The following is a 72,089-nucleotide window of genomic DNA, read 5'->3' on the forward strand; positions in this document are numbered from 1 at the left end:
GGCGTTTATACAAGGATATGAGAGAAGACAATGACTTAATCAAGGTACAACTTATACTACACTACACAATTTTTTATGCAATAAATATGACAATATACTAACTTCTCTCCATTAACAATTCTTATGCAGCTGGAGAATTTGTGAAATTGATTGTGGTTGCTGAGTGCCTTATCATTTTCGATCTGGTTCTTTTGATATGATCTGGTTCTTACCTATGTTGAGGATGTTGCAGCTGCTGTCTCTTTTCTTTTTCGATCTAATTCTTTCGATATGATATTAGTTGCTGTATAAGACAATCCAAGTATCAAGTTAGTTTACTTCCTCATTTGTTGAGTTTCACCTAGATGTTACTATGCCATTGCTGATTTGGTAATTAGTTTGAATTTTAATATTTTATTGTCTTTTTTTTTCAACTGATGTACTGATCCCATAGTACGCTATTGCCAAATATGACTTTTTTGCTTTGGAGAATGCTGAATTCTACACGTTTGCTATATATCATTTTGACAAGCATATTTTAATTTATCTTTTTTCTTGAATATTTCTCTTTTGAATAAAAATATCAATCTTTTAATTTTATTCACAAAAAAATATAATTTTAGTTATGTAATTAATGCATTCAAAAAATGTGAAAAATCAAAATTTAAATACCTGAAAATAGAAGGATTAATTTATATCATATATTTTGGAATGGTATCAAACTTAAGTATACTGCCTTTAATATTTTTGTTGTAATAACGTAGAACATAAAATTATGTAGAAAGAAATATAAATTCATAATCAAATTGAATAACATTATAAGAAATTAGATACATCATATTATTAAAAAATGGATTATTACTCTAACATTAATAAAATATTTTACACAAAATTCACGTTTTGTTCGATTTAAGTACGGTATCCATCTAATTCGGTGAGCCAGTTGACATATGATGTTTGATAAAATTTATATATATATATCTAGCAGAGAGTAATTGTAAAGCTAAATAATTTCGAAACAATATTTGTATATATGATTGATGAGTTTAATATATATGGACGAGAATAATCCTAAAACCAAACTAGTTCCTAAACATCTGCATTTTTGGAATAGTGTGTTTTATATTTTCGGATGATCCGTCATGCAAGCGCTGATTTTAGGTAAAGCTAATTGCACACCTTCTATCGGCATGTAGAAAATACACTCCACATACTTGATTCCATTTGGAAAATTGAAGAAGCTTTATGACCGTTGCACAAACTCGTTGTAATTAAGGAAATCAAATTATCCTTCACTACAAGGAAGAACGAATCAGACAACGGTTTCGCCCGTTGTCTAATGTCCTATTTTCCCGTTGTCTACCCAGCCGCCGTCAGTTACGCGTATCATACAACGGCACGAAATCCGTTGTACAAGCTGCTTCACTCTACAGTCGTGTTATAACTTCGTGTTGTGTGATATCCAGAAACCACAACATATTTGTAAGAAAGTCTTGTGAAAATAACTTTGTACAAGTCTTTCTTGTAAAAAGGCTATTGTTGTTGGCTGAAGAAGACATCGGTTTCTTCAACAAAGAAAATGTTGTCCTTAAGAGCTTTTAACAATTGTTTTATAAAATCTAAACCAATGTAATGAGGTATTTTCACAACTTTTTCTTTAGGGAAAACACTCGATGTAAATATATTTGTACAACGGTTTTGTTAACACATTCATGTTTTTTGTGGCTTTGTACAAGGGTCTACTAATATATGTATGTTGTTATAACGTCCTATAGACAATTGTTTTTGTACTTATCTCATATTGTCGTAGTATATTATAGTCAACCTTGCAGATTTAGTTCCTATTGTGTGTGAACTCTTAAGACAATGGTGTTTTAGTGCCTAAATTCTTGTGTGAATAATCTTCCACAATGGTCTCCTGTTGGACAAAATCTTGTGTGAATAACTTATAGACAATAGATTTTTATCATGCTTTCGTTGTTTGTAATGGAAAAGAAAGTTGGTTTCTACAACCTCCTCAACCCCCACATCCTTCTCCTGAATTTCCTTTGCAAACTTAGGTTCCCGTTTCTCAGCAAGTTATCCCTCATCAACAAATCTTCCATCAACAATGAGATCTAATTTTTTCTTAATACCTTGCAACTCTGGTTTATTAATGATGCCATTTGCACCCTTGGACAGCTCCCTTGCTGTGATCCAATATTTGGACTATTATCAGATTCAAGATTCTTTCCACAAAAAGCTGCTTTCATCTTTGCCAGCTCTGCAGCCCTAAATTCATCTCACTCTCGAACAATTCTTTCACTTTCTTCCTTCATAAACCTCTAGATCCCATCTTGGATCCTCTCATCAATTGTCCTTTTCTTCCTTTGCCTCGGAAGATGGAAGTACATGGACTGCTTAACATGAGACATGAGACCCTTGGCAATGGGCTCGTCCTCGATGCTCAGAATTACCGAGCACCTTTGTCAAGACATCGTCAGTGGCGTCCTCAGTCACCTCCCCATCACTAACTTTCTTTTTCATGTTTACCTAAAAAATAACAAAAAATGGAAGTGTATGAGTAATATTAACATCAATATTATGGTAATAAGGAATGTGATACTGATAGTGATTGTTTTGCACTATGAACCCCATGCAAGTATGAAAAAACACATAACAAAAAGTATGAAACACGGATAAACATAGTATAAAAAAATATAATAAACTATTAAAATAGTAAAATAATATTTCATCATCTGCTATCTTACAAATATTTCACACTAGAATAAGGGCCGGCTATCAAAATATTACTGCAAAAAAAACTAAAATCTCAATTTAAAATACCTAAAAAAGTAATACAAGTCCCTCACGACAAAAATTAAAGACAGATACATGTTCTGGATAAAAGTCACTACACAAATACATGTACTCGATACCAAGTCCATATTTTAAATTGTAAGTATGAAAAACTTGCAATTTTTTCAACAATTTTAGTAATTTCATCAGACTTAATCTTCCCAGCTTTATCCTTCTGCGCTCTCAGCCAGGTAGAGGATCGATCTATCTCCCCTTCAGGATCCTCTTGAGACTGCTTACATTAACAAGTTGAATAAATTAACACAAAACAATTTATATGCAGTGATATGAAGTGTCTCAGAAAAATAATAGAGGTCCAAATGATAACTAACCATTTCTTGTTCTAGGTTAGCATATCCTTTTCGAGATATGCAGTGAGGGTACTTATTCAACATCCGTATGTTTTGCTGCTTTTCATGGATTTTCTTATTTATAAAAAAACAATAAAATATAATCAACACGTGTTAATGCTACTTCTAAGAACTTTGTGAATGAAATACGTATGAATGCTCACTTTAAATTCAGGGGATAGACGATCAGCAACAAACATGTCCCAGTGTGCCTTCTCAATAAATGAGTAGTCAGCTGGAGGAAGCTCTAAGAACTCAGGATCATGGCTATGTGGAAGGATATAATCATTTGTTAAACGGTTTTTAAATTCCCTCCACTTTTGGGCGGCTGACTTGAACACCATTTTTCTCGCTGTTGACGGAACATCATATGCCATCTGCAATAATAAGAAATGTTATTTAGGTACTACATCGTATTGTAGGTAGAACATATGCATAGTAGTGGATGAAATTTATTTTACCTGCACACAATCTCATATTTTATTTTTCTTTTCTGTCGGAACTGCTTTCAATGATTCATACCAAATTGGGCATTTGGTTCGGGCAAGAACTCCAATATAAGATTGCATTTCAGAGGCCACTTCACCATATGGCTCACCCTTTACATTGAAACACACTTGATGTTTAATTTCCAAGATCTTACGCCGCACAATCCGATGCATAGTCATCGGTCCACGTTTCAAGAGCTTAAGTCCTTCTTTCTTCTCAGGAGCCACTACATTCACATGTTTCCTTTTCTTACATATTTTAGCTTGTAAGTTCGTGGAAATGGCCTTCTGTTTCACAGACTTAGGGGAGGAATTTGATAGACTAGGCTGCACCGCCTTTTCCTTCTGAGGTTTTGACCCCACAGACTTGTTCTTCTTCAATGCCTTTAAAAGGTTTGAGGTAGTACGATTGGGAGTTGATTTAGTATTCTTTGAAGGATCCATAATTTATCTGCAGCAAAACGAGAGCAACAACACACTTGTAAAAATCTATCTGAATGCTTAAAATTGTTACACGGAAACAGGCAACACAAAAAAAACATAAACAGAGAAATGTTTATAAACTCATAAGCAAACTAATCACAGAGAGAGTGGGTGAGAGGTAGAGAGAAGAGAGAAATTAACTAAAACTCATAAACTAATTACCTAATCAAACCAAAAATAGACTCATAAACTCAAAAACTCATAAACAAACGAAGAGATGGGGGAGAGAGAAATGAAGAGAGGAGGGAGGAAGAGACGGGGGAGAGAGAGAGAGACCTTCAAAGTCGTAGACGGGGGAGAGCGAGAGATGGAGAGCTAAAGAAATGAAGAAATCTCCGTAGAGAGCTGTTGTTGTTGTTAGGGCTCCGATAAATTGTTGTTGGGGGGGGGGGGGGGGGCACACAAGAGTTATGAGAGGGAAATCCGAAAATTACAAAATTATTGTCCTTTTCCTCCATTCTAGCAACATGTCCTCACATCATTTTAGTGTCTAAATTAAAAATAAAATTAATCCGTATATACTTTAATTAATTCGTTTAGATTGTAATTTATAATAAATAAAAACAGTTTAGGTAAAAAAAATTAATCGAATATAGCTAAATATTATTCAGTATATATATACTAGTATTGATGCCCGCGTTGCAGGGCTTTGAGATTGAAATAAAATTTACTGAAATGAGGAAGTCATACATTTGCATTTGGCTTACGGGAGAAAGCAGCGTAGCATAGCGTTACAGATTGATAATCAAATAAAACGATATAAAACTGTTCTTCGTGAGACCTTGTTGAATGTTGATGAGCCTGGTTGAAGAGTTGAAGGTTGATGAATGGTGGATGATGTTGCTAGTGTGTCTTCGATTTTTTAAAAAATACTTGTTCAAATATAATGTTAAAAGTTAAGTAGGAAATTTTTAAAATATATATTTTAGTTAATGTAATTGAAAGAAACGAAGCACTTATCATTATTCAAATGGATTACTTTCTCGACAATTTATCTTACTTTATCGTTTAATGAGTAGTATTATATTACTCCCTCCATTTTTTAATATATCAGGTTTGACTTTTTGGCACACACTTTTAAGTGTTTTGACCGGATAGTTAAAAATTTTACAAAAATATTTTACAAAAATTTTACAAAAATATTTTGTCTGAATAGAAATATGTAATCAAAATTTTAATTCACAAAAATAATTATTAAAAATAATATTTTTTTGCTATGCGGTCAACCCACCTAAGAGTGCGTGCCCAAGTCAAAAGTGACATATAAAAAAAATAGAGGGTGTACAAATAATCTTATTAATATAAAACAGAGGGAGTACATGTAAAAACAGAGGGCTTATAGCTTCTATTCGAGATGTTAACTATAAACCAAAATAAAATTTGAATGTATGTGTTTGTATAATCTTTTTAAATTACCTCTTATCGTGTATAAAAACTATCTTTATAGTAATAAATATTATATATCAGCTTTTAATGTGGATGTAGACATTTTTATGAAATTAAAATTTAAAAATAAAAATGAGTCACAAAAAAATGTTAAAAGTTTTAACTTATTATATTGTGACTTTATTAATAAGGTCTTTACGGTACGAATAAGAAGTTTTTCACTTATATCTACTCTACTCATAATAACATTCATATTTGAGTAGTTTCATATGGAATAGTTTTTAAATTCTAAAATTTTTTTATATTAGAGTTTTTAATATACATTTTCCTGATATATCTCTTTCTATTTCACAACTATGTATGATGTTTTTCTACAGATTTATACAATATCATAAATCGTTCATATACAGATTTGTACGATCTCATGCTTTTATCTTTGTATGATGGGTTGGTATTTGATTTTACGCGTCACTTTTAACTTATAATGTGTTCTCTACTATATTATTAATTATCAATAACGAAATATTAAAAGATTGATTGGTTTATTTATATATTTTATAGATCTACTTAAATTATAACATTTTTTTTAAACATTCTCAATAAAATATATATGTTCGACCTAATTTTTAAATAGCCATTTGACAGACTTAACTATTAAGAATTTATTAACTTTTAATAAAAAATTTATTTAATCATATATTCTATCATAATTTTATTTTCACAATAATATTGATTCAAGTTAATATATACAATAAAATAATAAATATTATAATGTGGGCATGCATCGCTTATTAGCCGATAATTGCTAAAATCCTGGACAAAACCCCCGTCAAACGACAGGCTCTGTATGTTTTTTTATTTACAACTATTAATTTCAATTTTTTAATAGAAATATATAGCAATTGTTATAATTTTAAAAAGTTTAAAAATGATATTGTTTACTGTTATAATTAAAATACTTATAATTGTGTGTCAAATAATCAATCACGTTGTGTCAACTAAATAGAAGGCAATTTTAGTAATTTTATTAAATATCCAATTGAATTTAGTGAAAACCTCTCCTGTTAAATGTATGGAACGTGACCAACTCATGCAAACTTTTCAAGCAAAGTTTTACAATAGTTGAATTTGAATATACTGATTCCTCCATTTGACATTATATCAAAGTGTACATTTTACTTTTTTTTGTCTAGAAACATAAATTCATGTACCTTTGTATGTTCAACTGGAGTGAATATTTACAGCTTTTGCTTAATAAATTTATCAGATGAGTTTCCAGAGCTGGTTCCTTGTCCTGTGCATATTAATTTTGCTCAACTTATCATTATTAAATGAGTTACTCAATGAAGAATGGCCGCTTCCATTGCTGTTTGTATGTTGCTGCTTAATTAACGTTTGGTCCTTGGGGTAAAATCTGCTTGACATTGTTTCCGATTACCTTCAACACTTAAAGTAAAAACATATGAACTTCTCGAGGTTCTTTGTGCTTTAACCAATTTGTCACTGTAAACCTCTTCCTCAAAATAGCTGGTATTTTGTTCATCCTAATTTCCGATTCCCTGATAATATAACAAAGCTTAATTCAATACTAAGATTATCAAATAGTTAATGGGATCTTGTGTGATCTCTTTCATTTTTCAATTAACGAAGTAAATTCTCATATAGCAGAAATAATTCTTATACAACATCTGAATGAGCTCTGCTCTAAAAATTCTCATGTGAAACACTCCACTCCGCACAGCACACTCACACACAAACACAAAACCGAAAGCAACAAAACAAAAATATGTAACTATTATTCGTCTAAAGGAACAAATTTTCTACAACTTTTCTTTTACTATGCATTTCATAGCAGATTGACAGGGGAAAGTACTTGAAAGGTATCAACATGGAGGTGTGTTGAATCAACAGTAAACTGAATTATTCTGAGAAACTAACATGGTGACTCTTTGACTGGTTTCCGCCAACCTTTCTTCTAACACAATTATCATTTCTTCATATTCTCTTGATGTCTTCAGAATAGCATCGTAAATCCTATTTTCTTGCTCTTCTCGCGCAAAACGCAACTGCTGCATACACTCCTTCAGAGAAGCATCCATAATGACTAATCTGTCTTCACAGGCTAATCTTTGCTTTAAAGCTTTCTCTGCTTCTTGCTTCTACTTTCTCCCGACCTATGTAAAAATGACAGATAGGTTACTTGATTATGCTGGGTTTCACACATAATACTGGAATTTCAAATGAAATGGCCAAACAGTAACCAACTGCATCTATGTGTGTGTAAGCACTTGTCAATCTTACCTGATCCCTTGTAGCGGTTACCTGTCCCAGTGCTCCATCAGCCGCAATTGTCTTAAGACTTACGCGGTCAGCACCAGCTAAATCCTTGAGAACTTGTAAGCATAGAGTTTGGTTATTAGTACTGGAGCAAATAATATCAATTAATGCTTGATCAGCTGAAGTAATGCTGAACAGCAACGTCACTATTAGTAGTGGGAACCACAGCATTCTACAACAAAAGAAAATTGAAATCTCAGGGACTATGATTTCTTTTTCTCAAGTCCCTCAAACTTGTGCGGACTTTATATCAGATTTGCACCACTATATCAGGCGTTATTTGAAGCATGTGGCATAACTTGCAGGGAAAATGTTGCTTAACAGATGAGTTTTTATAACATTCTGAGGCTTTGCCACCACATTTTTACACGTATAATTAAAATTTATTAATCCTCGATACCAAATAGAATCTGCTTCAATATAATTGCTGGCCCCCTGAAACCAAGTTCCAATACAGTTAGTAATTAGCTCCACACAATTTATTAACATATGTCAAGTTACAAAGTTTACTCGCACTGTCTTCATCGAGAATGGATAGACACACAGTTTTAGAAGGGTAAACCTTATGGTGGAAAAAATCAGCTGGAAACTTGCACTTAGGAGACTTGCTGGGGTAATCTTCACTTAAGTGAAGTGTAAGTGGGCTCTCAGTCAGTCTGCAAACATAAGCAGTTTAAATGTCACTACTATCCAACTCATGAATCATGTATAAAAGTAAATCAAAACAAAATCAGATTAAAAAAAAGGAAAAGAAGAATATAGTAAACAGAAATAACATACAAATGCAAGATAGACTAAACCCCTGAATAGAGAGGTATATGCAGCTGATACTTTTGGTTATTTAACATTTTCAATCCCAAGTAAATCTGACAACAAAATTCCAATTCCTTAATAATATAACAAAGCTTAATTCAGAACTAAGATTATCAAGTAGTTAATGGGATCTCGTGTGGTCTCTTTCATTTTTCAATTTAATGAATTAAATTCTCATATAGCAGAATTATTTCTCAGAAGTATTTCTCATACAGTATTTGAATCTGCTCTGTTCATAAAATTCTCAGAAACAATCCGCACAGCACACTCGCACATAAACACAAAACCGAGAGCAAAATACCTTCAGAAATTGCTTTTACAGCCTTCCCCTTGTCCTCCTGAGCAGCAACGCGATTCTCCTCACTAACCTCAGCAGAAAGATCTCCCATCTACAATAACAAAAACCACAATCTCAACTTCCAACACAAATTTCACTCAACTTTACTTATAAGTTCCTGGTTCAAGTAAAAACCAACTTTAAATTGTTAAAGAGCTCCCAAGCAGGTAAACAATGTTTAATTACACTATAAGATTTGCACTTGCCATAGCTCGCTCTTTTAATAACAAAATTATTGTCTCATAGATCCACACTTAGTCAATAGTTTAATTAAATTATCAAGCATTGAAACTTAATTGAGTAAATAATGAAAAGGCTTAATATGCAATGCCCAGTGACATAGCCTCACCCAAACTAATATCTGTAGAATTGTAAGGTGTTACCGAGACAATAGCTTCCTTTCCATCGCTGTGTGGAGCTCTAGCAATGCCAATAATATTAACACATGAACAACTATAGTTTGCTTTAACCATTTCAGGATCAGCGCTAGAAAAGAATTGCAGGGGATGGAAGTAATTGGATTGAGGATGGAAGTTGATAACTAACTTCACCACATAAATCTGCCATACGCCTTGCAATCAATTTTGGAATTTCTCTGCAATGATGCAGAGCAAGTTTAATCTTTCGACTTCTTCAAGAATATTATTATCATCAACATTAATCCACAAAAAAATTTGATCCAATAAAACAACATTATTCAAAGAGTCGACAATTCCTTTTAAGTGAAATTAATACACAACTCTTCGAGGCAGTAGTTTATATGAAAACTAAAAGACAATGCATAAGTCCAAGAAAATCAGGGAGACACATACAGGCCTGTGCTTGGAGGTTTCAAACTCAAGCTACTTAGTTCTTTGACAAATCTATTAGCTTCTACAACATTCTTTCCGGATAGCATAGACTTTGCAGAACCTGCAAAAGGGCAAGTTGTAATATGCAAACAATCTACAACTTCTACCACATTGCAATCTCTTCCACTTCCCTGCTTTTATTATATGTTTTTTACTCCGGTTTCCTCAGTCTTCAATTAGTTTGTTGGAACATACTTTCTGCATAGGCATTATTACCATTCCAGTTTCAAGCATTTCATTTTCAGAATAGTCCAAAGTACAATACCTTTACAAAGTACTCAAAGAAAAGATAATACATTTACAACCATTACTTGGGGGTAAAATATTATCACCTTAGATAGCAGCCTCCATTTCTTTCCTTTGCCAGGCCGAAGTCGACAAACATAGCTTGGAATCAGATGAAATCATTAACCAAAAATATTCAATGTGGAATAACCTCCAGGAGATAATCTAAAATTAAAAAAAGAAAAAAAGAAAAGAAAAAAAAATAGCTTGTTTCTTCCTCTGAAAAATAGAAGTGTTGATGATTCTCACCTATTTTGAGACAAATTGCTTGATTTCTTCCTCAGTGGTGGTGAAACCGTTTAATCTCACAACAAACGCTACAGGCACCTCTCCAGCTTTCTCATCGATCATGCTGAAAGTAAATGGAAAAGTATTAGCATTTCCTGATTCAGTTTGAGTTTGAGTACATAGAATGAATTAGGATCAGTAGATTTACGGAACAACTGCAGCATCTGAAATTGTAGGATGAGTAAGTAGCAGAGCTGAAATTTCGGCCAGGGCTACTTGAAAGCCTTTATATTTGATAATTTCCTTCAATCTATTAACAATAAATAGCTCATCATCCTCGTTGATGAAGCCTATGTCTCCAGTGTGCAACCAACCTTCTTCATCTATTGTTGTCTTCGTTGATACAGGATCATTCAGATAACCTAAAATTTCAACCATTGATGCAGCACAATTTTTATTACCACCAACTTGCAGAATTAAGAGCAATATTCTGTATGGCCACTAAAGTACATTACTGAATTAAGTTGAGTGCACATCTCCGATTTAATCTAAATAGAATATTAATAGCCAAGATCGTGTTTGACGTGTTAATCAAGTGAACATCTAACAACTAATCTATAAAACCATAATTGTGTCGCTTGTAGAGACGTAACATGAATTTTATTATTAATTCTACACATGATTTTAGCTATGAACTCCATGATAAAAAACCATCATAAAAACCATCACAATTTTATTATTAATGCTATTTTAAGTCTTGTAACAACCATCATAAAAAATTCAAAACTCCATGAATGAATTGTAAAAACTAAGAATACCCAAAACATAGTATAAGGATATACAAAATAGTCAAGTTACTAATCAAAACTCACATAGTCGCACACAAAAGTTAATTGAATAATGATATATTCATCAATCTTGTTCTTTTGAGCAAATTATCAAACAGATTCCGGACGAAGTTCAACTGCTGAAAATAGATCAAAGTTATTAGACAGGTTATAGACAAAATCAACTCCATCACTCAGTGATTTTCATTTTCAATGCCTTCCTCCACAATTTAATTTGTAATAAGCAAAAACTTTAATAACCAAAACATAACCATATATAAAGAAAGATCAAAAATTGACAAACTATCATTCTTTTCTTTCACGCAAATCATCAAACACTTGAAGAACGAAAATTTCACCTGCAACTAAAAGATAAAAAATCTTCAGAAATATAATGGTTCAAACAGAAATTAAACAGATGAAATATTACAAATAAAAAACATAGAAACTTAAGAGGGATTATGGAAAAAAGAAAGAAAGAAAAAGGAGATAGCAGCACCTATAGCGACATATATGCATCCTCTATCTTTTGAATCCAATTTATCAAATTTGAATTCCTGATGTTTGCGTGTAGTCTTTCCTGATGATAATACAAATTTGAAAATATATTAAGAGAGAAAGTGTAGAAAAGAGAGAGAAGAGAGAAAGAGTTGATGAAAAAAGTACTGATCTATACACTAATTTGAAATTTGAAAATTGAATAGATGTCCTTGCAATCGCGGGAGTGAAAGCTTCGCTGAGAAGCCTTGTCTTTTTATCTTTTGTAGCTTCGGTTATACAATCTGTGTTGCCTGCTGTGAGTTGGCAGCAAAAATTGGAGGCCCACGTGCTTCAGCGACGTGTCGACAGCGGAGTGTATCAGGTGGAATGGCAGCAGCTGTAATTAAAAGCATGTTGAAGGGTGATAGTTAAGCTGTCTAAATATACTATGCAGAAGAGGCAAGAGTATTTATTATATACATAGATACATAGATATACATAGATACATAGATACATAGATACATAGATACATAGATACATATATATATATACATATATATATACATATATATATATACATATATATATACATATATATATATACACATATATATATACATATATATATATATATATATGAGAGTATGATTACCCACACAGATTAATAATTACGTACTTATCGATTGTTATTGAACGTGTAATCCAGATATATGACATTTCCGATAAACAGACTAGTTTCGAGAATTATTGTGTTGTAGTTTGAGAATCATTAATTCTCCTATGTTCATTAATAATCAATCGGTGTCAATTAAATATATGTTCAATTGTGATTACAAAGGTTCATTAATGTTTGCTATGGATATAATATTGTTGAACGTGTTTGTTGATCAGGATATGACAATTCGACTACTCAGAATGTTACATTAACATCATCAAATTTGTAACCGTTATTTAATATCTTATTGAATCAACCTTAGATTAGCTAGTTAAGTTGTATATCAATAAACACTGATTTTAGTAGGTTACACTATAGTCGAATGATTTTATAGGTACACTTATATATATACTTGATGAACATGTATTGTACAATATATATATATATATATATATATATATATATATATATATATATGGCTTCTCAGTGGGTAACTAAAAAAAAGTAACCTCGTAACTCAACTCTGAACCCTTAGATTATAAATAGAATGGACGTATAACTATACATACACGTTGCATTATTTTCTAAATGGTGAACGCACGCACATCAGATAACACCTCTCCGCTAACATTATGCACCCACGCACGCACATCAAATAACACCTCCCCGCTAACATTAAGCACCCACTAAGGTCATTCCTTTCATTTCTGTAGTAACCGACGAAAGTCGCATACTCTGTTCTGTATTTACATGTATGTATGTGCTGTTTATATTATTATTTTAATGAGGTATTGTATATTTCTTGTTCTGTATTTACATGTATTTACATGTATGTATGTGCTGTATATATTATTATTATAATGTGATTTTGTATATTCTTTGAAAAGAAGTTTTTGTGTTGCAGGGATCACTATGTCTCCCATTAGTTAATGTAGATTTCTTGCTTTAAAATCAGTGTTCTGTATGTGTGTTATATATTTTTATGCTCTATTTTTTTTATTAATATTTTATTTTAAATAGCATTTTTTATGTTTTGACTCTTGCTTATTTTTTTGTGAGTATGACTTTTGCTTATTTATTTTTGTTTTATGTTCTGTATTTTTTAAAAGGTAACTTATCATTCAAAACAAATTATAAAACACAAAAATAACAAAATATTTTATAAGAACCACAAAATGCAAGAAACAAAAAAAGAGAAATTCAAAAAATAAATCAATATTTAAATATATTTCAAGATAATAAATAATGTCTATTATGTATTAACATTGTGTGTTTTGTATTTTTTTTATCATTGCATACATAATTTTTTAAAAAAAATTATATATTTTCAGTTTTTTAATTTATTTTCAGTAATATGTTCCATATTTATTCATCTTGCATGTTTTTATCGCAAGTTCTGTATTTTTGTATTTTAATAAAACTTTTTATTATATGTACAACATATTTTTTTATTGCAATTCAGGCAAGTATTGAGCACTATGTATGCATTATCTTTGTTTTTAATTTTGAGCCTTTAATGTTCTGTATTTAATTTTGTACAAATGTTATGTATTTTGTTTGTTGTGTATTTTATATTAACTATTTTATATATGACCATATATATAGTGTTGTAATTTTCTTAAAATATGGATTTTGGAAATAAAAAAACACAATAAAAAGTAAGTTATGTATATCATAAAAATGTAAAAACGTGAAGAAGATAAAAGTAAAAAAGAATATATAATATTAAAATAATATGAGAAAGGAAAAGATAAATATTATCATTCAACCGTGATCACATGTCACATGCAGTTATTTTAATGAATTGTACTAGGGTGAAGTTTGGTGCACAGGAAGGCGCTCATCTTCTTTATCTATCCTACGGTCCATCTTTGAGTTCCCCATTTACTCGATTAAAATACGGTCCATGTTTGAGTTCCCCATTTACTCAATTAAAATAGTTGCTCAATGAACCATCCCCTATATATATATATATATAAGTCTATTATATATAATTATCATTATAATTATATTTCTATGGTCCAAGCATTAGATTTTATGAATAAAAATATATACAATAGTTTTTCCAGAAACAGCCCTTGTGGAAACTGTTTTGGCACAAGCCTTTTTTATTTGTCGGAAGAAAACAGACACAACAATTATTTAGGACCAAACCATTGTGTAATAAATACAACGGTTAAGTAGACAAAGCCATTGTAGAAAGTGAACTACAATGGTTTTCCTAAAAACCCGTTGTACATAAATTATTAAAGAAAAATAGTACAAAATTAGAACTCTTGTGTCATTTATACTCATGCAACACATGTGTGTTGAAAAACCGTTGTCTATTAAATACTAGAAGACGAATATGACCTTTTATAATAAGACAAAAATTATGATCATGACTACTTTTGTTATAAAAAGCATATAAATAAATATAAATTTTTTTAAAAATATAGTACATGACTAATATTGATATATATATTAACATCCGTACGGTTGGATCATCAAAAAAAAAATTTAAAAATTAATACGGAGCAAATCATATAGATAACAAAAGTTCTATTCAGTACATCCTATACTGTAAGCATAAAAGATATACTAATACTCATCTTCGAACCACAAAATTATTTTTTTATTACAAATCAATTTTTAAAATTGATTGTTATTTAATATCTTATTGTTAATAATACATCATAAAAATAAATTTTATCAATTTGTTATTGAATATGTAACAAAATTTGTTATTGTTAAGAAAATTTGTTATTTAATATATGTTCAAGTGTGATTATAATGATTCATTAATTGTTGCGTAACTATCGATATAATATTGAATGAGTATATTGATCGAGATATGACAATTCGAATAGTCAGACTATATTGGATCGACCTTAAGTTATTTATTTATTTATATTTTTTCGTAACATATTTCTTTGGTCTATTTGGTTTTATGAATAAATATATATGAAACGGTATTTTCATAAAGCGCCATTGTGGAAACAACTTTAACACAAGCCTTTTTTAATTTGCACCATAAAAATGGTTGTCGAAAGAAAGCTGACACAACAGTTATATAGTTATAAACCGTTGTGTCACTAATACAGCGGTTTTTCGTAAAGAGTCATTGGGAAAACTTCTTTAGCACAAGCCATTATATATACGAAGCCGTTGTTATATGAAGACAACGGTATTGTTGTTGAAAACCGTTGTCGTTATATATTTGTCGGGACCAGCGCATTTAATTACTATATCTTTGTCGGGACATTAAATTACAGTTTCTTCCTCCCCCTACAATTTCAACCTAAAACTTTTTCTCCCCCCAAATTCAACCTAAAACTTTTTCTCCCCCCTACAATTTCTTTCTCCCCTACAGTTTCAAACTTACATCGATTTGAAAATCCATTTGAAAATCGTTGCTCTCTATCGATCTCTACAGTTGCTATGCTCTGCCTCTGAAACTGGACAACTTAGGCTTGCTCTGGTTCCTCTGCATTTAGGTGAATAATTATGATTTGAGCTAATTTCTTGCTATGCTTTTGTTTTTTGTTATGCATTTAGGCTTTGTTCTGTTTTAAGTTTCGTTTTGCTTGGAGTTTTTAAGTGATGAGTTATAAACAAGTGACCCACTGCTTTGGCTATAGATTTAAGTGAATAATTACGATTTGAGCTAACATCTTCTTTTGCCTTGATTTTCGTTTTGCTTTGAGTGAATTTATGTGTCCAATTTTTGACAAGTGAGTGACCCACTGCTTTGGCTATGAATTATTTACATCTTTTGTTTAATTCAAACAGCCTTGATATCTATTTTGACAAGTCTGTCCAATTTTTAATTAAGTGTATATTGTTTTAAGTGTATAGTTTTTTGTGTACGTTGCAGTTAGGAATTAGCTGATTTTGTGCATTTTTATATAAAGAATGGACAGGGACTGGTTGAAGGCTGATAGAAGATCAAGGGAGTTTCAAAATAGAGTTGAAGAATTGTTGATGTTTGCGTTTGAGAATGGATATGATGAAAATAAAATTAGTTGTCTATGTCTGAAATGCGCACATAGTAAATCATGGAAAGCTCGAATAGTGAGAGATCGTCTTTTCCAAAATGGTATTGATCCGATGTACAAGTCACTATACCATAGATTGCATTTAGCAACCCCTGAAAATAGTTGCTATATTATAAAAAATCATTGCAATAACGTCTATTGCAATGATTTTCAAAAAATCGACCGTTAACTTTGCCCCCGTTGCCATAGGGGCTTTTTTGCAATGAATTAACATATGTATTGCAACAAGTTCAATTCATTGCCAGATCCGCATATTGCAACAACTTTTCCTCTGTAGCAATGCTATTTAAATCATTGCTATAGTTTGTTCTTTTATTGCAACAAAATTTGCAACACTTTTTTTTTGGTTTAAACATTGCCATATAGCACCTGTGACAACAAATTTTGGTCCTAATGCATTGTTATTTAAATGATTTACAATACCAAAAGTAACCTCTAAGGCAACATTATAATCATATATTGCAACAGAATGAATAAAAAAAATTGACATGATCATTTCAAATATATATTAATCCACCATTAAAAGTTCAACACCAACAAATCCCAAAAACAGTACTAACGCTATTACCAACCACAACTATGATCATTCCTAGACAACCACAACCAAGATGAGTACCATAGTTACTAAATAAAAAAACAATTTCGAGTTTAGAAATGGAAATAGGCCAAAATAGATGAAGTACATCAAATTTTTGACATCAAAATGGGCCAAATCTAGATCACAGTACAACTAAGTACAACTAATCATGAATATGAAGCTGCATTGCTATTGGCATTCGACTCATGTTAATTCTGACCACCGGCACATAATTCTTCTCAGCCAAATGTCCGAGGATTGTCTTCAGTTTTTGTTAAGTTTATCCTCCATATCATAATCTTTAATTAGAGATCTTCAAGTCCATTGATATCCTACACCAACAAGTATATAATCATGTCATATATCCATTAGAATAATAAAAATAAATAAATAAATAAATAAAACTCTATCAACTATCTAAAACACTTGTTCCAGAGGACAACTTAGCTAATTCTAATTTTACATTACAATATATAAAGCTGTATTGCATGGCTATATATACACTACAAATGATGACCGAAGGGAAAACACTTGTATCTGGACTTGCACTTTTCTTTTTTGTATGTTTCCCATTAGACTTGGATATATATTCTTATAAATTTTTAATCATGGAGATTGTTGCCAACGATGCCTGTGATGCCCACAACCAGGGCCACACTCCCATAGTTCGACGGAACATTTTATTGATTGAGAGTTTTTTTAATAAATAAATGATTAAAAAACTCATGACTGACCTATACATGAACATAGATGATGAATAGATTAGTGTAATCGATACAGAAGAATACCCTTGCAGCAACAGCGACACTAGACCACCACCAGCTCATTTTCCTAGCTCTCCTGTAAATCAGAATGATATGCCTGATGTATGTTATATTGATAGGGAAAGAGTCCTTTATATAGGCTTGATACAAGAATACAAAGTATGTACATATTTGCTGATTACTACAAGATATTCTAAGCTGAAGACACAAAAGATAAATCCGAGGATATCAGGAAACTAATGATTTTTCACTATAAAATTCTACAAATAAGTCGAAGATCAGTAATATTACTTGGTCTTTTCTTTCTTGCTTTGTAGAACTATGTCCTTCATACCAAGCTTCCTCATGAATGTCAAATTCTCTTGCAAGAAGTCCCTTTGTAAGTGAGATCAAATTATCTTATTTTTGTTTTTTGGCCGGTTAATTCTTCGAAGAAAAGGTCTTAATCTTCTGTTACTAAATTTGTGATTGGTCATGCTTAGTTCTAATATGCATGAATTCTTTATGTATGTAATCTGTTATCTTGCAATAAATATGTAGCTGCTTTTAGTTAGATGATCGTCAAAAGTGTTGATCCAATAAGATTGCTAGAACAATTGAAACAATGAGAGAGCCCCAGGCACTTCCTTTTGTTGCTCTGTAGTTTATCTATTGCAGCAGACACTTTTAGAGCAACACCAAATTAAAAAAATTCAACATAATAAACCAGAAAGAAGTTCCAAATGAAGAACAGTTTCAAAAAGTTTTGGAATATGTTGCAGTTTTGGTGCCCAAGTAACAGAAGATATGTGCCATGTATAATTCCAGTGTGCACTGTGCGCATTGATGAATATTGAAAATACTCAGACACACTACACTTTTTTGGGGAGGAAATATGTTATGCCAATCATTATAATTCAAGTACCTTTATGGCATACTTATGCAAGGAGTAAGATGGAGGAGATTCACCCTTTTGTGCATATGCTGATGTAGAACATAGAAGCACCAGCGTGCTACAGACAATGAACATCATGGTCTTCTCCATAGAATCTTCAAATTCCTGAAATTTAAAGATCTAATCGCAGTTAGATCTGGCCATCTGGGCATAATAACATCACCAATATATCAGATTACAACTTGAACTGTCACATATATTAAAAAAACAATCTAATTAGAGGAAACCAACTTTGTAATCTAGAGCAGAACTGTGTTTAGCTAGATCTCAGCCTTATGAACACGATCGCAATATAAGTAGATAACTACGGAATTAGATTTCCAAGTCCAATAACTCAATAAATGTATTGCAGTTGCTAAGTGCACGCTTTAAGCAGCTCAAACTTCCTCAAGATTCTCTTCGAAAAAAAGATCAAGATTCCATTTCATGAGCTCTAAATAACTACAGAACCTTTGCCCAAATGTGAATCACCACAGAAACACTAACTTAAGCAATGCAGTAAATGAAATCCAATGGCTATGAATATATAAAATCAGGAAACTGAACTTCCCTCGAGATCATCTCCAAAAATTCAAATCAAGATTCATTTTGGTATATTAACAAACAAACAACACCCCTAAATTAATAAACAAACAAATAAAACACCTAAATTAACAAACAAACAAAATCCCTAAATTACCAACTCATAATTAAACAAACCTATGACCTAATTAAGAACATAAAACTCTTACTTTATCAAAAAGTAGACCCGATTAACAACATCTTACTCCTTTCTAAACCACATCTAAACCATCTAAACCATTATTTACTCTGAGTTATTAGAGGAGGAAGATAATACCTCTCCATCTTACTTGCATCCATCTCTTTCGCCTTTCTTCTCGCTCGACTCCTTCTATCTCTCTCCGTCTCCCTTGCCCTCTCTCTCTCTCTCTCTCTCCGTCTCCCTCTTTTTCTTTAGTCGACCGAGTGTCTGTGAGTGTGAGGTGAGGTTCTGGCCTTTTACTTTTTTTTGATTAAGCGGGCAATTTATTTTTTATCCCGCCTCTATATTTTAATTGGCCCGCCAATTTTTTGGGCAAAAAAAATATCATCTACTGCAATGCTCTTTAGTAAGGTTGCAAAAGATGGTTCGTTTTATACCCCTTTCAAATATTGTAACGAAATTTTGATTCTATTGTAATGATTTTTTCAGCATTGCAATAGACTGATTTTATTTTTGCAGTTGCAACGATTTTAAGAAAATTTTCTTTTGAGTGGTTGCAATATCCAATCTATGGTATAGTGAGTGTTAGATTTGGCATGAAGATTTAGATATGGGACAAAGTCAGGCTGCTGCTCAAGTAACTGGCAGTTCCGAATCCGTGGATCAAATGCGGATGAGAGCGGAAAATGTGGATGGTGATGATGATTCCCTGGACTCCTTAGATTTGTTTAACCATGTTCAATCTGAACATGAACCCCTTTATCCGGGATGTGAAGGATTTACTAAAATGGAGGCTTTAGTAAAATTATACAATCTCAAAGCAAAATATCAATTGTCTAATGGTGGCTTCTCTGAACTTCTGCTGCTGGTTGCCTCTATGGTCCCGGAAGGCAACACTTTTCCTTCTTCATTCAGCGAAGCTAAAAAATGTTTGTGTGTTTTAGGAATGGAATATGGGAAAATACATGTTTGCCCGAATGATTGCCTATTATACCGTAGAGAGAGAGGAAGATGAGACGAGGTGCTTCATTTGTCAAGCCTCTAGATGGAAGTTAAACAAAAAAGGAGATGAATTAGAAGGGGTGCCTGCCAAGGTCTTGTGGTATTTTCCGTTAATACCACGTTTGAGGAATTTGTTTAGTTCACCTAAAACAGCAAAGGATTTGACTTGGTATGACACTGAGAGATTAAAGGATGATAAGATGAGACATCCGGCTGATTCAAAAACATGGAAAGAAGTAGATGCAACATGGCCAGAGTTTTCTTCAGATTCTAGAAACCTACAGTTAGCTTTATCATCGGATGGATTCAATCCTTTTCACAACATGAATATTGATTACTCTTGTTGGCCAGTCTTGTTGTCTATCTATAATCTTCCTCCATGGCTCTGTATGAAGAGGAGGTATATTATGCTATGTTTGTTGATACCGGACCAACTCAACTGGGCAATGATATTGACATTTTCTCTCAACCACTTATACAGGTTTTACAAAAGTTGTGGCATGGAAAACAAGTTTATGACGCATACAAGAAGGAGTATTTTTTGCTTAGATGCATTTTGTTGTGGATAATCAGTGATTATCCAGCCTATGGCAACTTGTCAAGCAACATTATCAAAGGGTATAATGGTTGTCCTATTTGTATTGATGAAACATAAGCAACAAGATTGGTACATTATCGCAAGTGCGTGGTCATGAGGCACCGTAGATGGTTGCCCCGTCATCATCCGTATCGCAAACAGAAACAGGCTTTTGATAACACCGTGGAAGAGGAAATTGCTCCGGTTCCATTAACCGGAGTGGAGGTTCTTCAAAGAGTACAACATTTACAGGGCCATGTCTATGGTAAGACACAACACAAACCTCGAATAAAAAGAGGCGATCCTCGACCAGTTTGGAAGAAGGTTTCAATATTCTTTGAACTTGATTATTGGAAGTTTTTGCCGGTTAGGCATGTTCTTAATGTGATGCACATCGAGAAAAATATATGTGAGGCTTTACTTGGCACTCTTCTTAACATTCCTAAGAAGATAAAAGACAAGGAAACCATCCGTCTTGACATGGCAGAAATGGAAATAAGAACGGAATTGCGGCCACAAACTCTAGGGAAAAAACAGAAGTTACCAGTGGCGTCTTGGAACCTGACTCATTCTGAAAAGAAAACAGTTTGCTCCTCTTTTCTCGGCATGAAGTTGCCTGATGGTTTTTGTTCCAACATTCGGAGTCTTGTATTAATGGAAACACTTAGACTCACTGGAACGAAATCTCATGACTGTCATATGATTTTGCATCATCTGCTCCCAATTGCAATTCGGTCCTCAGTAGAGAAACAGTTTGGGAACACTATTATTCGGTTTTGTCTCTTTTTCAAGGAAATCTGCAGTAAAGTTATTGAGGGTGATAAGTTGGAGAAAATGCAATCTCAGTTGGTAGAAACTTTATGCCATCTTGAAAAATACTTTCCTCCTTCCTTGTTTAATTTAATGTTCATCTCTCGGTCCATCTTGTACGATGGGCCCAACAAAGATGTTCCTATATTCAGTGGCTACAAAGTGGATGGTGTTACCTATAGTACCAAGGATCGCGATGAGACACATCAAGTTCAATGTAGTGGTGTGTGCGTACAAGCCCATACAATGGTTGTGGAGGGTAAGGATCAAAGTATAGAGCATACTTCACCTATATTTTATGGTGTGGTAAAAAGTATATGGGAGTTGGATTACAACAACTTTAGGATCCCTCTTTTTCGTTGTAAGTGGGTAGATATGAACAAAGGGATTAAAGTCGATGATTTGGGATACACATTGGTTAATTTAAACAAGTTAGGATTTTTAAATGATCCATTTGTGTTAGCAAAACATGTTAAGCAAGTTTGTTACATCGACGGTCCTCTTGATAAGTTATGGTCCGTTGTGTTAAAATTACCCGAGAAAAGGTACCATGATGAGAATGAAGATGAGATTGAGGGATCCGTAGAAGTGGAACTTGAGAACGATTGTTTTATGCCGAATTTGTCGGAAGTTGACTTAGTTGAGGAGGACTTGGCTAGTTATATTCGGGATGTGGATGAACTAATAGCACTTTCGTGATGTAATTTCATTTGACTTATTCGAATTTTTAACTACTTGTAATTGATTTGTTGATGGACTGCTGTTATTATGCCCATCTTTGTTGTTATGAAATTGAACTCTTGTTGTTGGTAAAATTTGCAAGGAGTTTGGTTGTTGGCAGGTGGGAGCTGGGGTTTGCTTAAATTTAATTTTTTTATATGTTCTGTGAATCAGACAACGGTTTATGATAAAAAAAACACTTGAATAAGAGACAAAGAAACAATACAGCAGAAACCCTTGTCTCTTACTATAGTCACACAACACTCTAATTATGAACCCTTGTCTAAAACCAATTCAACCATTAACTAAAAAAAACACTTGTCTAATTACAACAATGGTTTCCAGAACCATTGTCTCCTTATTATTCTCACAATACTGACCAAAACAGTTGTGTAATCGTTCACCTAAACACAACACCACTATTTAAAACAGTTGTCTGACCAAAAACTTGAGACAACGGGTTGGAAACTATTGTCTGAAAGATTGTCACTCAATACAACATAAACCGTCGTCTGAGCGCTTGTGTTAAACAAAACCACTGCTTGCAAAACACTTGTCTGTTTTGATTTTCTAGACAACGGTTTAAAAGACATGTAAGAATCATGGTTCAGACAATACTTTCTGAATGCTGAGAATTAACAGTTGTCTGTCGCTTTCATGCAACACTTTTTCGACTGAGCGTTGTCTGATGAGTGTTGTCTGATTGTGATTTTCTTGTAGTTTTTGAAATTAATTTTGCTGAAGAGAAAAATAGTATTTCGCCAACATCCAAATCAGTTATAGCTAAATACCTAATTATATTTTATCAACCACATCCACCTTATTTGTTTTTTTGGGTTGGTAAACAATTCATCTTATTTGTCATGTGTATAATTTTGGTCTTTCAAACTAAACAGTATATTTTTTAACGGTACAATCAGCCTAGACTTTCTTTTCATGCAAACTTGCTCTTTGTTAGGATCTTTTAACATATGTTACTGGCTGTCCGAAATATTGTGTCTTGTTTTTTGATCTCTCTAAAATAATGTGTCTTTTTTTTTTATCTTGTTCTTTTGATATGATATTGGTTGTTGTGAAAGACATTTATTAAGACGCATTTTATGTCCCCTTCAAGGCATTTACTTGCACTTGCTCGATGGAACCCTCCACGCCTATGACATGATTTCTCAGGAAATTCGGGCGGCCGAAGAACCTGAATTTGAGACTTTCTACACCAAAATATTCTCTTCATTTTCATGTAGGCTCACGCTAAGGGCGAGAGAAAGATTGAATTAACCTCAACAACTCGTGAAATTTTATCACAGACCCCTATTTCGCCACTTCAGCACCTTGTGATATTTGAGAAGATCATTACGAGCCCTCAAGAATCAAATTATCATTATATTATTCCTTTTTCTCTGCTGAGCTCTACCCCGCCCGCATTACCTTTGGAAAGTTCTTGCTATCGCCAGATATAAGTGAAGGAATAGGTTGGAGCTATGACGCTGACCTTCTTTTTCTTAAAAAAGGAAAGGGCTTGATCAGCTATGCACATGAGCGCACTTCCCCGATTTCCCTTTACAAGTAGGGGGTCCCGTGGTTCCTATGCCGCCGCCCTTCCCGGTCCTTTACTTTTAGTGTTTCGTCCCGAAGCGATAGCTTCTAACTAGTTTAGTGGATAAGATGGCTGCGCTCCAGCTCACTCAAGAATGGGACGGCAGTGGTCCGCCGACAAGCTCATTCTGATCTTGGACACAATACATTGGAATCCTGAAGTTCTGATGGGCCCAACTCTCATCCATTTTTTTAGGCATTATTTGACGGTTAAGGGATTAAAGAAAAGAACCGTGGTCAGCTGTTACCTGAGCCTCTTCCTTTCGTGCAGTTAAGTCTTTCTCGTCGAAACCTGATTACAGTTTGGATGCTTCTCCATAACCAAATAACTTTCTCCGGCATTAATTAGTACAGATATCGAACTCGTACTTCGTCTTCATCAGTAGTGGGAGGAGCCCGGGGCTTAATAGGGTAGGGCGGCTAATGAACTAATACGACTTTCTCCCAAATAGTTCCTGTGGGCGGAGCACCCTTTTCAAGGCCACGACGCGGGAGCAGATTCCCCACCGGCAGGGGAAAAGAGACGGCTTTCTCTGTTGGGAGTCCTCAAAGGAGGAATAACGCATCCGCTAGTTTGATAAGCCAATGGAAAAACAACCATAGCTTGATTTTGACACTCAAGCGGCTTAGTTAGCTAAAAAATCAAGATATACAAATGCCATACAGGATGCCCCCGCATGCACAATTAGTGCTTGCTGCTGCCAGCTTCCTTATTGTTGAGTTTCGCATACATGTTATTATGCCATTGCTGATTTGGTAATTAGTTAGAATTGTAATATTTTATTGTCTCTTTTTTAGCTTAAGTACTAATCCTATAAGTTAGGGATATGTTTAATTATCTAGTTTGTCACTAAAGTGAGCCAAAATCCAAATATATTAAGTTAGTCATTGAACTGAAAACGGTATCAAGATGTATCAAGATGGTCACAAACTTGCTCGATTTAGTATTTAATGCATATTCATGATATTAGTGCAATTATATTTGACAACCATGTTAACTTTTAATATTTAATGTTACGTGCAATAATTTCCTCTTCAAATTATTAGTATAGAAATATTTAAGCCTGATTAGTAATAACCTTAAATTATGTCTTTTTAATGAAGAAAAGCCCAAAGTATTTAAGCAGAAGTATTTATTTTTTTTATGATAAGATTTCTGATTGAGACAAGCATTTTTTAGATTGATATGCTCACGTAATGTATTGGTAACATATTTGCAAAGTTATTTGGATTGATATCAATCTCCTACCATAATATATGCATTATGCTTATAATTAGCAAGGATTTAAGCGTGTCTATTGGCTCATTCTACAATGTCTAAGATAATTTCCTTTAATAAGCTCATGCTACTTATGCTATAATAAGGACTTCTAGAGAATAAACTCGACCCATCTCTTTCTGGAGTGAAAGTATTTCATCGTTTGTATTTGCACTGTTGTAGCCATGTTCAGCTTACTATCAACCTTGAACACTAGCAGAACTGATTGGAGAATCTGGGTCTGATCATCAAGAATTTGGCCCAGGAAATCAATTGATGGGAATGTTGCTGGTTATAACCTAATCATGATCAACAATAAGGTTAGACACTCGAACATGTACATGATATAACTTTTCTTTCATGCTTAACACACTATCTTTAATATATTACCACAAATATTTGTCTTCCTTACTATAGAGTACAGATCTTCATGCATATGTCAAGGCTGAGATATGGAACCTGTTCAATAATTACATTACAGTAGGAAACATATTTGAAGTTTCAACGTTTTACGTTAGGATGGCATCTGGGAGATTCAGGCCAACTCGATCAGTCGTGTCCGTGGTCTTCTGTATGCATACCACTCATGTCAGCCTGTCAAGCGACTCATACGGTGATATACCGAGGTACAAATTTGATATTTTGCAGATGGAGCAGATAATTCAGCGTGCTAAGAAAGACAATAGTGATCAGACATTTGCCATGGGTGAGATTATTGTAGATTTAAATTTTGGCAATTTAGAGAATCCTTTCTAATATGTGATCAAATTTTATGCAGATGTTATAAGAGTTGTTGAGAACGTTCAACCTCTGCAGATTATCAACACACCATGTGGGAATGTTCGTTTGATTAAAATGAGTCTGGGTGATGGACTGTATGTATCCGCTTATTACCCATATTAACGCTATAATTACTGCCCAGTTGTATTAATAATTGATTTAACGACTAAAACAAGTTATTCTACCTGTGTACAAGTCAATCATAATGTGTGCATCTATGGGGAGATCTAACGAATGATGTGAATCCTATATACCAAGATTTGTTGGAACGACCGGTCATATCAATCATGTCAAGTGTTATCGTGCCGAATCACATAGGTTAGAGTCACATAATTTTCCATTTGTTAATATGTTTTTTATTGTTCAATTTTTCTGGTTTGCTAATCTTCTATGAAAACATCCACGTGTTTGTAGGAGTGGTTTCAATCACGAATATACCGGCAACGAGATAGGTATTGCTATATTTTTAACATGAGAGATAGGTATTGCTATATTTTTAGTTGATTGCATTAGTTGGTAGATTAAGCTGCATGATTAACATTGATTGCAAATATTCTCTACTAGCATGTTGGATGGTGATGGACACGAGGACAGGCTAAATGTCTAGAATTACTGATGTTGGCCTCTTTCATTTCAATATTGTCTTTGTTTTTCTTTCAATATTCTAAGTGATAATTAGAAGAAATTGGGTTGCAACAAGATGTTATTAATTTACATAGATTGTCTTTTGTGTCCCAATGGCCATCCCCGATAAAGAATATGAATCCAAGATTGAATTAATGGGAGTAAATTTTTCATTATCCACAAGACGTATTACTAATATTTCAAGATAAGTTAGTAATTTAATTAAATATACGCGAGTAAGTTTTCACGGTAGTTATGATTTTATACTGGACTAAGAAAAGTTTAATTATATTTTATCAAAAAAATTTAACTGTAAGTTGGACAAGACGATTTAAAATTATTAATAAAGACATATACAAAGTTTTTTAAATAATTCTATGATGGAAGAATTATATCTTCTTAGAAATCAAGAGACTATAGCATTTTATATAAGAGAATTATATCTAACCATAAGAACATTAAAGAAGGTTATACTTAGGTTATAGTGATTATAAAACTAAGAATTGAATTATGTCTGATCTTAAACAGTACACAAACCCTGACTCCCCAAGTATTAAAGAACGTTACTTTTATTATACTTGATATTATTATGTATCAAGAGCTTTTGAAATGAATTTTGTAACACTTAATTCTATAATATATAATAATTTATAATATACATATATAAGAGAACTTCTAAAGTGAATTATGTTAAATCTTACCCTAAATTTATTTAATAGCTACATGAAGAAGAAAGAAGACATTTATTTATAACTTGAATCATTCTGCCTTATTGAGCTCGATACTATGCAATGCATTAGAATTTTCTTTACTCTCGATCATGATGCAGTAATTTTCATGAGAGAATGGTAAGAAATTCACTTCACCATTATATGATATTTCATATCATTAGATTAATCTATTTATGCTATGTGTTGATAGAGGAATTTGGTGAATCAACAAACGTGAGGTTCATTGCCGGAATATGGTGTAGCGTGGTGTTGATTTCACGGAAACCCGCCGTAGGATGGTGGTTTTAGGTGTTTGAGGGTGGCTGAGATCAAGGGAATATATTTCTGCTCTCGTTCTCACAACTTGCGATATATCCCCTTGATGTGCCTACGTACCCCTTTATATAAGGGATCAAGCCGTACGTAGTTCTGTTGAGCCAAGACTCCTAGTTTGATCAGGACTAGGCCTCTTGGGGATAAGACCAACCTTAAGCCGGTGACTTATCTCTTAGAGTCTCCAGTTAGAATTAAGCCTTGAGATTGACTACCTCAGACTCATAGTCCAAGTACATCACGGATACGACATTATTTCCACTACGAGAGACAACACTAACCGCTAAGTTTCATAGCATGGAGGAGACGTCTAGTAGAGCCGTGACCAATTCCTTGAGGTGTAGGGACGCGTCCTTACCTCCTAGTGAAGGTTCTCACTAAGAGATAAGACAATTGAGGAGCCAAGTTACACGATCGTCTCAATCCCCCAATGAGGCCTAACTCACCAAAATACATGATTCAGACATATGACGGCCTTCATGTTACCCCTGAGGGCCTTCAAGAGCCATGATCACCTCAAGCCCCCACACATGGGTTAACTCGGCAGATAGTAGGATTGAGGATTGTAGATCATGCCCGGATGATCCCGGGAACTATCAGATGAGCTTGATAACTACCAAATGAGCCTAGCAACTAGTCTTCATGTTCCTCAGAAGGGTTGGTCTTCGTATCCCTCGGAAGGGTCGTCATTATATCCCTCGGAAGGGTCGTCATTGAGACTCACTCATTCTCTCACATAATGCACTTACATGTGGGCGCGACCCCTGAGGGCGCGCCCTAGATCTTCATCCTGTCCCACCAAAGGCTCGCAGCCTAAATACCTCCGCCTTGTAAGGCCACGCCCTCGGAATCATACCGAAGAGGGCGCGCCCCTTGTCCAAATCATATGGCCAAATTCGGCCATAAGAAGTACTCCCTAGATTTATTAGACATCAAAGATGTCTGGGAAATCTTCTTAAAATTACAACAGTCTTTGATCATCGCCTCTGCACCAAGGGCGCGCCATCATGTAAGGGCGCGGCCTCTACATCCCGGGCTATTCATCTTAATTATAATTTGTAATGATTCGGCCGTTACACGCGTTTGAATTCGTGGGACAGCTGGCAAAAACCAACTATTCCCTATAAATACCCTCCTTCATCTTTCCTCCTTCATTTCCTCTCTTCTCTCTCTTCACAACACCACAACGGCGACCTAGAATCCCATCCGGCGAATCCACCATTTTCCGGCGATTTTCTTGCAATTTCACTCCGTCAAATTGATTCTTTGACTCTTAACGTACATTTTCATGACTATTTCATCGATTTTCGCCGAGTATTTTGTTAGATCTAGGCATGTGACTATTCAAATACCGCAGTGTTCTTCGCCCTTTTTGTATAGTGTTCATGTGTATGTATATGTATGTATAGTCTTTTATACACATTTGATTCATGAAATGCTAAGTAATAATTTTGCACATCTGTTTGTGCCCGTAGGCGTTACCCATCTCAGGGCGCTCCCCTTGTTGGAGGTGCGCCTTTAGCCATTCGCATTTTCACAAATGTTCAATTGTTCATGCGCGTAGCATAGGCTTCCTCGTAGATCCTTTTAGCAACTTGTCCACGAGCGCGCTCTCGGCGTGTTAGGTCCCGATACGATTGTAGAAGGGGGGGTTGAATACAATCGTCACAAAATTCGCGCGGAATAAATCTGATTTAGATAAAACAGGATAATCAGATTTTAATTAATTAAATAAACAAGGTTCAAGTAAAAAGTTATTTAAACTTGAAAGTCGTTATTAAATTAATTAAGGTTCAGTTTTAAAGTCCACTAGTTCATAGAATAAATTTGACAGGAAGTATTCTAACTTAGCGGTATAAAACAACCGAATGATCAAAGCACAGAAAACTGTGGATTTAACGAATAGCAAGTTTAGCACAACTTGAAAGCTTTTCAATACTTTGAACATTTTGAAATGAAGAAAGTGAAGGCTTATTTATAGGCAAGCACTTTGAACTAGTATGACATTGCTAGGAATGACATTCTAGCCAGATATGACATTTAAACACAAAGCCATGCCATAGAACAAAGAAGGAATGACATAAATAAACAAAGTCATGCTGAAAAGGAAGAAGGAATGACTTTCTTTGAGCTTGTCCTCCAAGCTAAGCATGGCATGACATTCTTGAGCTTGGCCTTCAAGCAACACTTGGCATGACATTTTAAGTCATGCAAGCCATATAAGGTATGACATATGGAAATGTCATGGAGAGGCACATGGTATGACATTCTCTAAGAATGTCATGCCCACTTCAATTCGGATGTACGCCTGCTGCTTCAGTAAGACGAAAATTTAAGTTTATAAACTTTCGTCCTTTAGCCAGCTCCTTAGAAATGCTTTTAATCCCGCACAGCTTATAATCTTTAATCAATAAATATTTAATTTAATCCAGAAATTATAAAAATAAATATCTAATATTATTAGACATTTATAAATATAATTTTCTAATTAATTAAAATATTTATTAATATAAATAAATCCTTACGGTCCACGCTGCGGTCTCTAGAGGGCCGGGAACCGGACTCCTTTTGCCTTGCAAATAATATTTTAATTCCATCCGGGGTTCCAGCTTTAAGATTATATCACTTTCCATAGCATTGGTGATAATTCTTTTTCCTCATAGTCAGACAAGTCTAAGATTCGGTCTCCTGTGGGTCTAGAACCGGATCCCTTTTGCTTTGAAAATTATAAATCAATTCCAACCGGGTTTCCAGCATTAAGAATATATCACACTCCATTGCGTTGGTGATAATTCTTTTTCCCATAGCTAGACAGGTCTGAGCGGCGGTCTCCTTGTCCTTCCTTTTAGCCTTCTTTCTTTTGCTTTCTTTTTGTAAATTAATTCTAAATCAATTAACTTATTAATAAACTTAATTATCAAATTAATTCAAATTGAATTAATTTAACAACTAAATAAATTAATAGATATTAATTATTTAACAAAGAATTAATTAAAAAGTGTATATCCCAGAAAGCAAATGTCTTGAGCCTTCGTCTTGATCATCACTCGGCTTGAACGACCACCTTCCTTTGATGTTAAATATTCAATATACATAGCTGACACACAAATGTACTGTCTGGTTCATCTGTGCCTAACTAAATTGAATATTCTCCATCAATTAAACATTTGAGCTGTGGTCGGGTCTTCGAATCTTCGTCTTCTAGTTCAACTTCATTTTAGTACACATATGGAATCTCTGATGAAATAAATACTTGAATCTTCGTACCTTCTGAACTCCTTGAACTGCTACACAATTTATTTAGCACCGAGGCTTGATCATATGAAATGAACTTCTTCCAGTGGCTTGTAGCGGATATCTTGGAATTCTTCTAACATTCTGATTCTTGTATCCACTTTACTTTCTTGATCTGATTCCAGCTAAACTATCTACTACCATAAATTATCAGAGACTAATCCAGGTTGAGTTACAAGTTGAGTTACAAGTTGTCAGGTCATCAAACACAAGTTGAGTTATCACCGGTTGTACAAATAGGCTTAGACATGTACCTTGCAATAAGGCCTTTCAATCTCCCCCTATTTGTTTGTTAAACACTAACACACAAATTCAGATGAGGATAACTCAACTAACAACAACTAACAACTTTCTATGACTCAATAAACATTAATACCAACTCAACCATTTAGGAAACAATCCCAATTGATAAGAGAAACATAAAACATTAAAATGTACATAGTAGATGGTTTCTGGTAATACATATAACATTGTACCAGTCTTCATTTTTCTTCGGATAGCTACTTCTTCTGAAATGCCTTTCAATCACTTAAGACCTTTCAATCTCTCCAAGGCCTTGCAATCTCCTTCCAAGATAGAACATGTAATTCTCCCTTAATCTTCTCCCTCATAGGTTCCCCCTTAGATGAATGATTAGAACATGAATATACTCCACCTAAGTGAGGAATAGAACATTCTCCCCTTAAGATCATGGATCATAGAATATTCTCCCCCTCAGAGTTCCTCAGAGTTCTGTCAATATTTCTCCCCCTTAGTTGAGGAATCCTCAATTGTTATCAATAATGATACCAACTGATTAGATAACACATTGAATGACTGAATCTATTATGAAGAAGACAGGGCTTCGTAGAAGGTGTATCCAGTAGAAAAGTAACCATAGTAAGCATCCACTTAGATAAAACATTATAGATACCAATTTTGAACAATAAGGTTTAAATTTGGTAAACAGTGGGTGTCTCACTAAAACATTCTGCAGGTGTATCACTCGACACTCAAAATATCTCTCAGTTTATGGGTAAGGGTGTCACTCACAAGTTCTGTAAGTGTTTCACTCCACACAAATCCTGAGCTTCCATAGATGGTGTGATGTACCTGCAATTAAGATCACCTTAGCCTCCTCATGGAAGGTCATTGGTGGTGCAATGGGAGTTCGTAATTCCCAGTCCATGTAGACTCATCGGATAAATCCAAGTCATAGTCCACAAGTTGCCTACTACTTTCAGAGAGTAGTAAATCCTTTAAAGGATCCAGAGTTTGATTCTGGGAGGGTAGACAATAGGCCTTTTAATGGCATGAAACCTATGTTTCCCTCAGATACCTGTTAAGGCACTTGATCCTTAGAAGAATCCTCTACCATAGTAGATTGCCTTTCACCTTCAAGGGTGAAAGATCCCTTAGGGGATCCGGAAATATTCCTTCCGGGAGGATAGACAAGGACGTTTTAGATGGCAACGTGTCCAAGTTTCCCTCGGATGCCTATGAAGGCACTTGGTGCAATAAAGAACCAGCAATTCCAGTGTCTATCCCTGATATGGACGACAAAGTTATTGCAACCTTCAATTACTTGAATATTTACCAACCACATAAATATGCACAATATTAGTATTCACAACATAGATACCAATAAGAAATACTTTACAAGCATGCAACAAAATTAAAATAGAAATAACCATAAAAACTATTTGCAAGAGCTCATGTCATGTTTAACATTCCAAGTTCACAAACCAATCTTGAGAAAGTGGATTCATCAAGTGGTTTAGTGAAGATGTCAGCAATCTGATTAGCTGATGGTACAAAAAGTAGCACCACAGTTCAATTCATGACATGTTCTCTAATAAAATGATACCTTATGTCAATGTGCTTGGTTCTAGAATGTTGTACAGGATTGTTGGAAATGGCTATTGCACTTGTATTATCACAAAATATAGGAATTTTGTTTAAAACAAGTCCATAGTCATTAAGCTGATTCCTAATCCACAAGATTTGAGCACAACAGCTACCTCCCGCAATATATTCTGCTTCGACTGTCGAGGTAGATACTGAGTGTTGTTTCTTACTGTACTAGGAAACCAACCGTCGTCCTAGAAACTGATAGCTTCCAGAAGTGCTTTTCCTGTCTATCCTGCATCCTGCATAATCAGAATCTGTATAGCCTGTTAGGTCAAAACCAGTATTCTTAGGGTACCAGATACCAAAAATAGGTGTACCCTTAAGATATCTAAAAATTCTTTCAACAGCTATAAGATGTGACTCTTTAGGATCATTTTGGAACCTTTCACATAAATATGTTGCAAACATTATATTAAGTCTACTTGCAGTGAGATAGAGTAGTGAGCCAATCATACCTCTAAAGCTTGAAATATCAACTTTCTTACCAGATTCATCCTGGTCAAGCTTAGTGGGAGTGGCCATGGGTGTCTTTGCCGGTGAAGAGTCTTCTAGATTGTATTTCCTTAGAAGATCTCTGACATATTTGGATTGGCAAATGAAGATTCCATCATCTTTCTGACTTACTTGAAGACCAAGAAAGAATGATTGTTCACCCATCATACTCATCTCGTAGTTACTCTGCATCAACTTAGCAAATCTCTTGCACAAGTTATCATTAGTAGAACCAAATATAATATCATCAACATATATTTGAACAAATATCATATTATTTTCATGCAATTTGTAAAAGAGAGATTTGTCTATGACACATCTAGTGTAACAAATTTCAAGTAAAAATTCAGATAGAGTGTCATACCAGCTTCGTGGTGACTGCTTGAGTCCATAAAAAGCTTTAAACAAGAAGTACAGAAAATCAGCAGATTCTGGATTTTCAAAGCCAGGAGGCTGTTCTAGATATACTTCCTCTTCTAGCTTTCCATTCAGAAATGCACTTTTCACATCCATTTGATAAACTTTGAAGTTAGAGTGTGCAGCAAATGCAAGAAAAAATCTGATGGCCTCAAGACGTGCAACTGGAGCATAGGTTTCATCATAATAAATTCCATCTTCCCGGGAGTAACCTTTAGCAACCAGTATGGCTTTGTTTCGTACAACATACCATCACCATCAAGCTTATACTGGTAGACCCATCTAGTTCCAATTATAGCAGACTTGTTCTTTGGTCTTGGAACTAGGGCCCAGACATCTTGTCTCTCGAATTGATTAAGTTCTTCTTGCATGGAAAGAACCCAATCCGGATCAGCTAGTGCATCTTCAATTTTCTTCGGTTCTTCTTGAGATAGAACACCCGAATATAGACATTCATTTTGAGTTGCACTCCTAGTCCGAACACCAACATCTGGATCACCAATGATTAGTTCAAAGGGATGATCTCTACTCCAGATCATCTCCCTTGGAAGATATAATCTTGATGATTCGCCAGAATTATCATTGTGATGCTGTGTTTGACCAGTTGATCCACCATCTCCCCCTGAGTTGCTGCCAGGTTGACTAGATGATCCACCACTAGCATTAGTAGAGTCCACAGTGTTTCCATTGTTTTCTCCACCAATACCTGGATCAATATCAACATTGTTATTGTCATTACCTGTTGCAGCATCAGGTTATTCATTATCATCATCCGAGTCTGAGTCCGGATAATAATCAAACTTTAGTAACTCAGATGGATCTTCAATTTGTATACTTGGGAGTTTAGTGTCGTCAAAAGTAACATTGACACTTTCCTTGACTTGTAATTGATCAATGATAAACACCTTATATGCTCGAAGAGAATAACCAACAAAAAAAAATTGCTTTAAGTGCTTTGGGTTCAAAATTGCCACGATGTTCATCTCCAACCTTAAGCACAAAGCATTTAGCTCAAATACATGAAAGTACTTGACCGTTGGTTTCTTTTCGTTCAACCGCTCATAAGGAGTTTTCATGTGTTCCTTGTTGATCAGAGTTCGATTCTGGGTGTAACAAGAAGTATTCACAGCTTCAGCTCAAAAGTAGATTGGCAACCTTGATTCTCTTAGCATAGTTCTTGTAGCTTCAATCAAGGTACGATTCTTCCTTTCTACTACTTCATTCTGTTGTAAAGTCCTTGGCGCTGAATATTGTCTTGTTATGCCATTGTCGGAGCAAAATCTGTTGAGAGTTTTATTCTTAAACTCTGTTCCATTATCGGATCTTATTGCTCTAACACGAAGTTTATCATTAGAATCCAACTCGATCTCCTTGATGAGATCAATTACCAATTGCGGAGTTTCATCCTTAGAATGTAGGAATAAAACCCATGTGAACTTAGAGAAGTCATCAACAATCACCAAGGCATATCTCTTTCTTGATAAAGACATCACATTGACTAGACCAAATAAATCCATATGTAATAGTTGAAGTGGTTCAGTAATGTTACTAGTGTCTGTGCCTTTGTATGATGCTATCTTAGCCTTCTCTTTCCGACATGCCTCACAAAGTCCTTGTTGAGTGAATTCCAAAGGAAGCAGTCATCTCACCAAATCCCTCTTGACCAAAGAGTTTACAATTTTAAAATTAAGATGAGACAGCTTCTTATGCCATAGCCAACTATCTTCAGGTGAAGCCTTTGAATGGAAACAATTATCTTCATCATTAGTTCTTGAATTGAGATCAGCTACGTATAAGTTAGCTTTTCTTACTCCATAGAGAGCAAGACGGTCATCTTTAGTGTGAGATATCAAATACTTCTCCTTGACAAAGTTTACTTGGAATCCCTTGTCACAAAAGATTGTGCTTGAGTCCTTCAACCAAAGAAACTTTTTCGATGATAACATTTCCAGCATGTAAATTGCCATATCCCGTAGTACGACCTTTGCTGTTATCTCCAAAGGTGACAATCGGGCCAGCTCTCTCAATCACATTTGATAGCAGGGCTCTATCACCGGTCATATGTCTAGAAGATCCACTATAAAGGATCCATACAACCTTTTCAACCTTGTTTGGCTCCCTGCACATATCAAACGAATTAAACTTTCTTCGGAACCCAAACTTGGTTGGGCCCGGCATACTTAAAGAATTGACCTTTGTCAGCTTTGACAATAGATCCTGTTCGAATAACATCAGCATCCACCTTGACTGTACTTACTTTCCTACAAACAGCCTTGAACACTTTAGGTTTAGGCTTAGGAACATAAGTATCCTTCTTGATAGGAGAAGGACCAACAGTCTTGGTTTTTGCAAACTTACTATTCATGTGCTTTCTAGGTGTTGTGTTTTCTTTGTTAGCATGCATACTTTTGAAATAAGCAGACATTACATTAAACGCACGCAACATGCAATTATCAACACCACAAGGTTTATGGCACATATCAACTAAAGGAACAGTAGGCATGTTATTCAGAACAACAGGGGGTTTAACAGTTTCTACATTAACATTTTCAGAAGTTCTACTGTTATTAGTAGATGAGCATGTATTGTTATCATTCCTACATTTAACAAAATTATTAGGCTTGTTAAAATTATTCTTTAAGCCATTGGCACCTATGCCAGCTTTGGGCGAACTAAATGTGCCCTCAACTTGCATTGGCTCTACAGATGCCAAAATCTCCCTCTCATTCTCAATATCCTCTAAATTCATTTCATATTGAATAATCACGGGCATATCAAGTAATGGTTCTACGACAGGGGTTTTGAATAAAGGTTTGGGAGCATCCTTTAAAACATGTGGGATACCCCTGTCTTCAGCACTCTTAACAAAAGGAGTTATATTACTAGCCTTACCTACCGACTTGTTGTAATCGAAACCTATACCAACTTTCCTTTTAATCACTTGTTGGTCCACTAGGTTCTTAACAATATTAGTCGACTCCTTATAAGCAAGGCACCTAACCTTTTCTTCAGCTAGTTGCTCATTCAGTTTGTTCTCCCTATACTCTAACACTTTGACTTTGTTAGACTGAGTCAACAAGTCACCAGTTAATTGTTCAATTTTAGGAGTGAGAACAAGTTTTTCTTTTAACTTTAACTCATGAACTTCTTGCTTTAAAGCTTTGTGTTCAAGAGTCAGAGCTTTGAGCTTATTACGAGCGTCATCACGTTCAAGTCCTAATTGCATAAAAAGTTTATGGCAAGTAGGATCTACCGGAAATCCGCCAGTGCGATGTGGAGGTGTAGAAGGTTTCATGAAAGCCATTAGAGCAACATTCCCCCGCTCTTCCTCCTCATCACTATCTGTGTCATCCCAGCTTTTTCCTTTTGCCACATAGGACTTCCCTTGGCTGCTTTGGCCTTGATGCTTCTTTAGCAGAGCCTCATACTTCTGCTTTAGCTCGTCATAAGATTCTTTCTTCTTTGCCAGCTGATTGGGCTTCTTGCACTCCGATGCAAAGTGACCAGGCTCATCACAGTTGAAACATTTAAACTTGCTTCGATCAACCATCCCAGTCTTGTAAGCCCCTTTTGATGTTGTGGACAAAGATCCCCCTTTCTGGAATTTACTACCAGAAGATTTAAACTTGTAGGAGGGATTCTTCCTGAATCTCATGTTGCTAAACTTCCTAGCAAACATAGCAAGAGATTCGTCCTCAAGCTGATCCAACTCTTCCATAGAGTAGAATTCATCATCTCCCATACTTACTGAAGTATGTCCCATTTCCGGCACAACATACTCCTGGGAGCTTCTTGAAGGTACAACAACCTTCCTTTCTTTCACAAGAGGTGATTGTATTATGAGGGCAGTAGAATTGCTGACAGACGTAGACGTGTTCAGTGTCTTTCCCCATCCGTATCTCTGTTTAGTTTGAGCCTGTTCCAATTCATAGGTTTTCAGAACCCCATACAGCTGTTCCAATGAGATCTCTGTCAAATCTCTGCTTTCTCTGATGGCGGTTATCCTATGCTCCAGATGCTCAGGGAGTGTCAGCAAAAACTTCAGGTTCACCTCTTTGTTGTCGTAGTATTTCCCATTCAGATTCAGATTGTTTATCAAATTGTTGAATCTGATGAATACTTCAGAAATCCCTTCTCCGGGATTAGAACCAAATTGCTCGTATTGAGCCACAAGAATTTCCTTCTTGTTTTCCCGTACTTCCTCCGATCCTTCATTGATAATTTGCAGAGTGTCCCATATCTGCTTAGCACTTGTACAGTTGAAAACATTATTGTACATTACTGGATCCAATGATTCGATCAGAATGAGCTGTAGAGTTACATCCAGATTTATCAACTCATTATCCTCATCCGAGAACTCAGCAGGTGTTTTCGGATAGGTTCTGTGAGGAACAGTAACTCCATCTTCAGTATGTTCCAGGATAATATTCATTGGGGGCGAAAGACCCTTCGTCAAAATATTTATGTATTTTTTATTCGCCGCCCGGAGGAACAAAAGCATGTGTCTCGTCCAAAAACCAAAATTAGCCTTGTCAAAAGGTGGAATTTTAATGCTGCTAATTTTTGCGGTAGACATGGTAGAAGATTTGGTGTTTGGGAAAAGATTTGGATTTTGAAAGAAAAATAATTTTCAATCAAAAATAATTTTTGAATAAAATTATCTCGAATTAAAAATTATTTGAAAAAAAATTTGAAAGAAAAATAATTTTTGATCAGAAATAATTTTTGGAATAAAATTATTTCGAATTAAAAATTATTTGGAAAAGGATTTGAAAGAAAAATAAATTTTGATCAAAAATAATTTTTGGAAAAAAAAGTATTTCGAATTAAAAATTATTTAGAAAAATATTTGAAAGAAAAATAATTTTTGATCAAAAATAATTTTTGGAATAAAATTATTTCGAATTAAAAATTATTTGGAAAAATATTTGGAAGAAAAATAATTTTCGATCAGAAATAATTTTTGGAATAAAATTATTTCGAATAAAAAATTATTTGCGAAAAGATTTGAAATAAAAATAATTTTCGATCAGAAATAATTTTTGGAATAAAATTATTTCGAATAAAAAATTATTTGGAAAAATATTTGGAAGAATAATAATTTTCGACCAGAAATAATTTTTGGAATAAAATTATTTCGAATAAAAAATTATTTGCGAAAAGATTTGAAATAAAAATAATTTTCGATCAGAAATAATTTTTGGAATAAAATTATTTCGAATAAAAAATTATTTGGGAAAAGATTGGATTTTTGAAGAAAAAATAATTTTTGGTCAGAAATAATTTTTTAAATAAAATTATTTCGAATAAAAAATTATTTGGAATTTTTTAGAAAGATTCAGAGTGAGTATAGGATCTGATAAGGTAAATTATATCAACCGCTCTGATGCCAATTGTTAGGTCCCGATACGATTGTAGAAGGGGGGGTTGAATACAATCGTCACAAAATTCGCGCGGAATAAATCTGATTTAGATAAAACAGGATAATCAGATTTTAATTAATTAAATAAACAAGGTTCAAGTAAAAAGTTATTTAAACTTGAAAGTCGTTATTAAATTAATTAAGGTTCAGTTTTAAAGTCCACTAGTTCATAGAATAAATTTGACAGGAAGTATTCTAACTTAGCGGTATAAAACAACCGAATGATCAAAGCACAGAAAACTGTGGATTTAACGAATAGCAAGTTTAGCACAACTTGAAAGCTTTTCAATACTTTGAACATTTTGAAATGAAGAAAGTGAAGGCCTATTTATAGGCAAGCACTTTGAACTAGTATGACATTGCTAGGAATGACATTCTAGCCAGATATGACATTTAAACACAAAGCCATGCCATAGAACAAAGAAGGAATGACATAAATAAACAAAGTCATGCTGAAAAGGAAGAAGGAATGACTTTCTTTGAGCTTGTCCTCCAAGCTAAGCATGGCATGACATTCTTGAGCTTGGCCTTCAAGCAACACTTGGCATGACATTTTAAGTCATGCAAGCCATATAAGGTATGACATATGGAAATGTCATGGAGAGGCACATGGTATGACATTCTCTAAGAATGTCATGCCCACTTCAATTCGGATGTACGCCTGCTGCTTCAGTAAGACGAAAATTTAAGTTTATAAACTTTCGTCCTTTAGCCAGCTCCTTAGAAATGCTTTTAATCCCGCACAGCTTATAATCTTTAATCAATAAATATTTAATTTAATCCAGAAATTATAAAAATAAATATCTAATATTATTAGACATTTATAAATATAATTTTCTAATTAATTAAAATATTTATTAATATAAATAAATCCTTACGGTCCACGCTGCGGTCTCTAGAGGGCCGGGAACCGGACTCCTTTTGCCTTGCAAATAATATTTTAATTCCATCCGGGGTTCCAGCTTTAAGATTATATCACTTTCCATAGCATTGGTGATAATTCTTTTTCCTCATAGTCAGACAAGTCTAAGATTCGGTCTCCTGTGGGTCTAGAACCGGATCCCTTTTGCTTTGAAAATTATAAATCAATTCCAACCGGGTTTCCAGCATTAAGAATATATCACACTCCATTGCGTTGGTGATAATTCTTTTTCCCATAGCTAGACAGGTCTGAGCGGCGGTCTCCTTGTCCTTCCTTTTAGCCTTCTTTCTTTTGCTTTCTTTTTGTAAATTAATTCTAAATCAATTAACTTATTAATAAACTTAATTATCAAATTAATTCAAATTGAATTAATTTAACAACTAAATAAATTAATAGATATTAATTATTTAACAAAGAATTAATTAAAAAGTGTATATCCCAGAAAACAAATGTCTTGAGCCTTCGTCTTGATCATCACTCGGCTTGAACGACCACCTTCCTTTGATGTTAAATATTCAATATACATAGCTGACACACAAATGTACTGTCTGGTTCATCTGTGCCTAACTAAATTGAATATTCTCCATCAATTAAACATTTGAGCTGTGGTCGGGTCTTCGAATCTTCGTCTTCTAGTTCAACTTCATTTTAGTACACATATGGAATCTCTGATGAAATAAATACTTGAATCTTCGTACCTTCTGAACTCCTTGAACTGCTACACAATTTATTTAGCACCGAGGCTTGATCATATGAAATGAACTTCTTCCAGTGGCTTGTAGCGGATATCTTGGAATTCTTCTAACATTCTGATTCTTGTATCCACTTTACTTTCTTGATCTGATTCCAGCTAAACTATCTACTACCATAAATTATCAGAGACTAATCCAGGTTGAGTTACAAGTTGTCAGGTCATCAAACACAAGTTGAGTTATCACCGGTTGTACAAATAGGCTTAGACATGTACCTTGCAATAAGGCCTTTCACGGCGCGTCATGAAGTAACTTTTAGGCCTAATCACTCGACCATCATCTGGCCCTTGATCAAGTCCCACACCTTCTTATTTCACTCACCATCTCATTTATCATTCTTCTCTTTTGTTTTTGTTTTTACTACGGGCGCGCCCTTACAGCCATCATTCTTTCTTTTTCAGTTGGAAAACGAGGGCGCGTCTCCTCTTTTTCACCCATTCAGAGAGTTCTTGGGTCGTTCTGGGGTCTCAGTCTCACCCCCTGAGTATCTCCCTCCTTCTCCACCGCGAAGTCCTCAAAGGGTTCCCCAGGAATTCATAGACAACATCTATACGCATTTCGCGGAGGGTACATTTTGTCAAAACATGGATCTCTCGCCCACCAACTCTCACGGCCCTTCTTCAACTCGACTTTCAACATCTACCAATCCATGGGTGCGCCCACATGACTATGACTCTGAGCTGGAGTCATATGGTTTGGGGACAAAGAGGCCGCGCCCTCAAGGCCTGATAAGGGGAAGAAGATTGTCATTGAAGAGTCCCCACATTCTTCCGCACAACCTTCTCCTAATCCAAGCCAAGAGGAATCTTCATAGAGTGAGGGCACACCCGAAGGGGGGTTTGATTACCTCAACATATCCTCACCAGAAAGCTCTCCAGAGAGGTATGAGCATCCCAAAATCGAAACCTGGGAGTAAGACGAAACCTGGGGCCAGTTTCTGGACGAGGATGAGCTTTCTCCAAGAAGAGTAGAGAATATAAAAAAGAAAGCTGACAAACTATCTTGTGTCGATCAAGATTCTTTCATTTCTTGGGACGAACTCGAGTGGATTCAAGATTACTACCACATGGAAGGGAAATCGGTGGTCCCTAAAGAAGGAATACGCCCCCATCGATTTGACAAAGACAACATCAGAATCCCTCGCATGGTCACAACCCTGAGACATGTGCCATTGGGAGTGACCTCACCCTTACCTAAATACTATGTCGACTTGTGCGACTGGTTTGAGGTCGCGCCCATCCAACTCTCACCCAATTCTTACATGTTAGCGGCTTGACTGTACATCCTCTTCGATAAAGTAGGATTGGGCACGCCCTCCATGCGAGAAGTAAGTTATTTCTTTAGACTGGCTCAAAGTCAGCCCGGATATTTCTATCTGGTAGTGCAATATGAGCATAACAAGAAGGGCCTTTCTGTGGGGAGAAACACCCACGTCAAGAAAGGGAAAGAGACCTTCTTTTACGTATACAACACCACTCGGGTTACTACGCAATTCAACCCTTCCCCAGGTATGCCACAACGATATTCTTCACAAAGGGCGCGCCTTCCAGCTCGACCAAGGGCGCGTCTTCCAGCTCGACCAAGGGCGCGCCTTCCCTTATCTTTCTCTTTTCGAATATCTTTCTATCCCTTCTTCCTTTCCTTTAATTTACCATGAGAAGATTGTCCTTACTAAGGAAGACGCCGCTTGCGTGGACAAAGTATTTGAGCTTCCTACTTCATAGAGGAACATTCCCTCTATGGTAACTGAGGCGAACTTAATAAAAATTGGTCTCCTTCCCACAGAAGTTGGGACCAAGGTGTCGTGGAAGAAATTTGTGGACGGCTGCGCCGTTGGTGAAAAGACCAAAGGGGCCAAAAGGAGGAGGCCAGAGTCTAGTGCCTCTGAAAATGATCACGAGGATGGTAGGTTATGGGCGCGCCTTTTTTTATGGGCGCACCCTTTTCTTTTTTCCTTACTGTTTATGCCCATTATCGTGCTACATCATTATTCATATTCCCCTTATATATTTTCCACTTGTTTAGATTACTTACTGCTTTTGTCTCACGATGTATTTTAAGGCTTTTACTTGCTCGAAACCTCAAAACGTAAAGGCGCACCCTTAATCACAAGGACGCAGCTTTTCTTGCTTCCTTAAATGACTTGAGTTCTAACCTTATTTGTTTTGTTTTAATTTGCAGAAATGACTCGTCCCAGTTTCCTCAGAAAGAAGCCAGCTATTCAACAGCAAGCGCAGGGCGCGCCTTCTAGTTCTAAACCAGCTCATGAGAAGGCCGCGGCCTCTTCCCTTACCAGAACTGTTCCTGATGCTCCTGAGGTTCCCTCTGATCAGCCCCTAAAGAGGAAGAGAATCCAGTGGAGGGACGCGCCCTGCCTGAATCAAGTGGCTCGCCACTTTGCTGACATAGGTGACACGCACGTCACTGAGGAAGAGCTTTCTAAGTGGAGGCTAAAACCTCAGGAGGACAAAGACTCTTTCATCCTTAAGAGCACTTCTGAATTGTTGGTCCATTTGCACGATAGGGAGGAGCGTCGCTTGGTGGACGCGGCCTCAACGAAGAAGACTGAAGAGACGCTCTCAGGTTGAAGGAGGACTTCAAGTCTCAAAAGGACGAGTTGAGGAAGGCTTTGGAGGAATGGAAGAACTTCCAAAAGCTGCTAACTCGGGAGAAGACGCGCCTCGACCCTTTACAAAAGGAAGTAGAGAGTTTGAAGAAGAGCAACGAAGCCCTGACTGTTGCCAACAATCAGCTCAAAGAAAGTCAGGCTTCCCTTACAGTTGAGGAGAAAGAGAAACTTGAGTGTAATGACCCGGATTTATAAAATCTATTTATTATTATAAAAAAATGATTTTTACTAAAGAAGGAAATAAGATTTAATATTTTATTCCAGTTTTCAAAGTTTTATATTTAAACCCAGGTTATTATGTTATTGATAAATAATTATATTTTCAAAACTGATTTTAATATATTGTTTTGAAAATTCTGTATGAATATTATCTGAATATATGTGTTATGTGATTAAGTGGTATTGGTGAATTTGTTTGTTAATCAACTATGATTAATTATGAATATTATGTGATTAATATATGAATTTTTGTGAATCTTGTATTATCTGGTTTATTGAGTTGAATGCTCATATGTGTTTGTATTTGAGAGATTTCAGTTACTATATGCTCAGGGGGAAATATAGTTTATTTGGATATTTTCATATCGACTTATGGATTGCAACATGATTTTTTAATTGATTTACGGATTTAATTGAGTATATTTAAATTCAATTATTAATTATTTGATTATTCGAAAAGCGTCCACTTGTAACGGTGTGCGATTTTATTTCCAGGAAGTTTCGAGAAAACTTACCTTTAGCCTAATTTGAATATTCCAGACATTTTTCGTGTTTTGACTTTTTCGATCCGGCGTACGATATTTCCCGGAGTCGGTCCGGCGGAGTTTTGCGGGTATTTTAATTATCGATAATTATCTGGTTGTCTCGATATACGTGAAATCCAGATATTTTGATTATTATATTAATTTTTATCGAAATACGTGCAAATGGGACCCGCTGAGCAATCATTGAGTTAAAATGCCCCGTTTTAATAATTATCTCAAAAACCGGTACCGATTGGACCCGCTTTATTAATATTTTGCTATTAAGTATTCGTATTTTCATGACATAAACGATCCAAAGGGGTACCAATTATTCGTAAATATAAATAGACATTTCTATAGCTTATTTTCACCCGTAAAATCATTTCAGCAGTTTCTTTTCACGAATACCGAGAGAAACCGAACTGCGTTCTTCGTGTTCTTCGTAATCAAATGAGGATTTGAAGGCGTTATTGGAATACGATGGAAGCGTATGAATAGTCAAGACGAAGCTCTCGAAGCGTAGAATCCATTATAATCATCCATAACAGTGCAGACTTCACGGGTAAATTCTTATTATTTTATAAAATTCGAATTATTTAATTTTAAATGATGAATTTTTGTAAATGATATTGTTTGATTGATTTGATGATTTCATGTTGTAGAGCGTCTCCTGCCATTCGTTTTCATATATTATATGTTGAATTCGGAGTTCGGAATCATATAGAAAAGTCAATTTGATTCTTGAATTTGAGTGTTCTTGATGTTCTTCATGTGTTCTTGAAGTTTTAATGAATTTTGGCCGATAAATGGGTTATGTTAAATCTGGGCAATAGTAGTATATCTGAATAGAAAGAGGAGGAGAAGGGGAGTATGTTGGTGGTGCTCGATTAAGTGGAGGAGTCTCGAATGAGCCCCGCCGGAGCCGCGAAGCATGACGGCGGCGGGAGCTTTGAAAGAATTTTCTGGTCAGATGGTCATGAATCTTGATATGTTACTAGGATGTAAAGAAACAAACGGCCAAACAGCAAGCAAAACTACATTTCAGCATTACATGCAAGGTGACAAGAATAAGATGGATCAGGTGACAGCTGGACCAGCAACAAATAATGAGGAAGGACCACAGGAGCCAACTGACATATCAACTTGCATTTGAATTTCATTTACATTTCATGTTTATCAGGATATCATTTCAGTAGTATTAAGTCTAGGGTTGGCTACTTGTTAGGCATACTATTTTGATGTTATACTCTCCTGTCTTGAACTCTGTCACTAAATTTTCCCAGAATTTGCTTATCAGAATTTCCTTTCCTGTTGGATAATTCTTTGAGTTTATTCTACCAATCTCCATCTCATTCTAGAGATCAGGTTGGACTAGTATTTATATTTAGAAACCACAAAATTGGTATGCAGAGCTAGTAGAACCTTGGACGATGGGACATGGCCGCAACACCAGATTTGGTACTTCGGATGATGAAGGAGGTGACAACCCACTTCCAGATTTTTCAAAAATGGAGGTAAATCTCTGCACCTTACTTGAGGACCAGAATCAACGCTCACTATACCATAATTGGATTTAGCAACCACTCACAAGAAAATTTTCTCAAAATCGTTGCAATTGCAAAAATAAAATCAGTCTATTGCAATGCTGAAAAAATCATTACAATAGAATCTAAATTTCGTTATAATGTTTGAAAGGGGTATAAAAGTAACCATCTTTTGCAACCTTACTAGTGAGCGTTGCAGTAGATGATAACTTTTGGGCCAAAAATTTGGCGGGCCAATTAAAGTATACAGGCGGGATAAAAAAGTATTTTGCCCGCTTAATCAAAATAAAGTAAAAACCCATCTGCCTCACCTCAAAAACACTCAATCGACTAAGGGAAAAGAAGGCTAGAGAGAGAAAGAGAGAGAAGGCAAGGGAGATGGAGAGAGGTGTAGATAGAGTCGAGCGAGAAGAAATGCCAAAGAGATAGAAGAAAGCAGCGATGGAGAGGTCTTATCTCCCTCCTCTAATAACTCAAAGTACGTAATGCTTTAGATGTGTGTTTAATTGAGTTTGTACATGTGTATAATCGATTACTTGTTGTTAATCGGGTCTAGTTTCACTACACCATATGTGGCCTATTGTAATAGCCAAAAAAGTGTGAATAAAGGCCATAAAGTGTTGCTGAAAGTGAAAAAAAGGGCTATGGTAACACTTTTTCAAGAAACAGGATCGTAACTAAAATCGGTGCTACCATAGGGGTCTAGGGTAACACTTTTTCAATTTTCGGTTACACCTGAAAAAGTGTAACTATATACCTCTATGCCTACACTTTGTTTTGTTTTGGTAACACTAAAAGAACTGTAACTATAGACCTACGGTAACAGCACAGTGGTATTTGCAACATCACCTATGGTGTAACCATAAGACTTATGGTAACACCTGTTATATGAACCATTTACAATAATAGCTACACTTTACAGGACTCTTTGCCAACTCCTTATAGAAAAAAAGAAGACAATATAACATTTAAAAATAGCACTTCCCATTTCAAAGTTTACCAAACAATATTCAGCAACAAACACAATCCAAATACCAAAAACAAAGGTACAAGCCTATGCCAACCAGCAAACACACCAATATAAGTACTAGGACATAAACTAAAACTAACTTAGGTCCTTTACAATTTCCTCCTTTTGGGGCAAAATAAGTTCACTATCAGTTAGCAAGTATGCTTGTTCAACCAAAGGAGGGTCGGAGTTTGTCATCTGGAACTAACTTATGATCCAACAGGGGCAAGCAATTCCTAGAGCTGGAGAAATAATCTTCGATGTATATTGACAGCCACCCTAACTTAATTCATGTCACCTTCCTCCGTTAATAGCCAAAATAAAAGAGTGCCTTCGCAACCTGTGGAGGTGGAGCGTTTGGTAAGAATATTCGCAACCTGTCTATGACTGTGTTTCTGTGCTTTAACGATTTGTCCTTTTATGCAATACTGCAGTGGCTGTCTGGATGCTACGGCAATGCAGCTTGTTGATCACACTGCAGAGATGTAGCAGGAAATCAGAAATATCTTTAAGGCCCACTTATTTAAGCAACACAAAAGGCCATGTAAATTCACAAGTACATCTCAACAACAAGAATACATAACATATAAAAAATAGATAGTTGAGAGGACAAATATTGACCTCATAAAACCATCTGATATAGGATTGTCAACAGAAATTCAATATATAAGCCCGAATAAAAGGCTAGATTGCATAGTGAATCAGTAACTAATTATTTTCTCTAAGCACTCATAAGTTTTGTCACAAAAAAATAAATAAAACACTAATAAGCTAATTATCAAGCGAAACTTTTACTTAAGTCTCATCACAGCCAGACTCAGTAGAAATGGATATTTGGTCAGGGCAATAACAAAGACCAGAGGATAATAAATTAACAATTATGAAGTCACATACTATGAAGATTTACAAAAGTATAGGACACTGAGATTCGATCAGAAGCCTACTCTTCTCTGCATCATTTGTTTTGTACATATATATCGAAATTTACATTAATTACATTCCAAAACTGTAGAACACAAATCTGATATTGACATACTTCCCAGAATCTTGTAGAAACAAATAATTCTAAAGCATTCTCAGTGCAACCTATGTATTAATCACAATCTAGAACAATTAACAAATATTCACAATGTTTGTAAAAAAAGACAAATATTCACAATGAAATAATGTAGTGATTACCTAGTAAAGAAATAATTTCGGAAGTCGTTTTGCTTCTATATCATACATCATAATCCTAAAGCATTCAAGTCGTTCTTCCAAAAAATGTCCATGTGTACCAACACAAAACAGAGACACATCTTTATGCATAAACACAAAACAGAGACACATCTCTCTTAAACATCTACTAACACAGTTGTCTCAACACAGTAAGAGAGACACAAAACACAGTAAAATAACAAATATCAACTAACAAATCAAACAAAAACACAAATCAAAACAAAAACATGAAATAAAACAAATATATCAAGAAGCATACCTGATTGAGAATACAAATAAACCACAACACCTAATTGAGATAGGCCTAACAGAATCCCTAAAATGAGAAACACCAAAAACCCTAATCAGAAGACCCTGACAAAAGCCCCAAAATCCCAACGCAGATGCCCGATTGAGAGTTTGAAACACCCGTAATTGAAACCCGCTTGCGTCTTTTAGACCCGATACAAGACCCGATTGAAAACCCGATTGAAAACCCGAATGAAAACCCAAATTGAAGACTCAATTCCAGACCTAATTGCAACCCTATTGAGAGTGATGTTCCGTGTGAGTGTGCAAACCCTGATTGTAGATCCGAATGTAGGCCCGATTGAATGTGTTTGGAGAATGGACGAGTTGTGTTGAGTGTGTGGGTGGGCGATTTTTAGAGAGATGAAGGAGGTGGGTTTGAGAGTGAGTTTGAGTTTGAGGCGGGTTCGAGAGGTGAGGTGAGGGAGCTGGGGTTTGTGTTGAGGTGAGTGAAATGAGAGATGAGCTGAAGTTTGTGTTTGAGTTTGAATTTTGTTTTTAGTTAGTTTAGTTTTAGGACAAGGCATAGTTGTGTATTATTTCTCCGACATATTTTGTGTTTAATTATATATTTCTCAATCTCCCGCCCGCTTGTTTTCATTCTAGCCGCTCAAACATTTCACTTTTTAGTTACACTTTTTTTAAAACCAACGGTAACATCAAATAAAATGTTACCATAGATGTCTCATTACATCTACGATTACATTAAAATTTACCTATGGTTACACTAAAAAACGGTGTAGGCATATGTAGATAAAATTCATTTTAAGGCACTTATGGTAACATTTGATCTTGTAACACCAAAATTATTTGTTACGATAGGCCACTTATGGTGTAGTGTTTTTGATAAATTAAGGGTTTATATATGTTCTTAATTTAGTCATTGATTTGTTTAATTATGAGTTGGTAATTCAGGGGTTTTGTTTGTTTATTAATTTAGGTGTTTTGTTTAATTTAGTGGTTTTGTTTGTTTGTTAATATACCAAAATGAAGTAAGCCTAATTACTGCCTGTAATTGTATCTTAGGGATCGCGGATTTTAAAGCAGAGTGTAGGAAAGAAAGCTTGTTTGTTGGGTCAAGCTATTCAAGTTAATTACATGTTGTTTTATTCTCAAGTTAATTACATGTTGTTTTATTCTTAACAATATAAGTCACTGTCACTTAATTCTTGTCGTGTTTTATGTGAAGAAACAAATGGCTATTCTAATTCTAGTATTTTATTTTTGGTTCATCCATGTATAAAATGAATTTAGTGATATCTGCTTATTTATTGTCTTCTACTCTGTAGCCTCTTGGTAATTAGCAGGGACTTGGAGCAAGAGACGAGAAAGAGAATTACGAAAAAATCAGGGAAAAGAAAGTCTCTGACTTCATTTGAGATGTTAATTGTTTGTTGGGATCTTTTGATGCTATTTATAAAATATAACCATGAAACTAAAAGTGATGCCAGATTCATTGGTGTTTGTGTTAATGATATCCTACAGAGTTTGCATCATATTTTCACTACTACCAGTCATTGCACTTTGATGTTAAGCCTTGTTATGCTCACCTCAGAGAAATCTTCCAAGACCATTTCATTCAAGAAGGTAAATTTTTTATTTTTTTAAATGTTGCAATGACATTTAGTACTGTACAATTGTTGTGTTTTTTGTCCTCTCTATCCGAGTAGTACCTTTTTGCACCTGGACTAGATTTCCAGTTCGATTACGTATTTGAATTGACAATTTTGAAATACCAGCAATCACAGATTTTTTCCTTTATTAATGCAGGGAAATATGTAAGTCACAATAGATTAAAGTAGTAATTTTTAATTTCTAAAAGTCTCATATTGCTTCTGAAAATTGGAATTGACCTTGATGTTGCGGGTCATCTAAAACGCAGTAGTGACAAGCTTCTTTTATGATTTGGAAGAATTATTACCTAATTGTGTTAATGACTTGAGTAAATTCTATGGATTGGTAATGCTAAAAAGTATGAGAGTGTAGAGGTTAAGGTTTGAATGAGGGAACAAAAAGCCTTTTTGGTTGGTATATTTACACTTGTTTGAAGTTATGCATTCAGACTTCATTTGGTAAGAGTTAAGAATATTACAAGTCAAATGAAATCTAGACTCCAGTTGGTGCCTTTTGTCAATTAATTGCACACTTAAAGATACACAATGCTAGCTAGATTTATCCCGTGGTTAATATGGTGCTATTCTAGTTGTAATGTGCTTTGTTTTCACTTTACCATCATTGTGTTATACAGAAATATACATGTGTATACGGTTATGGTTGATTATTTAGTTTGTCAATCTTGATATTTTCTATTATTTTGTGTTAGAAGACCATGCAATAGTGCGAATGTGCTACAAGATTTGGTTGGGCCCGGAAGCCTTTGTCTAAGAAGCAACAATGCTCTGTATAACTATATGAACTTGCACATTCTACCAAATTGATGTTGAAGAACTTGCTCTGCACCAGGCTTTCAACAATCTAATTGGGTGCTTTGCTGGTTTCCACAGAAGCCTCAACAGATAGCCTCAACAAATGGTCCCCTTGGAATAATCAATGACGATGGGCCTCATATGAAAAGTCTTTCGTTACTGAATTTTTATTGATAAAAAATTTGGTGTAATAATATATTTGCGTATTTTATTTAAATTTCTAGACTAAGTATTATTTGTACTTAGTCAGTAACAGTAGTAATGCTCTTGGTTGTGGTTGTATTGGCATGGTTAGGTTTGTGGTGGGTAACATTCTTCGTTTTGTTTTTGGGATGTTCTTGTAATGAACCTTTAATGGTGGATTAATATATTTATTAAATGGTCATGTTGATATTTTTATTCATACTGTTGCAATATATGATTATAATGTTGCCTAAGAGGTTGCTTTTGCTATTGTAAATCATTCAAATAACAATGCATTAGGACCAAAATTTGTTGCCACAGTGCTATATGGCAATGTTTAAACCCAAAAAAACTGTTGCAAATTTTGTTGCAATAAAAGAACAAACTACAACAATGATTTAAATAACATTGCTATAAAGAAAAATTTGTTGCAGTATTCGGCTCTGGCAATGATTTGAACTTGTTGCAATACATGTGTTAATTCATTGCAAAAAGTGCCATATGGCAACGGGGGCAAAGTTAACGGTCATTTTTTTGAAAATCATTGCAATAGACGCTATTGCAATGAATTTTTATAATATAGCAACTATTTTTAGGGGTTGCTAAATGCAATCTATGGTATAGTGGCTTACTTAACACTTGTAACACGAATAATGTCAACATAGAACAAAATGCTAAGTCTATTGCTCATCTGAATGATCTTATTCTGGGTCTGTCTATGCAAGTCTCTAAATTAGTTTCTTTTGAGGTTAAAGACTCGGATAATGTTGGCAACAATCATGAAAGAGTGAGGGGGAGTTCCAGTACGGACAAAAATAATAAGTTTACTTCATATGCAGCTGGAATGACAAAAGTTGATTTCCCAAAATTTGACGGCACAGATTTGAGATCATGGTTGTTTAAATGTAATCAGTTTTTTCAACTTGATGAAACAACTGACGCCCAGAAGGTAAGGCTAGCTGGTATTCACTCGGAGGGAAAGGCCTTAATGTGGCACCAAACTTATATGCAGAGATGCAATAATGTTTTACCCACTTGGGCACAGTACACTGCTGATATTACTGTGAGGTTTGATAACCTATATGATGATCCCATGGCAGATTTAAAGGCTCTCAAACAGCAACACTCAGTACAGGAGTATCATGATGAATTCGATGCTCTTACTAGTCGGCTAAATTTACCTGAAGAATATCTTTTAAGCTGCTATTTAGGCGGACTGGAGGAGGAAATACAGTTATCTGTCCGGATGTTTACACCTAAAACTATTCAACAGGCTTTGTGCTTATCAAAACTATAGGAAGCCTCAAGTAAAGCCAAGCTCACCAAACAAACACTAAAAACACCTCTCTTACCCAACCCCAATAAATCAGCCCTCTTCACAAACGTCTCTACTAAACCATCATCTCCATCATTCACCAAACCACCGTACACCAAACAAACTCCTTCCCACCTCACAACAGCCTCTACTAATAAACGTACCTTAACACCTGCCGAGCTTGCTGACAAACGAGTTAAAAACCTCTGTTTTTGGTGTGATGAGAAGTATGTTCCTGGACACAAATGTAAGGGGAAGAAGCCTCAATTCTTCCATATTGAAGTGGAAGATGAAGACGACGAAATTGCGCAAGATGAGCTAAACACGGAGTTCGCAGCACCTGAAGTTGAGAATGTTTGTGCCCAAATCTCCCATGAAGCAATTGAAGGTGTCTCTACCTTTCAAACTATGAGAGTCACGGGCCATGCGAGCAAGAAAGAACTACACATTTTGTTGGACACTGGTAGTACACACAATTTTATTGATGTGAACAAGGCCTTAAAACTACAGTGTAAGGTAGAAAGCATCACACCAAGGGCGGTGAGAGTAGCGGATGGGGGCCAACTTATATATGATAAAATGATTCGTGGCTTTATATGGAAGATACAAGGGGTCTCTTTTAGGACTAATGTGTTATTATTGCCGTTAACAGGCAGCGATATGGTGTTGAGTATCCACTGGTTTTTTTCAACTTGTACTTTCATATTTGGTTGTTTGAAATTGGAATCAACTTGTAGTTTCATTCTTGACTCGTTTGAGCCCAGAAACAACTTAAACAACTTGTAGTTTCATTATTGACTAGATTGAAGTTGGAAACAACTAGTAGCTTCATTCCAGACTCGTTTGAAGTTGAAAACAACACGCAGCTTCAATTCCGGTTGTTTGATATTGGAATCAACTTGTAGTTTCATTCTTGACTCGTTTGAGCCCAGAAACAGCTTGTAGCTTCATTATTGACTAGATTGAAGTTGGAAACAACTTGTAGCTTCATTCCACACTCGTTTGAAGTTGAAAACAACTTGTACCTTTATTTTCGTTTGTTTGAAATTGTAATCAACTTGTAGTTTCATTCTTGACTCGTTTGAGCCCCAGAAACAACTTGTAGCTTCATTATTGACTAGATTGAATTTGGAAACAACTAGTAGCTTCATTCCAGACTCGTTTGAAGTTGAAAACAACACGTAGCTTCAATTCCGGTTGTTTGATATTGGAATCAACTTGTAGTTTCATTGTTGACTCGTTTGAGCCCGGAAACAGCTTGTAGCTTCATTATTGACTAGATTGAAGTTGTAAACAACTTGTAGCTTCATTCCAGACTCGTTTGAAGTTGAAAACAACTTGTACCTTTATTTTCGTTTGTTTGAAATTGTAATCAACGTGTAGTTTCATTCTTGACTCGTTTGAGCCCGGAAACAGCTTGTAGCTTCATTATTGACTAAATTGAAGTTGGAAGCAACTTGTAGCTTCATTCCAGACTTGTTTGAAGTTGAAAACAACATGTAGCTTCAATTCCGGTTGTTTGATATTGGAATCAACTTGTAGTTTCATTCTTGATTCGTTTGAGCCTGGAAACAACTTCCAGTTTCATTATTGAAAAGATTGAAGTTGGAAACAACTAGTAGCTTCATTCCAGACTCGTTTGAAGTTGAAGACAACTTGTACCTTTATTTTCGTTTGTTTGAAATTGTAATCAACTTGTAGTTCCATTCTTGACTTGTTTGAGCCCGGAAACAACTTGTAGCTTCCTTATTGACTAGATTGAAATTGGAAACAACTTGTAGCTGTTAGGGTTATACTGAAATATTCATTTGAAGTATATAACAATTATTTGAGAATCTTCAATGCATGTTTTCACATTGTCTGTATATTATATATTGTAGACAATCTAGTATCAAATGGGATAGCAGAAGATTAGATTGTCGAACTCCTTATATAATAAAGCTTGGGACCTGTTCTTTGGGATTTCTCTAAATTAACCATGCAATTTAAATATGATGGTCAGAAGGTTAGTTTGCGAGGCATGGAAAATAAAAGATTGAAACACATCACATCAACTAAATTGGACAAGTTAGTGCACTCTGCTGGGGAGCTTTCAATGTTGCAAATTATGCCTATAGCCCCAGGCTACAGTCCCCAAGTGACAACGACTTTGCTCAACTGTGAAGTGAACCATGATAATGACTTAGCAGCTGTGTTAAAACAGTATTCCACAGTTTTCAAGGACATCCAAGGCCTGCCACCCTCAAGACCACAGTTTGACCATACAATTCCTCTCAAAGAAGGAACAGATGCCATAAATTTGAGGCCTTATAGGTACTCGACTGTTCAGAAAGATGTGATTGAAGGGTTGATTAAGAAAATGTTACAGCAGGGGGTGATCAGACCTAGCAATAGCCCGTTTGCTGCACCTGTTGTACTCGTAAAAAAGAAGGACGGGAGTTGGAGGATGTGCATAGACTATAGGTCTCTCAACAAAGCCACGGTGAAAGATAAGTTTCCTATACCCATCATAGAAGAACTTCTTGATGAATTATATGGCACTAAATATTTTTCAAAAATCGATCTCAAGTCAGGATATTATCAAATTAGAGTCTTCCCCCAAGATATTCATAAAACAGCTTTCAAAACACATGTTGGCCATTATGAATACTTTGTAATGCCCTTTCGGCTAACAAATGCACCCTCCACTTTTCAATCTCTTATGAATCATATTTTTCAGCCCATGTTACGTAAGGGGGTACTTGTATTCTTTGACGATATATTGATCTACAGCTCTTCATGGCAAGAACACGTCTGCCACCTTCAAATGGTCCTTCAGCTGATGCTAGAAAATCATCTCCATGCTAACATGAAGAAGTGCTCGTTTGGTGTGACACAAGTACATTATCTAGGCCATGTAATATCGGACAAGGGTGTACATACTGAACCTGATAAAATCTCAGCCATCTTACAATGGTTGGCACCTTCATCATTGAAACAATTACGTGGGTTTCTTGGATTAACAGGGTATTATCGTCGTTTCATAAAAGATTATGGCCGCATTTGCAGATCGTTACATGACTTGCTTAAGAAGGATGCATTTGAGTGGAATAAAGAGGCACAAGAGGCTTTCGAGAGGCTGAAACATACAATGTCTAACCCTCCGGTGTTAGCTCTTCCAAATTTTGAGAAAGCATTTACGGTTGAAACAGATGCTTCAGCAAAAGGGATGGGAGCAGTTCTCCTACAAGAAGGCCATCCTATAGCATATTTGAGTAAACCCTTTTCTGTCAAAAATGCTCTTCTGTCAGCATATGAAAGAGAGCTACTCGCTGTTGTTTTTGCAGTGCACAAATGGCAACACTATCTTATGGTACTTCCGTTTACCATCAAGACAGACCAACAAAGTCTAAAATACTTGTTAGAGCACAAGCTAGTGTAAAGCATAATGTAACGTAAATGTAATTACGATAACTCAACACAACGAAATATAGGAAACAATACGTAAGTATAATATAGGAATCTACAGGTTGGAGATTCGATACGAACAGACAAAGACAATCAAGATATCTGAGACGAGCATCCGTCCACTGGAAGAAGTTCATTAACATGTTCAAGCCTCAGTGAAGAATAAAGTTCAATGTGTGTCTGCTATCAAGTTTGCCTGAAGATCAAGTATCAAAGACCAGAAGATTCCAGTATATTTAATTTGATTATTTATAATCAAATTTATCGAAGCAACACCTAACCCGGAATGACTGATCAAGTATATTATCAAGCAAAGGATTCAGAGAATTATTTCAGTTCGAGTCGTTCGTGAACCAGACCAGTGCACAGGACGTCAGGACGTACGAAAGTATTCAGTGGATTCGATCAACGAATTAATTGATCAAGTCAATCGAACTGATCCAGAATGTATTGCCTGAGAACTTATTAATTAAATATATATATATATATATATATATATATATATATATGTAGTTATTAATTGTGAATTACTTGAATTAAATAATTCAAGTAATTAATTAAACACAATTAATTATATATATATATATATATATATATATGTATATTTAATTCTTAGTGCAAAATGTAAGACATTGGATTTTTGTCCAAGTCATAAGACACTCTACAAGGATACAAGGCGCAAGTCTTGACCAGAAGTCAAAGCGCAAGCCTTGACCAGGTCAACCTCAGTTTTGTCACTTAGAATTGTTCTAAGTACTCAAACACAGTGTACACAGTGAGAAGGATTGTTCAAGCGCCAAGTTTGACTGAAAGTCAAAACTTGCGCTTGATGTCTTCGTTGAAGAAAAACGGCTAAGTGAAGACAACACTGTACAAAAGATTGAAGCGCAACATTTGACCAAAAAGTCAAATGTTGCGCCTCCTGTCCATACACTCAGAAGCGCAACTTCCCCTCACACTTAGATTATTTCTAAGTGAAAGCAACACTGTGAAAGAAGATTGAAGCGCAACTGTTGACCATCCTTGGGCGCCAACTTTGACCTTCAATATATGAATACATATATATATCTTCAAAGCGCAACTTTGTGATATATATGTGTGTATACATACAACTGGCGCCACTTCATGCATTCCTGGGAGTTAGTTTATTTCTGATAAATCGAATCCGTCCCGAACGAACTCAAGTCGTCCAGGACGAACTCGTTAACCATGGTTAGTTGTTGGAAAGCCTATAAATAGAGCTTTGTGTTTTCATTTGAAAACAACTACACACTTTGTAAGTGCACACACTATACACATTCTCGAGAGTTAAATTAGAAGATCGTCTTTATTGAGAGTTTGTAATAGAGTGATTGTAGTCTCTGCAGCCGACACTTGTGTTGGAATTTGTAGCACCCGAGGATTATTTCTAATACAAGAATATTCCCCGACTTGCTGGAGTTATTTATTTACGATTGATTTAACATGGACTGAAACAGAATTATCCGCAATTAAATTAAATCGAAGAAATTGGTTAAGACGTATTCAACCCCCCCTTCTAGGTCTGATTGGACCTAACAATTGGTATCAGAGCTTAGCTGATCGATATACAGATCTGAGATCCGTAACCAATCTGAAAAGCTAGCTGTCCGTACAATCGTAATTTTATCTGATAACAATGTCGACACACAAGTTAGGAATCAAAGTACCTCCATTTGACAAGGATGACTACAACAACTGGAAGATGAAGATGTTGCTGTACATCAGAGTTGCTAATCCCATGTTCATTGGGATTCTGGAAAATGGTCCGTTTGTGCCTATGAAGATTATTCCTGAATCTGTTGAAAATGGTGTTCGTATTCCACAAAAGTCTGTTCCCAAAGAGAAAAGTGAATACACTGACACTGATAAGGAATATATTGCACATGACCATAATCTGCAACTCATAATTGTTGAATCAATGGCCAAGATTATGACACATCTGATACTAAGTCTGAAAACTTCAAAGCAGATGTGGGACACTATAGAGGCATTGATGGAGGGATCTGAAGAAGTCAGGGAAAATAGATACGATATGCTAATTGCCAGATATGAAGCATTTCAAGCAATACCTGGAGAGAACATTTCTCAAATCTATGAAAGGTTCATGTTGTTGTTGAATGAACTCACCCTGCATGGAAAGACTTATCCACAGAAAGAAATTAACAGAAAGTTCTCATTTGTGATGCCACCCCCATCTAGTTGTAAAGACAGAGACCATCCGGGAAAGAAGCGACTTTAGAACTATGACTTTGGAAAAGCTGTTTGGAAAACTGAAGACGTTTGAGATGGAACTTGAACAAAGAAAGATTATATATGGTGGTGGATCAACAGAATCCAAGAGTATAGCCTTACAGAAGACCACTGCACTTATTGCTGATCAACCATACTTTGGTTATCAACAATTAGTTGAATATGGTATCAATGATCACACTGTTGCTCAGAGTGATTGTTCATCCATCAAAGCTGACTATCCTTATACCAATACTGAGATTGTAGAAGCTGAAATTGATGAAGTTTCTGGAGAACCGGAGGATGAGTTCTACACTCAGGAAGAGCTGGAGCAGCTGGAAGATAAGTCAATGGCTTATATGGCTGCAAGGTTCAAGCATATCAAGTTCACGAAGAACCCGCGGTACAAGAAAGCTTCAGGGAACAAGTTTCAGGGTAAAGGAGGATACTCAGGTTCAGGGTCAAAGAGTACTGGCAGTTTCAAACCAAAAATGTATGACAAGAGCAAGGTCAGATGCTACAACTGCAATGACTTAGGGCACTTTGCAACAGAGTGCAGGAAACCCAAAGCGGCTCCTGTCAGAAGCAACTCATATGATAAGAAGAATTCTTATGAGGATCTGAAGAAAGAGAATGAGAAGCTAAAAGCTAAGTTGGAAGCAATGGTGGCCAAGCACAAAGGAAGGGCTTACATTGCTGAGGGAAAAAGCTGGGATGACACAGATTCTGATGATGAACCTGTTCAGAGCAATTATGCATTTGCATTAATGGCTGACACTGTCGAGGAATCTCCATCTCAGGTATCTCCTGAAATCTCTGTTGATGACATGACTACTGCTGATTATAAAAAGACTATAAATGAATTAGGTCAAGAGATGTATAACTTGCACACTAGTTTGTTAGCTTCAGAATCAGATAACTGTAGTCTTTCTCTAAAGATAGCTAAACTTGAAGAAAGAGTAGATGAAATAGCTTTAGAGAAACTCATGAACACTAACCTTAAAGATAGAATTGAATATCTAGAGAATAAGGAGAAGTGTAGTGCAGAAATTGAGGAGTCCCTTAGGTCTCAGATTGCTGACCTAGAAACTAAGCTTAGGGCCTATCAGAATTCTGCTTTTCTACAGAAAGAGATCTTGGATAGTCAAAGGGTTGATAAGAAGATTGCTATTGGCCTTGACTATAGTTCTTTGGAAAGGTCTAAAAGAAAGAAGAGAAAAGAGAATGAAGGCATATTTGTTTCAGCAGGAACTGAGAATGATCCTGAAGGAACAAATGTACCTAAAATTCTGAAGAACACCAAGACCCCTATCTTTAGAAAGGCACAAACAGAACCTCTGATAGAAGAAGACCTTGTCATCAAGGAAGAGTTGAAAAATGAGGAAGTTGTTAAGCCTCAAGTAAAACAGGAATCACATGATGTACCTTCTAATTCCAAAGTCAGAGATGACTCAGATAAAACTGGATTAGGAAGTACTAGTTCCAACAAAAAGAAGAACAACAGGAATGGCAAGTTAGATCCTAAGAACACCAATTCTAGGAATTCTAATGCTAGAAAGGTTTGTAATAATTGCAATTCTTCTAATCATCTTACTTATGCATGTAAAGTGATTAAAGTAGATAATTCTGTTTTTAGCATGCCTAATACTGTTAACATGAATGCTGTTCATTTGCCATGTGGTAGAGTAGGTTGCATGCTATGTGCTATGAATATGATGTCTGCATGTTTTACCATGTTGAATGCATCTTTTTCTGCACCATCTGCCATGAATATGAATATGCCTGCACCTTCTGTTGCCCCTGTGGCAAAGACTGCTAGTCCTTCTAAGAAGAAGGAAACTCCCAACTCCAAGTCTAAAAGCACTTCTACTAAGACTAAAAAGGAAAAGAGTCCAGTCACCCCTGAACAAGCACATGTTAAACCAGTTTCTGTTGATAATCCAGTTTCTACTAAATCACCTGGACCCAAGAACGTCTGGGTACCAAAGAAAGTTTAATCCATTTGTGAATGCAGGGCACAGGAAGAAAAAATAAAATTGTGTGGGTTCTTGATAGTGGTTGTTCAAGACACATGACTGGAGAAAAGTCCCTTCTCAAAGATGTGGTGATGAGAACCGGCCCAATTGTAATCTTTGGAGATGACAGCAAAGGATTTACAACGGGATATGGTAAGCTGAAAGTTGGAAATGTCATCATTGAAGACATCTCTCTGGTGGAAGGACTCAAGCACAACTTACTGAGTATCAGTCAGTTCTGTGACAAAGGATACGATGTAATCTTTCAGAAGGAAGTTTGCTTAATCCAGAACTGGAAGAACAAGGATCTTACACTCCGTGGTGTAAGGAAATCAAGTTTGTTTATAGCCGACATAGACTCAGCAAGTAAGGGGGAGGTCAAGTGTTTCTACACCAAGGCCTCTGCTGATGATAGTTGGTTATGGCATCAGAAGCTCTCACACTTGAACTTTAAGACTATGAACTCTTTAGTCAAAAGGGAACTTGTGAGAGAATTGCCACAGAAAGAATTCTGTCAAGAAGGACTCTGTGATGCATGTGAAAAAGGGAAGTCAAAGAAAGCATCACACAGGAGCAAAGGCATGACTGATATTGGTTCACCCCTTCAACTGATTCATATGGATCTGTTTGGACCAGTCAACATTCCTTCTATATCAAGAAAAAGATATGCTCTTGTGATCGTCGATGACTACTCAAAATACACATGGGTATTATTCTTACATTCAAAGGATGAAGCAACACTCGTCATCATTGAACATATCAAGAAGATTGAAAAGGAAGCAAATCTGCCAGTAAGGGCAATCAGATCAGATAATGGAACAGAATTTCGTAATGCTGTTCTTAATGACTTCTGTACTGATAAGGGCATCTCTCGTCAGTATTCAGCTCCAAGGACTCCACAACAAAATGGTGTCGTAGAAAGGAAGAACAGAACCTTGATTGAAGCAGCAAGGACTATGATTAGTCAATCAAGACTTCCAATCTATTTCTGGGCTGAAGCTGTAAGCACTGCTTGCTACACTCAAAATCGTACCCTGATTAACAAGGATTTGGATAAGACTCCTTATGAAGTAATGGCCAACAGAAAACCATCACTAAGTTACTTTCATGTGTTTGGTGCAAAATGCTTTGTGTTAAAAGAAGAGCATTTGGGAAAGTTTGATGCCAAAGCTGAAGAAGGCATATTTCTGGGTTATTCTTTGGAGTCTAAGGCCTACAGGGTTTATCTGATCAATGACGACAAACTGATTGAAAGCATCAATGTAAGATTTGATGATACCAAACTCCCAAGTCTCCAAAAAGAAAATGAATCTGATTCTCTGGAATTTGAGAATTTAGAAGATATCTATTTAGGAGAAGATCAACCTGAAGCTGATATAAGGGAACCTAATACAAATGAAGGAAATGCTGATCCTGAACCATCTGGAGGAAGTATTGGCAACAATACAAATGATCATCATGGTCACAGTGGTCAAAATGGAGGATCATCAAATAGAATTTACATCAGCTCAGGGGGAGTAAGTCAAAGTGGATCTACTAGTCATCACACTCAACACAACTATGATTTTGGTGAATCATCAAGATTGAATCTGCCAAGACAAAGGGTATGGAGTAGAGACCATCCTGTTGAACAAATCATTGGTGATCCAGACACAGGAGTGCAGACTAGAAGAGCAACTCAGAATGAATGCAACTTTGCTGGATTCTTGTCTCAGACAGAACCAAAGAAAGTTGAAGAGGCTCTAAGTGATCCAGATTGGGTATCTGCAATGCAGGAGGAACTCAATCAATTCGAAAGGCAGAAAGTTTGGAAGCTGGTGCCAAGACCTAAAGGAAAATCTATAGTTGGCACTAGATGGGTTTTTAGAAACAAACTGGATGAAGATGGTATTGTTACGAGGAATAAGGCAAGACTGGTTGCAAAGGGTTATTCACAAGAAGAAGGAATTGATTATGATGAAACCTATGCTCCAGTTGCTAGGCTTGAAGCAATCAGGATGTTCTTAGCATTTGCTGCACACTCCAACTTCAAAGTATATCAGATGGATGTGAAAAGTGCATTCCTGAATGGTGATCTGGAAGAGGAAGTCTATGTTGAACAACCCCCTAGGTTTGAAGACAAGGAATTTGAAGACTTCGTATACTTTCTCTTCAAAGCACTTTATGGCCTGAAGCAAGCCCCTCGAACCTGGTATGACACTCTTTCCAAGTTCTTACTTGAAAATGGTTTCACCAGAGGTATCATCGATAAAACTCTTTTCCATAAAAAGCATAAGGATGATATAATTCTTGTACAAGTATATGTCGATGACATTATATTTGGTTCTACTAATGATCTTTTGTGCGAGAGATTTGCTAAGTTAATGCAGAGCAAGTATGAGATGAGCATGATGGGAGAATTGTTCTTCTTCCTAGGACTTCAAGTCATTCAGAAGCCTGACGGTATTTTTATCTGCCAATCTAAATACATCAAGGATCTTCTGAAGAAATATGGAATGAAGAAGCATCTCCTGCCAAAACTCCTATGCCAACTGCTGTCAAACTTGATCAGGACAAATCTGGTAAGTCAGTTGACATCACGAAGTATCGAGGTATGATTCGCTCTCTCTTATACTTAACTGCTAGTAGACCAGATATCATGTTCGCAACTTGTTTATGTGCTAGATTCCAGGCTGATCCTAAAGAGTCACATCTTATAGCTGTTAAGCGTATTTTTAGGTATCTTAAGGGAACCCCCAATCTAGGGATTTGGTACCCTAAAGATACAGGTTTTAATCTGATTGTCTATACAGATTCTGACTTTGCAGGATGTAAGATTGATAGGAAAAGTACTTCAGGAAGCTGTCAGTTTCTTGGACGAAGGTTGGTGTCATGGTATAGCAAGAAGCAACACTCCGTGTCTACGTCTACAACGGAAGCTGAATACATAGCTGCTGGAAGTTGCTGTGCTCAAATCTTGTGGATGAGGAATCAACTACAAGATTATGGACTCATGTTGGATAAAATTCCGATTCTGTGTGATAACACGAGTGCCATTGCCATTGCCAACAATCCTGTTCAACACTCCAGGACAAAGCATATTGATATCAGGTATCATTTCCTTCGCGAGCATGTCATGAATGGAACAGTAGAGTTACACTTGGTACCTACTGATCAACAAATTGCAGACATCTTCACTAAACCATTAGACGAATCCACTTTCTCTAGACTGGTTGGTGAACTTGGGATGTTAAATATGTCTAATTAATTAGACAAGAAATAACTGCAATTGGTTCGTAAGTTCACAAGTTTTAAAATGTTCATATTTTCAGGACTTGTGAATTTACAAAGAGCATCCAGTATTTTACATAATAATCTGATAATTAGTTTTAACTGTTTGCCATGATTTGTATGATTTGCATGATTTTATGTGATTATGTGATTAATTGTTAAGTGGTAGATATTTAGAATTAATTTTCTTGAATTATTTAATTTCTTATATTCAATTAATGAATATAAGTGGTTATTTAATTCATATTTTAATTATATTTGATTAATGGATTTGAAGCAATTCAAATTATTTTAAGTTGTCCATTAATTAAATCACAATTAAAATAATTGTAGCATAATTAATTAAATATCTGTTGGCTAAATCTTAATTTAGTTAAAATTTATTTAATCTAATTATGACATCAATTTTCAAATTAAATTTGATTTAATTCAAATTAATTTAACAAATTGATAATCTCTCTGAGTACATTTCTCCCCGTGCTCGAAGCGCAAACTTTGACTGGAAGTCAAAAGTTGCGCTCAGAGTACATATATATGTGCTTGTACTCATTTAAACTTAGAACTATTTTCTAAGTTTTTAACGGTATAAAACCAAGCGCAACATTTGACTAAAGTCAAATGTTGCGCCAATGGCTCTCTTTTGGCTGATATATTTCTCTCTTTTTCGGCCAAGTACAAACTTGCGCCTCTATACAGTCACATGTATAGAGGGCAGTTTCGTCATTTCCATCGTTGCGCTTGTATGTGCTTACAGTGTATAGCATAGAGGCTAGTTTTGTAAATTCAAAACTTGCGCCTCTCGATTCTCTGTGTACATATATACACTGACTTGGTTTCTTCTCCTTATTCTTCAGTTATAGACATACACATATACACACAACGTAAACAACCTCTCCACTGCCATTTTTCGAACTCAAGAAATCGAGTTTTTAATCCTTCTAAACTCAAACAAAACCTTGTCCATTTTAAGTTCTGAGACCTGTTTTGGATTCCACTCGACGAAACCTTTTCACGATCCATTGTTATTTTTCGGAGAGGGTTTTCGAAACTTTTGAACTTCTCGACTAGGTTTGAACGTGAGTTTAGCATCGAAAATTTGCGAAACCGATACCATTATTCTTAGAATTTCAAGAAGTACAACATACTTTAATTTCATCGAAATCTGAAATTCTTGGAATTAGGGTTTTAACGGAGCGTTATTAATTAATTATTTTCGTGACATAAGTTGAAATTTGATCGTTATTATTCGTGAAACGAAATTTATAATCATTTTTAATTCTAATTAAAAATGGCTGCAAATTTTGAGATTCCGAAAACAAATTTCACAATTGTTGAAAATAATAATTTAATTACGCAAGCGAATTATCGACGCTGGGTTCGATATATGTCAGAATTCTCATTTGCTAGGTTTTCTATGACTGAGTCAGTTTATCTTAACAAATCTCTACTTCGAGATTTTCTGTCTTCTGTTTCTGTTGTAAATGAAGGACAGGTATTTGGACTCAAGTGTGTCATTCAGGGACGAACACTGATGATAACTGAACACACCCTGAACAATGCACTCCATCTGCCAACTGAAAATTTTGAAGATGTTCCAGACCGGGCTGAAAGAATAAACTTATTCTTTGCTATTCATTGCCAGAGGGAGAATGGTGATCTTCCAGCAAAGATGTACGTCAAGCATTTACCTCGAGAATGGAATTTCTTCTTTAATTCCATCTCTCATGTATTTGCACCAAAGACTGGAGGGTTCCATGGCATCACTACCTTCAACCAAGAAATTGGAATTGCAATAGCACAGAACACAAGGATTAATCTAGGGCATCTAATAATGGGAGCTTTTCAGGACTCCTTAAGGAAGAACAGGAATGTACTTCTCTATCCTCGGTTCTTCCAGATAGTACTGAACCAACTGCTTACTCCTGCTGAAAGAGCTGTCTATCCTAATATAGACAATGTTATCTGCTCTTTCATGACAACAAGGGTGATCTCTATGCTGGAGAACCATCAGAACTACACCAACAATGAGGATGTGGTTCTTCCGGAGGCAATGCAAGAATTCTTAAACAACCAGAACTTGCCTCCACCACATATTCAGAATGTTGCTGATCCAATAGTTCAGGAAGAGGAGGCCCCTGAAACACAAGCTGAAGAAGTCACTGAGCCATCTCATCAAGCCAATATCCCTGAGACTCAAACTGCTCAAATGGAAGAGGAAGTGATAGTGGAAGATGCAGAGACATCCTCAGATGACAATGCTCAATCTGAAGGAGAGGATTCATTGCAAGACAATTCCACTGATTCTGAAGATGAAGTGGATAGCCCTGCTCAAACCACTGCAGCTGCACCTTCTAATGATGTAATGGTGGATGTTGATGAACTTTTCTCTAACACTTACAATCCACTGCTACAGTCAGGTATCCCTTCTGACTCTGACAACTTGTCTTTCAGTGCACCTGATTGGATTCAGAATCTTTTGGATTCCAATCAGCTTTCACCACCTCTCACAAGTGCCAATGAACTTGAAATCCCACAAGTTCATAACCAAGGCACCACTTCACAAACACTTGTAGCAGAAACTTCTCAACCCCTCAGCCAACCACTTCATATTTCTGAGAGAGAGGGAGAAAGTGCCTTAAGTGCACCACATAAGGAGGTTGTTTCTGAAACTGCAGCTCTGTCTCCTAGTCAGGAAAGGAGAATAGAACCTGAGACAACTGCAGATATGTCTATTTCTTCACCACCTCAGCTACATGATACTCCAATGCACAGTGAGGTTGCACACACGATGGAAGAATAGACGGTTGCTAACACTTTGTCGTCCATGTCAGGGACAGACACTGTTGTTTCAGATCCTATTCAGGGTCAAGTGCCTTCACAGGCTTCTGGGGGAAACTTGGATGAATTGCCACATTCTACATCCTTGTCTACCCCCCTGGGAGGAACATTCCCAGATCCCTTAAGGGACTCTTCACCTCTCGAAGGTGAACGGCAATCTGTTTCTGAGCCCTTCATATCAGGAAGTGTGCCAGTTATAGAGGACTTGTCACAAAGTCATTCACCGTCAAAGGCAATTGTGGGAAACCAGGGTGCTTCGCCTATTCAAGGATCACATCCTTCGAGCCCTGTGTCTACCCACCCTGAGATTCAAACTCAGGATCCATCAAAGGACTCACTACCTTCGAGTAGTTGGCAACTTATTTCTAATGACTCAGATTCATCTGACGAGGAAACTGAGGACGAAGGCTCACGAACCTTCATTGCACCTTCTGTGACCTCTCTAGAAGAGGCTAAGAAGATTTCTCTTGCAGGTACATCCACAGAAGCTGGAACTTCTTTGAGTGAGAGAGAAACACTTACAGAACCTGTTATACAGAAACCCTCTGCCCCACTGAGTGCTCTAGTCTTGAGTGAAATGAGAGAAACACCTGCAGAACGAACTAGTGAGAACCCATCAACCCAACCTACAATTGAATCTGCTATTCCAACTGTATCTGTGACAGAATTTGAAGCTCTGAAGTTCAAAGTTCAACATCTAGAAGCTGAGAATCTTGTTCTACGGGAGGAGTTAGTGGAAATAAAATCAACTATGGAACAAAGGTTGGCTGCTCTTGAAGCTAAATTGCTGGCATCTCAACTTTCCAGAGAGGATTACTCAACTGAGGGGGAGAGAGCAGCAGAAAAAGCAAAGGGAAAAAGGGTGATCACAGGGGTGTCTGAAGAACTGATTGATTCTGCTCTTAAACATCAATTCAGTTACAGTCATGATGAATACATCCCTGAGTTTGTGGATGACAGAGTGATAAGGATGGTTGGTGCTGAGAATGAAGATCTTGAAGAAGGAGAAATCCCAGACAATGAAGTCTTTGCTGATGAACTTGCATATCACAATGACATCTTCCCTCCTGAAGAGTTTGAAATTGCAAATCCACAAGATATTGCTGATGTTTCTAGGGATTATGCTGAGCAAAGGAGAGCAAGGGAGAAGTTAGAAAATCAAAGACGATTTCGAAGGGAAAGGAGACTTGCCAACTTACATAAAGATGTAGCTGAATGGGATATTGCTAGATCTGTGTTTGATTTTCCAGAGGTCACTCAAGACAATGATGATGACGAAGTAAAAGATATCTTTGACTCCTTCAGGAACAACTACAAGAATTTACATGATTATCACGAGGTGTTGAATGATATCATTTCTACTGTGTCTGTTGCTGTTCTTCCCAGGAGAGGATGGATGGTAAACATATCATTTGAGCTACAGAGAGAAGGCCATGGACTCAAGCATGTGACAAGTCAGTTTCTCAGAGATCTCTCTTTAACTGAGCTGTTTGTGGTAAGAAACAAGATCATCTCAACCGGCAGAAAGCATAATGAGATATTCAGAGATATGGTGGAAGAATGGATATCTGATATTGGAGTTGAAATTCATGACAAACCTTCAGTTATCAAGTATTTCAAGGATGGTATGATATAGAGTATTGGACTCACTGATGAAGCATTGTCAACATACAATCCTCGTATACTGAAATATCTGGAAGCTCAAGTCAGGGAGAAGTGCTCAAGGACTAGCAAGGGAAGACTAACTGCTGAACTGCTATATGCCTATCGTCTGAACTTTGCTGCTCTGAGAGACTTAGACTTATCAGCCATCAATCGTCAACCACCATATCCACTGCCTCCACTCAACCCTGAAATTCCTGAAAATCCAAATGCTCCTGTTGTCACTTACAATCCTACTTCTGTGATATTCAAAAAGAAGAAAGACTCTGAGGCCACTGCTATACCACTGACAGAAATTGGAAAATTCTCTTCCAAAAGAATCATTCGTGCTGTTGCTGCTGTCAAGTTATCAGTTGTGAAAGAAGACAAGAGTGTGCTCAAAGATTTGATTGATCTTCTAGAGATAAGAAAAGCTGTAGAGACTGTCCATAACACTTCAAGGGTTCGTGCTCATCCATCAAGAATCATCATAAAAATTGAAGGAATGGAGATGAATGTCACCTTTAAGAAGTTGAAGAAAATGGTTCATGTCCAAACATTAGAGAAGATGAAGAAGAATCTAGAGCAACCTCCACCTGAGAACACACTGGAGCAAGTGGCACTGAGTACCATTACAGCAAGGATTGAAGAGATTGAAAACAAGCTCACTCAGAAGAAGGAGGAAGAAGCTGCAAAGAGAAGAGCAGAGCAAAAGCTGATTAATGCAAGAGCCAAGAAACCAAGAAGAGATTAGTTCAGGCTAGAGGAACAATGGCTGCTTGTATTTACTTTTGATTTCTGGAAAATGTAAGATATAATCCAGACTGTACTTAGTATTATTTCCTGTTTAAAATAGTATGCTTTTTCATTGTGTCAGTTGAGTTATCCTCTTAAAGGATTTGCTTGTCGAACTCTAACAATCAAATAGGGGGAGATTGTAAAGCATAATGTAACGTAAATGTAATTACGATAACTCAACACAACGAAATACAGGAAACAATACGTAAGTATAATACAGGAATCTACAGGTTGGAGATTCGATACGAACAAACAAAGACAATCAAGATATCTGAGACGAGCATCCGTCCACTGGAAGAAGTTCATTAACATGTTCAAGCCTCAGTGAAGAATAAAGTTCAATGTGTGTCTGCTATCAAGTTTGCCTGAAGATCAAGTATCAAAGACCAGAAGATTCCAGTATATTTAATTTGATTATTTATAATCAAATTTATCGAAGCAACACCTAACCCGGAATGACTGATCAAGTATATTATCAAGCAAAGGATTCAAAGAATTATTTCAGTTCGAGTCGTTCGTGAACCAGACCAGTGCACAGGACGTCAGGACGTACGAAAGTATTCAGTGGATTCGATCAACGAATTAATTGATCAAGTCAATCGAACTGATCCAGAATGTATTGCCTGAGAACTTATTAATTAAATATATATATATATATATATATATGTAGTTATTAATTGTGAATTACTTGAATTAAATAATTCAAGTAATTAATTAAACACAATTAATTATATATATATATATATATATGTATATTTAATTCTTAGTGCAAAATGTAAGACATTGGATTTTTGTCCAAGTCATAAGACACTCTACAAGGATACAAGGCGCAAGTCTTGACCAGAAGTCAAAGCGCAAGCCTTGACAAGGTCAACCTCAGTTTTGTCACTTAGAATTGTTCTAAGTACTCAAACACAGTGTACACAGTGAGAAGGATTGTTCAAGCGCCAAGTTTGACTGAAAGTCAAAACTTGCGCTTGATGTCTTCGTTGAAGAAAAACGGCTAAGTGAAGACAACACTGTACAAAAGATTGAAGCGCAACATTTGACCAAAAAGTCAAATGTTGCGCCTCCTGTCCATACACTCAGAAGCGCAACTTCCCCTCACACTTAGATTATTTCTAAGTGAAAGCAACACTGTGAAAGAAGATTGAAGCGCAACTGTTGACCATCCTTGGGCGCCAACTTTGACCTTCAATATATGAATACATATATATATCTTCAAAGCGCAACTTTGTGATATATATATATGTGTATACATACAACTGGCGCCACTTCATGCATTCCTGGGAGTTAGTTTATTTCTGATAAATCGAATCCGTCCCGAACGAACTCAAGTCGTCCAGGACGAACTCGTTAACCATGGTTAGTTGTTGGAAAGCCTATAAATAGAGCTTTGTGTTTTCATTTGAAAACAACTACACACTTTGTAAGTGCACACACTATACACATTCTCGAGAGTTAAATTAGAAGATCGTCTTTATCGAGAGTTTGTAATAGAGTGATTGTAGTCTCTGCAGCCGACACTTGTGTTGGAATTTGTAGCACCCGAGGATTATTTCTAATACAAGAATATTCCCCGACTTGCTGGAGTTATTTATTTACGATTGATTTAACATGGACTGAAACAGAATTATCCGCAATTAAATTAAATCGAAGAAATTGGTTAAGACGTATTCAACCCCCCCCCCCTTCTACGTCTGATTGGACCTAACAGCTAGCAACGCCATTCCAACAGAAATGGTTGTCCAAGTTAGCTGGGTTTGATTATGTAGTGGAGTATAAAAGCGGCAGAGACAATATTGTGGCTGATGCATTATCTAGAATACCTGGAGTTCAGCTTTTGTCCTTGGCTGTATCAGCGATCGATTCTGAATTTTTGAGTGAGCTCCAAAAGTATTGGGACACTGATTCCACCATGAAGAAATTGATTCAAGAGGTCCATGTTGACCCTACTTCTCACCCAAAATACACATCGGTGAACAATGTGCTGCTCAGGAAGGGAAGAATAATGGTGGGAAGCAATGAGGCCTTGCAATGAAAGTTACTTGATTGGAAGCATGTGTCCAGTGTTGGGGGAACTCTGGCATTCAAGCAACACTTAAAAGAATACAACCTTATTTTTCTGGAAGGGTATGAAACACACGGTTTAAGAATTTATCAAGGAGTGTATTACTTGCCAGAGATGTAAATATGATCACTGTGCATCCCCTGGTCTTCTTCAACCTTTACCCGTTCTGGAATTAATTTGGGATGACATATCTATGGATTTTATAGAGGGTCTTCCGAAGTCTCATGGCAAGGAAGTTATCTTAGTCGTGATCGACCGTCTCAGCAAGTATGCGCACTTTATTTCTCTTTCTCACCCTTTCTCAGCTTTAACTGTGGCTCAGAGCTATTTGGATAATGTATATAAACTGCACGGTTGGCCTAAAACAATAGTGTCTGATCGAGATAAGGTGTTCATTAGTAATTTCTGGACAGAGTTTATGAAGTTACAGGGTGTTAAACTGCAGCTCTCTACAGCATACCACCCTCAAACGGATGGTCAATCAGAGGTTCTCAACCGCTGTCTAGAGACATATTTACGATGCATGTGTCGCGAAACACCGCAAAACTGGGTAAAATGGCTGCCTTTAGCGGAATTCTGGTATAATTCGACTTTTCACACTGCTACCCAAAAGACTCCCTTCGAAATTGTATATGGACATCCCCCACCTGTTCACCGTCCTTACATCGCAGGTTCTAGTGCAATGGAAGCTGTAGACAGAAGTTTGCAGGCTAGAGAGACTACAGTTTCGATGCTTAAGAACAACCTTCACAAGGCCCAGAACAGGATGAAACAACAAGCAGACCGAAAACGTTCCGACAGGCAGTTTAATGTGGGAGACTGGGTTTACCTTAAACGGCACCCTTATAGACAGAAATCAGTGGTGAACAGGGAAAATAAAAAGCTTGCATCTAAATACTACGGCCCTTATATGATTCTGAAGAAGGTCGGGGCAGTAGCATACACTCTTAAGCTACCTGGATCATCAAAGATTCACCCCACATTTCATGTGTCTCTCCTGAAGAAGCATCATGGGCCAGCCCCAGCTCATATTGATTCTACGCTTCTAAGCAACTATGATACATCAAGTACCACCCCGGCGAAGATACCCACAGCACTGAAAGAAGTCCGAACAGTTAAGGGACAGAACGCAGCCCAAGTGCAATGGTTGATACAATGGTCCCAGCTACCTGTTGAGGAATCTACTTGGGAAGATGCACAGACCATCATGAAATGTTTTCCGCATTTTGATCCTTGGGTTCAAGGATCCTATGATCAGGGAAGCCTTGATATGTTACTAGGATGTAAAGGAACAAACGGCCAAACAGCAAGCAAAACTACATTTCAGCATTACATGCAAGGTGACAAGAATAAGATGGGTCAGGTGACAGCTGGACCAGCAACAAATAATGAGGAAGGACCACAGGAGCCAACTGACATATTAACTTGCATTTGAATTTCATTTACATTTCATGTT

At 36.0% G+C, this 72,089-nt stretch overlaps 1 protein-coding gene and 2 long non-coding RNA genes across 18 annotated transcripts; all 3 read right to left on the bottom strand.

The window, feature by feature from the left end:
• Positions 1-7,291: 7,291 nt before the first annotated feature.
• LOC108192966 (uncharacterized) lies at positions 7,292-12,115 on the bottom strand. Of its 16 annotated transcripts, none has more exons than XR_010288623.1 (10): positions 11,879-12,115; positions 11,248-11,782; positions 10,584-10,797; positions 10,397-10,499; positions 9,824-10,249; positions 9,361-9,606; positions 8,976-9,063; positions 8,372-8,517; positions 7,826-8,296; positions 7,292-7,698 (listed from the first exon to the last, which is right to left on the bottom strand). It is a non-coding gene; the product is annotated as an uncharacterized LOC108192966 (long non-coding RNA). The 16 variants fall into 16 exon arrangements; XR_010288619.1 differs by having other exon boundaries at positions 7,826-8,517; positions 9,361-9,431; positions 9,558-9,606; positions 11,879-12,113; XR_010288624.1 differs by having other exon boundaries at positions 8,424-8,517; positions 11,879-12,113.
• A 5,462-nt stretch (positions 12,116-17,577) lies between these two features.
• LOC135150100 (uncharacterized) lies at positions 17,578-19,636 on the bottom strand. Its single transcript, XR_010288408.1, has 3 exons — positions 19,488-19,636; positions 18,620-18,754; positions 17,578-17,791 (listed from the first exon to the last, which is right to left on the bottom strand). It is a non-coding gene; the product is annotated as an uncharacterized LOC135150100 (long non-coding RNA).
• A 16,106-nt stretch (positions 19,637-35,742) lies between these two features.
• On the bottom strand, positions 35,743-38,284 carry LOC135150381 (uncharacterized). The gene is made up of 3 exons (XM_064086664.1): positions 37,357-38,284; positions 36,854-37,194; positions 35,743-36,069 (listed from the first exon to the last, which is right to left on the bottom strand). The coding sequence occupies exons 1-3, from the start codon at positions 38,282-38,284 to the stop codon at positions 35,743-35,745; spliced, it is 1,596 nt and encodes a 531-aa protein (XP_063942734.1).
• Positions 38,285-72,089: the final 33,805 nt, after the last annotated feature.

Source organism: Daucus carota, chromosome 2, assembly GCF_001625215.2.
Source record: "Daucus carota subsp. sativus chromosome 2, DH1 v3.0, whole genome shotgun sequence".
Lineage (NCBI taxonomy): Eukaryota > Viridiplantae > Streptophyta > Magnoliopsida > Apiales > Apiaceae > Daucus > Daucus carota.

Bases quoted from the DNA above. Each gene is read 5' to 3' on its own strand.
- LOC135150381 (XM_064086664.1), bottom strand. From the start codon at position 38,284: ATGAATATTATCCTGGAACATACTGAAGATGGAGTTACTGTTCCTCAC. The intron at 37,195-37,356 runs GTCACTTTGCAT...GGGATGACACAG, and splicing joins TTTCAACTGTGATGAGCCTG to ATAGTGATGAGGAGGAAGAG. The intron at 36,070-36,853 runs GTTAGGTGCCTT...TTATTCGAACAG, and splicing joins AGCAACTAGCTGAAGAAAAG to GATCTATTGTCAAAGCTGAC.